We start from the raw sequence: 72,089 nt of genomic DNA on the forward strand, positions 1-72,089 counted from the left end.
TGTTCCTACTTCTAGGAATATATCCTAAGAAACCCGAAACACCAATCAGAAAGAATATTATGCACCCCTATGTTCATAAGCAGCACAATTTACTTAGGTAAGATATGGAAACAGCCCAAGTGCCTATCAGTAGATGAGTGGATAAGAAAGCTGTAGTACATTTATACCATAGAATACCATGCAGCAGTAAAAAAGAAGAATATCTTACCCTTTGAGACAGCATGGAGGGATCTGGAGAGTATCATGTTAAGTAAAATAAGTTAGTCAGAGAAAGACAGGCATCACATGATCTCACTCATATATCAAATCTAATTAACAAAATAAACTGATGAACAGAGTAGATCCAGAGATACAGAAGCATGGAACAGAGTGTGGAATCTCGGATGGAAGGCGGGCAAGGGTAGGTGGGTGGGAGATAATCAACCAAAGACCTTGTATGCATATATGCATAACCCATGGGCACAGACAATGGGGTGGTGAGGAGCTGGGTCAGGGGGAGGGAATGGTCTAGAGGGGGTTGGTGGGAGAACAAAGGGCAAATATGTAATACTTTCAACAATTAAGATTTAAAGAACATTGAAATCATATCAAGCATCTTCTCTAACCAAAAGGTATGAAACTAGACATCAATTACACACACACACACACACACACACACACACACACACACATACACACACTCAAAAAAAAAAAACCTGAAAAATACATGGAGGCTAAATATCACCTTACTAAACAATGAAAAGGTAAACAAGTTCAGGCCTACCTCGAAAAACAATAAAAATCATAAATAAACAATCTAAGCTTATGACCAAAGGAACTAGAAAAATACAATAGCACAGCTCAATGTGAGTAGAAGAAAGGATAAAGATCAGAGCAGAAATAAAGGAAATAGAGTCCCCCCTCAAAAAAAAATAAACAATAAAAAGATCAATGATATCAAGAGCTGGTTCTTTGACAAGATAAAAGAGATTGATAAACCTTTAACCAGACTCATCAAGAAATAGAGAAAGAACCAACATAGTGGCAGGCAAGACCAGAGTGAGGGTGAGATTGTGAGGGGGTGAGTTTTTGTGAGGGAGAGTGTGTAGGTGTAAGTGTGGATAAATGTCTGTCTGTCAGTGTGGGAACTCCAGGCAGGCAGTTTGGGTGCTCCTGGTGGAAGAGCTGCCAGATGTTGTCATGCACTGCTTGGTTGGGCTCTTCTCTCTGCTTGAGATTAGAGAGCAAGCCATTTTAAAGGATCTACAAGGTCATCCTTCATCCTTGGGGAGTGGCTGTGTCCCAGCACACCTGGACCAATGTCAGGTGTGCATAGCCCCACCACTGGAACCTGATGCCCTCATACACAGAGGCTTGACATAGGGAACCAGTGCACCCAAACTATGGCCCCCAGATGACCAGGATGCACACACCTGGATGCACACACCTGGCCTTCCCCACTGCCTTGACCAGTGGAGCACCTGGCCTGCTGTGCTACCTTGATGTGTACTCTGCCTGGCCTTCTCAGCTGCCATGAAGTGCACAGTGCCCAGTCCTGACACTGAGATCCAATGCCCCCAGAGGAATGGACCTGCCATCATGACCCATTGTGCCTGACCTTAATGCTCCCAGATGACCAGCTGCACCACTTGTGATCAGCCACACAGCTGTGTCCTAACACACCGGGAAACATGGACCTGCCGCTGCAACTAGGCGTGCCTGAACTGGCACCCCTGGAAGACCAGACCACCCTGCAATTAGACAACCCAGGAAGCAAGGATTACCACCACCACCACCTGGTGTGCATAATCTGGTGTCACCAGATGATCAGACCCACCCTTGTGACCTATTGCCTAGTGCAACCCATTGCCTCCAGACACACAGATCTGCTCCCTGTGACCTGGCCCACCTCAACAGGTGCCCCAGACTACTGGACTGCTAAAATGGAGAGACAAAGAAAGAACACACAAATGAAAAAAAAAAAGGAGGAATTGCCAGAAAAGGAACTAAATGTAATGGAGGCAAGTAATTTTTCAGATAAAGAATTCAAAGTAATGATTATAAGGGTATTCAAATAACTTACTGAGAACTACAGGCAACTTAATGAGAACTACAACAGCATGAAAAAAAGAGGTAGAAACCATGAATAAGAATCAATTGAAAATGAAGAATGACACAGCTGAAATAAAAAATACCCTGGAAGGTAGCAACATAGACTAGAAGAAGCTGAGAAGAGAATCAGCAAATTAGAAATCAAAGAAATAAAACATGCAATCAGGGCAGGAATGGGATAAGAAAAATAAAAAGCAGAACAGTTTAAGGGAGATTTGAGACTATATGAAATGTAAAACATCCGCAATGTAGGGATACCAGAGGGATAAAAAAGTGAGCAAGTAATACAGAAACTGTTTGAATAAATATTGACAGAAAACTTCCCTACCCTGGTGAGGGGAAAAAATTCACCCAAGTTCAAGAAACATAGCTAGTCCCAATCAAGATGAACCCAGAGAGATCCACACTAAAACACATCATAATTAAAATGGCAAACTTTCAAGACTAAGAGAGAATCTTAAGGGAAGCAAGAGAGACACAGTCAGTTAACTATGAGGGAGCTCCCATAAGACTGTCAGTTTATTTCTCAACAGAAACACTACATGCAAGAAAGAAATGGCATAAAGTATTCAAAGTTATGAAAGTCAAGAATCTGAAACCAAGACTACTCTATCCAGCAAGGCTATCATTCAATATTGAAGGTGAAATAAAAAGCATCCAAGTCATACCAAAAAAAAAGGGGGGGTTAAAAGAATTTATTACTACCAATCCAGCAAGGCAAGAAATGCTAAAGGGACAATTGTAAGAAGAAGAAGAAATATAAACAAAGAGGAACATAGGCACTAATAATGGCAATAAATAAACACATATCAACATGTTAGGACACAAATTAAGGCTCTAAAACCTCAAGAAGATTGAAATTATATCAAGCATATTCTCAGATCACAATGGCATGAAAGTAGAAATCAACTACAAAAGAAACATGCAAACACATGGAAGCTAAGTAGCATGTTATTAAACAATGAATGGGTTAGCAATGAGATGAAGGAATAAATAAAAAATTTCCTGGAAACAAATGAAAATGAACACACAACAACCCAATATCTATAGGACAGGATGAAAGCAGCCTTGTGAGGGAAGTTAATAGCATTACAGGCCTACCTCAAGAAAGAATAAAATTTTTGAATAAACTATCTAATTCTAAAACTTAAAGAATTAGAAAGAGAACAACAATAAAATCCAAGAGTAAGTAGAAGGAAGGAAATAATAAAGATCAGTGTGGGGGGAAAATGACATAGACGACCAAAAAGAAAAATATAAAAGATCAATGAAACCAAGAGGTGGTTCTTTCAAAAGATAAACAAGATTGATGAAACTTTAGCCAAACTCATCAAGAAAGAGAGGAACCAAATAAATAAAATCAGAAATGAAAGATGTGCAGTAACAACTGACACTACGGAAATAGAAAGGATTGTAAGAAATACTGTGAACTATATGCCAGCAGGCAGGACAATCGGGATGAAAGGGACAAATTCCTAGAAAATGCAGTCTTCCAAAACTCAGGAAGAATCAGAAAACCTGAATAGGCCGATGACAATTAATAACATTAAAGCAGAAAAAAAAAAACTCCCAGCAAACAGAAGCCCTGGCCTGGACAGCTTCACAGCAGAGTTATTCCAAATATTCAAAGAACTAACACCTATCCTCCTCAAACCAATCCAAAATGCAGAGGAAGGAACACTTATCAGCTCTTCCCCCCGCCCCCATCAGCATTATCCTAATACCAAAATCAGATAAGAGCACTACAAAGAAAGAGGATTACAGGCCAATATCCCTGATGCTAAAATCCTCAACAAAATATTAGCTAATTGGATCCAGCACTATATTTAAAAGATCATACACCATGACCAAGTGGGATGCAAGGCTGGTACAATATTCACAAATCAATAAATGTGATACATCACATAAAAAATTGAAAGACAAAAATAATATGATCATATCAATAGATGCAGAAAAAGCATTAGATAAAATCCAACACCCATTTCTGATAAAAACTATCAGCAAAGTGTGTATAGAAGGATCATACCTCAACAAAATAAAACTGATATATGACAAACCTACAGCCAATATCATACTTAATGGGCAAAAACTAAAACCACTTCTACTAAGAACAGGAACAAGACAGGGATGCCATGCCCACTTTCACCACTCTTGTTCAACATAGTACTGGAAGTCTTAGCCAAAGAGATCAGACAGTAAGAAAAGAATAAAAGGAATCCAATTTGGAAAGGCAGAAGTAAAACTGTTATTATTCGCAGATGACATGATATTATATAGAAAACACTAAAGAGTTCACTAAAAAAAGAGTTCACTACTAGATTTAATAAATGAATTTGGCAACATAGCAGGATATAAAATTAACACCCAGAAATTGATGGCATTTTTATACACCAATAATGAAATCTTAGGAAGGCAAACTAAAAAAACAATTCCATGTATGATTGCAACAATAAAATCCAGATACGTACAAAGAAACTTAAACAAGGAGGTAAAAGACCTGTACTCAGAAAACTACAAGACATTGAAAAAATAGAGGAAGATATAAACAAGTGGGACAATATACAGGGTTCATGGATTGATAGAATCAACATCATCAACATGTCCATACTACCCAAAGCAATGTACAGATTCAAGGCAATCCCTATTAAAACACCAATGGCATATTTCACACATCTAGAACAAGCACTCCAAAAATGTTTATGGAACTAAAAAAGACCCCAAATAGTCTCAGCAATCTTGAGAAACAAGAACAAAGTTGTAGGGATCAGAATACCAGATATCAAATTATACTACAACACCACTGTAATCAAAACACCCTGGTACTGGGATAGGAACAGGCATATCGAACAATGGAACAGAAAAAAGAACCCAGAAATTGACCCAAGTCATTATTCTCAATTAATGTTCAGCAAAGGAAGCAAGAGCATACAAAGGAGTACAGACAGTCTCTTCAGTCTCTTCAGCAAATGGTGCTGGATAGTTGCATGCACACACAAAAAATGAAACTAAAAATGAAACTAGACCACCAATTACACCACACACAAGCATGAACTCAAAGTGGACAAAAGACTTAAATTTAAGCCGTGAAACCATAAAAATCCTAGAAGAAAATGTAGGCAGCAAAATCTGAGACATCTCAAGTAGTAGAATTTTCACTGATACAATGCCTAGAGCAAGAGAAACAAAGCGAAAAATAAACAAATTGGACTACATCAAAATAAAAAAATTCTGCATAGCAAAGTAAACCAGCATCAAAGTGTAAAGGAACCTCCTGTATGGGAGAACATATTTGCTAATGATACATCTGATAAGGGGTTAATTTCAAAAATATATAAAGTATTCATATAACTCAATAAAGCAATCCAATTTAAAAATGGGCAGAGGACCTAAGACACTTCTCCAAAAAGGACAAATGACCATGAAGCATATGAAAAAATGCTCAACATCACTAATCATCAGAGAGATACAAATTAAAATAACAATGAGGTACCACCTTACACCTGCCAGAATGGCTACCATTAACAAGCAACAATTACTGGTGAGGATGTGGAGAAAAAGGACCCCTAGAACACTGTTGGTGGGAATTCAGACTGGTGCAGCCACAGTGGAAAACAGTATGGAGTTTCCTCAAAAAATTAAAAATGGAACTGCCTTTTGAACCAGTGATCCCACTTCTAGGAATATATTCTAAGAATCTCAAAAAACCAACCAGAAAGAACATATGCACCCCTATGTTTATAAAAGCATTATTTACAATAGCAAAGATCTGGAAACAGCCCAGTAGACCAACGGATAATAAAGCTGTTGCACATTTACACAATGGAGCTGTAAAAAAAGGATTTATTACCCTTTGAGATAGCATGAAGGGACCTGTAGATGATTATAGTAAGTGAAATAAGCCACTGAAGGAAAGACAAATATCACATGGTCTCCCTAATATGTAAAATCTAGTGAACACAATAAACCAATGAATAAAATAGAACCAGAGGCATGGAAGCATGCAACAGACTAATGTATCTCAGAGATAAGAGGTGCCGGGGATAATGTGGGTAGAGAAAAACAAAAGAACTTATATGCACATAGGCATTGCCCACAAACACAGACAACAGGGTAGTAAAGGCCTGGGGTAATGCGGGAACCAGGTATTGGGGAAGCAAAGGGGAAAGAAAGGGGGTCATTTGTAATACTCTCAACAATAAAGATTAAAAATAAGAAAAAAAGGGAGAGAACCCAACTAAGTTAAATCAGAAATGAAAGAGGAAAAGAAACAACTGACACCAGAGAAATACAAAGGATTATGAGAAAATACTGCAAATATTTTGTAATATTGTGAACAAAATGGACAATCTGAAAGAAATAGTTACATTCCTAGAAACACACAATCTTCTAACATTCAATCAAGAAGAAACAGAAAATCAGAACAGACTGATGACAACTAATAAAAACAAAGTAGTAATCAAATACTCCTGGACTGGGTGGATTCAAAGGTGAAGTTTACCAAACATTCAAAGAAAAACTAACACCTATCCTTCTCAAACTATTCCATCAAATTCAAGATCAGGGAAGGCTCCCTATCTCATTTTATGAAGGCAGTATTATCCTAATTCCAAAAACAGATAGACACTACAAACAAACAAAAAAAAATCATAGTTCAATATCCCTGATGAGAACATAGATGCAAAGATCCTCAAGAAAATAGTAGCAAACCAAATTCAGTAATACATTAAAAATATCATAAACCGCCCTGGCCGGTTTGGCTCAGTGGATGGAGTGTCGGCCTGGGGACTGAAGGGTCCCGGGTTCGATTCTGGTTGAGGGCATGTACCTCGGTTGCAGGTACATCCCCGGTGGGGGGTGTGCAGGAGGCAGCTGATCGATGTTTCTCTCTCATCGATGTTTCTGACTCTCTATCCCTCTCCCTTCCTCTCTGTAAAAAATCAATGGAATATATTTAAAAAGAAAAAAAAATATATCATAAACCATGATCAAGTAGGATTTATTAAATGGGATTCAAGGTTGGTACAATATCAACCAATCAATAAATGTGATACACCACAAAAACAAAAAGAAGGATAAAAATAATATGATCATATCTATTGATGCAGCAAAAACATTTGATATAATAAAGCACCCATTTAAGTCTCAGCAAACTGGAAATAAAGAGAACATACCTTGAGAAAACCAAGATGGCGGCATAGGTAAACACCGGAAATTGCTGCCTCGCACAACCACTTCAAAAATACAACTAAAAGACAAAACGGACATCATCTAGAACCACAGGAAGGCTGGCTGACTGGAAATTCTACAACTAGAAGGAAAGAGAAAAGCACACTGAGACTCAGAGGAGGTGCGGAAGTAAAGTGCAGAGGTATGGAGGCACACACGGAAAGGGCTGGCAGCTGAGGACATGGTTGTCTTTTTCAATTGGGAGGGAGTCTCAAGCTCCTGACTGCTCTTAACTCCAGTTCTGGGCGAGTGTCTGGGGACCCAGACTCATACAGGAGAAACTGGACTGTCTGGCATCGGTCGGAACTCGAGGGCGGCTTTCTCTCAGAGGTACTTGCAGCGATTACCGGGACACTGAGAAGCGGAGCCTCTTAGGGTAGGACTGAGGAGCAGCCATAGCTGCTTGCTCTGCCCTGTTGATCCCCAGAGACCCCACCCCACCCAAGCTGTGTGCAGAGGCTTTTGCATATGAAAGGCCTGGCCCTTTGCAATCTGAAAATTACCTAACAAACTGCAGCTGGGTCAGAGAAACCCAGAACTTCCAAAAGAAGGCCAAGGCCCCACAGAAGCTTGCATTGCTTCACAGCTGGGTTCCTGCTGGGTAGCCTCAGGCAGAGGCTAAATTAGCACCTCCTTAGAGATCCAAGAGCCAGTGTACCCAGTGGTCAGAGTGGGACCATCCAGATTACAACTCCTCAGAGCCATAAGGGACACACTCAGGGGGCAGACTCAGTGAGCACCAAAGCCCCACTGAAGCAAGTCTTGCCCCAGAAGGGTGTCTCCAGCACTGAAGTTCTCCCACTGCAGACACAGCTGATTCTCACAGCCAATTGGCCTGGAGGTCAATTCCTCCCAGTGATACCTACAACAATCAAGGCTTAACTACAACAAGACTGTGCACAAAGCCCACAAAGGGGTGCACCAAGAGTGTCCACCTCAGGTAACTGGGGAGGCTGAGCCACTGGGCCCTATAGAACACCTAACACAGAAAGCCACTCTATCAACACAGGGAAGCATAAAAAATGTGGAGACAAAGAAACAGGTCACAAATGACAGAAATGGAGGAAAGCAAACTACTTAATATGGAGTTCAAAACCACACATTTAAGGTTTTTCAAGAATTCTCTAGAGACCGCCAATAAACTTAATGAGACCCTCAAGAAATCTAATGAGACCCTCGAGGTTGTGATAAAGGACCAACTAGAAATTAAGCATACACTGACTGAAATAAAGAATATTATACAGAGTTCCAACAGCAGACTAGAAGATCGCAAGAATCAAGTCAAAGATTTGAAATACGAAGAAGCAAAAAACACCCAACCGGAAAAACAAAAAGAAAAAAGAATCCAAAAATATGAAGATAGTGTAAGGAGCCTCTGGGACAACTTCAAGCGTACCAACACCCGAATTATGGGGTCCAGATGTATAGAGAGAGCAAGATATTGAAAACCTATTGGAAGAATTACGGACCGTAAACTTCCCCTACTTGTTGAAGAAAATAGACTCCCAAGTCCAGGAAAGCGCAGAGAACCCCAAACAAAAGGAATCCAAAGGACGACCACACCAAGACACATCATAATTAAAATGGCAAGAGCAATAGACAAAGAGAGATTCTTAAAGGCAGCAAGAGAGAAACAGTCAGTTACCTACAAGGGAGTACCCATACGACTGTCAGCAGATTTCTCAACAGAAACTATGCAGGCCAGAAGGGAGTGGCAAGAAATATTCAAAGTGATGAATAGCAAGAACCTACAACCAAGATTACTTTACTCAGCAAAGCTATCACTCAGAATTGAAGGTCAGATAAAGATCTTCACAACAAGAAAAAGCTAAAGGAGTTCATCACCACCAAACCAGTATTATATGAAATGCTGAAAGGTATCCTTTAAGAAGAGGAAGAAGAAGAAAAAAGTAAAGATACAAATTATGAACAACAAATACACATCTATCAACAAGTGAATCTAAAAATCAAGTGAATAAATAATCTGATGAACAGAATAAACTGGTGAATATAATAGAATCAGGGGCATAGAAAGGGAGTGGACTGACTATTTTCGGGTGGGGGGGGAAGGAGTGTGGGGGGTGCGGGAAGAGACTGGACAAAAATCATTCAGCTATGGATGAGGGCGGGGGGGGGGGGGTAAGGGCAGAGGGTGGGGTAGGAACTGGGTGGAGGGGAGCTATGGGGGAAAAAAAGAGGAACAACTGTAATAATCTGAACAATAAAGACTTAACTAAAAAAAAATTTAAAAAAAGAATGAATTATCTGTTTTACAGATGAAAAAAAGAGAGAACATACCTTAATATAATAAAGGCCATATCTATAATAATAAAAGTGTAATATGCTAATTAGACCAGACAATCAAATGACCATCCGGACGTCATTCTGGACATCCTTCCTGACGAAGCTGCGGTGGCGGGGGCTGAGGCAGAGGCGGTTATGGGAGATCAGGCAGGCAGGCGAGCAGTTAGGGGCAATCAGGCAGGCAGGCGAGCGCTTAGGGGTAATCAGGCAGGCAGGTGAGCAGTTAGGGGTGATCCAGCAAGTGGTTAGGGGCGATCAGGCAGGCAGGCGAGTGGGTTGGGGAGATCAGGCAGGCAGGCGAGCAGTTAGGGGCAATCAGGCAGGCAGGCGAGTGTTTAGGGGTAATCAGGCAGGCAGGTGAGCAGTTAGGGGTGATCCAGCGAGTGGTTAGGGATGATCAGGCAGGCAGACAGGCGAGTGGTTAGGGGCAATCAGGCAGGCAGACAGGCGAGCGGTTGGGAGCTAGCAGTCCCAGATTGAGAGAGGGATGTCCGACTGCCGGTTTAGGCCCAATCCCGCAGCAGTCAGACATCCCCTGAGGGGTCCTGGATTGAGCAAGGGTGCATGCCGGGCTGAGGGCCAACCCCCAATGCATGAATTTCGTGCACCAGGCCTCTAGTATAACAAGTAAACAGCTAACATCATACTCAATGGGCAAAAACTAAACACATTTTCCTTAAGATCAGGAACTACACAGGGCTGTCTACTTTTAACCCTCTTATTCAACATAATATTGGAAGTCAGAGCCACAGCAATCACAATCTACACTAATAAAAGAGAAAAATGGTAATTGGCGTACGACCGCTACCCTTCCCATTGGCTAATCAGCGTATCCTTATGCAAATTAACTGTCAGCCAAGATGGCGGCCGGCAGCCAGGCAGTTGGAAGCGAACATGAGGCTTGCTTGCTCCAGTGACTGCAGACTCCAACGTTCCCGCCTGACTTGCTGGCCTCTCAGCTGGCAGTTTGAAACATTCTAACAAATATAGCCGGCTGGGATCTCAGAGCTGAAGTTATACATTGTTTCGATTATAGAACGGCAAACAAACCAGCAGCGGAAGCCTCAGAGCTAGAGCCAGAGCTAAAGCTGGCCCAGAAGAAAAAAAGAAAAGAAAAAAAGGAGTGGTTGGGAGCTTCCCGCCAGCCTGAAAGCAGTCAAAACCGCCAGCCTGAAAGCAGCCCTCAGCCCCTCACCCAGACTGGCCAGGCACCCCAGTGGGGACCCCCACCCTGAAGGGTGTGTGACCAGCTGCAAACAGCCATCATCCCCTCATCCAGGCTGGCCAGGCACCCCAGTGGGGACCCCCACCCTGATCCAGGACACCCTTCAGGGCAAACCAACCGGCCCCCAGGCCTCTATCTTATATAGTAAAAGGGTAATATGCCTCCCAGCACCGGGATCAGCGGAGCCGCAAGGCCTCCTGGCACCAGATCAGCATGACAGGGTGCAGCGCCCAAACACCCTGATCACTCTGCGGCTCTGTGTATGACAGGGTGTGGCTTCCCAACCCCCTGATCAGCCCTGCTCTGTGTGTGACAGGGGGTGGCGCCCCAACCCCCCCCCACGGGCCCTGCTCTGTGTGTGACGGGGTAGAGCCATAACCTCCCCATCGGCCCTGCCCTGAGTGTGACAGTGGCATCGCCCCAACCCCCTGATCGGCCCTGCTCTGTGGGTGATAGAGGGCGGCGCCCCAACCCCCTGATCCGCCCTGCTGTGTGTGTGACAGGGGGCGGTGCCCTAACTCCCCTATCGGCCCTACTCTGTGAGTGACAGGGGGGAGCTCCCCAACCCCCTGATGGGCCCTGCTCTGTACGTGACGGGGGGGGGCACTGCCCCAACCCCCTGATTGGCCCTGCTCTGTGAGTGACAGGGGGCAGCGCCCCAACCCCCTGATTGGCCCTGCTCTGTGCATCACAGGGGGTGGCGCCGCAACCTCCCCATTGACCCTGCCTTGAGTGTGATAGGGGGTGGTGCCCCAACCCCCCAATCAGCCCTATCCTGAGCATGACTGAGGGTGGCATCGCAACCTCCCAATCCGCCCTGCTCTGTGCATGACAGGGGGTGGCGCCCCAACTCCCCAATCAGCCCTGCTCTGAGCCCCACTAGGGGCTGCACCTAGGGATTGGGCCTGCCCTCTGCCACCCAGGAGCAGGCCTAAGCCAGCAGGTCATTATCTCCTGAGGGGTCCCAGACTGCGAGAGGGCACAGGGCGGGCTGAGGGACCCCCCTTTACCCCCCGAGTGCACAAATTTTTGTGCACCGGGCCTCTAGTAAGAAATAAAAGGCATCCAAATTGGAAAGGAAGAAATAAAACTATCATTTTTTGCAGATGCCATGATACTGCATATAGAGAACCCTAAGTACTCCACCAAAGTTACTAGATCTAGTAAATTAATTTGGCAAAGTAGCAGGATATAAAATTAATATTCAGAATTTGGTGGCATTTCTATACACCAATAATAAACTTTCAGAAAGAGAATCTAAAAAAATTATCCCATTTACTATTGCAACGAAAACAATATGGTACCGAGTCCTTCTTTGTACCAGTTATCTCCATAATTTAAGACCCAGGCACAGAACAAGTGTCACCAGGTTTGAAGTCACAGCTGAGACTGAAGTACAAATTCATCATGTTTTCCAAAGGTACAATAATTTCATTTATTAAAGCTATGCTCATGAAACATCTAGGTAACATAACTAGTACATTTGTAATAGAGAAGATGATGCTATTTTTACTCGAGAAAGTAATAACGTATGGAGACAATATGTTAATGACGGTCTTAAAACAACTACGTAAATTGGCAATTGAGACTATTCTTACGTTTGTAATGAGGAAGATTGCTGCTGTTACTGAAACCCAATTTGATAAACTTAAAAATATCACTTCATTCTTTAAGAAGAAGAATCTTCGTGAACCAATCTGCACTCACGTGGTTTCAGAAAAAATAACAGATGATCAGTGTCACTGTCCATCTCTGTCCATCAGTGTCACTGTTAGTTGTCACTTCTGAATGAACAAAGTATTCTTTGTGGATGAATCACAACCAAACTGATTTATTGCGAACCAATCTGCACAAATGTCTTCTTTTTCACAAAAAGTTGATAAGTGCACATGGTAAATGATTATCACTCTGAGTGAACACCATCTTACCCTCCAAGATGAATCAAAACTAAACTAATTTATTGATTTATAATAAAAATAAAATATCTCTTATTAAAAAAAATAAACAATATGGTACCTAGAAATAAATTTAACTAAGGAGGTAAAAGACCTGTACTTTGAAAATTATAGGACAATGAAAAAATAGAGGAAGATACAAACAAGGAGAAGCATATACCATGTTCATGGATTGGAAGAACTAACATCAGTAAAGTGTCCATACTAGCCCTTCCCAGTGTGGCTCGGTTGAGCATCATCTCATGCACCGAGATGTCACCAGTTCAACTCCAGGTGAGGGTATAGGCCTAGGTTTGCGACTGATCCTAGGTAAGGGGGCATGCAGGCTCAATCCTCAGTGGGGAGCATGCAGGAGGTAGCTGATGATTTTCTCTCTCTCTCTCATCAATGTTTCTCTATCTCTCTCTCTCTCCCTCTCCCTTCCTTTCTCTCTAAAAAAGTCAATGAAGTATTAACATTTTTGAAAATGTCCATTTTACCCAAAGAAGTTTACCGAACCAATGCTATCTTATTAAAATACCAATAGCACAATTCACAGGTCTAGAACAAATATTCCAAATATTTATATGGAACTAAATAATATGGTCTCTTCAATAGATGGTGCTGAGAAAACTGGACAGGTACATGCAAATAAAATGAAACTAGACCACCAATTTACACTATACATAAGAATAAACTCAAAATGCATAAGACTTAAATGTAAGTTGTGAAACCACAAACATCCTAGATGAAAACGTAAGCAGTAAAATCTTAGACATCACTCATAGCAATATTTTTGCTAATATGTCTCCTAGAGCAAGAGAAATATAGAAAAAAATAAACAAATGGGACTACATCATAATAAAGCTGCACCGCAAAAGAAACCATGAACAAAATTAAAAGGGAACCCACTGTAAGGGAGAACATACTAGTATTTGCCAATAATGTACCTAATAAGGGGTTAATTTCTAAAACATATAAAGAACTTATACAACTCAATACCAGGAAGACAAACAATCCAATTAATAATTGGGCAAAGGACCTGAATAGACACTTCTCCAAAGAGGACATACAGATGGCCAATAGAATATAAGAAAAGCTTAACATCACTAATCATCAGAGAGATGCAAATTAAAATCACAATGAGATATCACCTCACACCTGCCAGAGTGGCTGCCATCAATAAATCAACAACCAACAAGTGCTGGGGAGGATGTGGACAAAAGAGAACCCTAGTTCACTGTTGGTAGAAATGCAGACTGGTGTAGTCACTATGAAAAACAGTATGGAGTTTCCTCAAAATTAAGAATGGAACTGCCTTCTGGGAATATATCCTAAGAAACCTGAAACACTAATTCAAAAGAATATATGTGCCCCTATGTTCATAGCAGTACTATTTACAGTAGCTAACATCTGGAAACAGCCCATGTGTCCATCATTAGATGAGTGGATACTAAAGCTTTGGTACATTTACACAATGGAATACTATGCAGCCATTCAAAAGAAGAACCTCTTACCTTTTGTGACAGCATGGATGGACCTGGAGATAATTATGCTAAGTGAAATAAGCAGTAAAAGAAAGACAAATAACCATATGATTTTACTTATATGTGAAATCTATTGAACAAAATAAACTGATAAACAAAATAGAAATGGAGGCATGGATACATGGAACACACTGACAGCTATCAGAAGGAAGGGGGAGGGGAAGATTGGATGAAAAAAGGTGAAGGGATTAGTCAAAGAACACATATGCATAACCCATGGATGCAGACAACAGTGTGATGATGGCCAGAGGGAAGGGGGGCTAGGTGGAGGTGAGCAAATTGGGGGGGGGGGGATATGGGGACATATGTAATACTGTCAACAATAAAAATAAAAAAAAAGAGAATGAAAAGACAAGCTACACAATTGGAGAAAATATTTGCAAACTACATATCTAACAAAGGACTCATATCCAGAATATTTAATAAAACTCCACAGAAAAAAATCCAATTAGAAAATAGGCAAAAGTTATAAAGAGACATTTCACTGTATATATAGTAAATAATTACATGGAATGACATTCAACATTACTTTAAGATAAAAAGTAAGATTACGATGAGCTATCATTATATAAAACAGCTAAAATAATACATGGTGTTATACCAAATGATGGCAAGGATGTGGAGAAACTGTATCTCTCATACATTGCCGTGGAAATGTAAAATGTTGCAGCCACTCTAGAAAATAGGTTGGCAATTTTTTAAAAAGCTAATTATACATGTACCATGAGATCCAGCAATTGCACTCCTGGGAATTTATTCCTGAGAAATGAAAAGTTATGCCCACATAAAATCTATACGCATTGTTCATAGCATTATTTGTAATAGCCCAAATCTGGAAGCAACCAAAATGTGCTACAATTGATGAGTGGTTAAACAAACTGTGGTTCATCCATGCAATGAAATACTTGTCAGTAATAAAAAGGCACAAGTCACTGATATATGCAATAACTTGGATGAATCATAATCTTAACAGGTCACATACTAAATGATTTTTATATAATATTCTCAAAATGACAAAATTAAACTAAATAAGAGATTAGTGAATGCCAGGGGTTAGAGGTGGAGGGGAGCAGGTGTGAGTGTGAATATAAATTGGTTGTATGAGGGACCTCTTTGAGATGATGAAATACTTTTACATTTTTATAGTTGTGGTGGCAATATGAATATTCATATGTAATAAAATGGTATAGAAATATATATACATATTACACCAATATAAATTTCCTGGTTTTGATATTGCACTAAGATGTAGTCAGAGGGCATATGGAACCTCTATTATCGTTCCAATTTTTTTCTTTTAAAAGGAGAGAGTAAAGGAGAGGGAGAGAAAGAAACCCATGAGGAAGAAACATCAATCAGCTGCTTCCTGCACTCCTCCTACTAGGGATCCAGCCCACAACCAGGGCATGTGCCCAGACTGAGAATCAAAGAGACCTCTTGGTACAATGAAGGATGCTCAAGGACCTGAGCCACACTGGCCAGGGAGCTGAAGTGAATTTTCTAACCTCCACTCCAAACTCGTTTACATTGAGCCTTAGAGCTTTGCCCATTTCATGATTTCTTCTGTTGAAAAATGGCCCACTCATTAGGTAGGCCTAGAAGTTAAGTCCATTGCTACCTACTGAAATAGGAAAATATTCCACCAGTCTAAAGTGCCTCTAAAATATTCAGGTTGAGATGTCCAGCAAACAACTGGGTAAAAAAGAAAGTGTCTAAAGTTCCAGGGAGAGATCAGGCCTAGAGATATAGATTTATGAGTCACTGGGGTATGGAAAATAGTTAAAACCATAGGAAATTTCTTCTGTAATAAGATAAACAATTCTTAAAAAGGAACAATACCATGGGGATGGATAAAGCCAACAGTGTTAACTAGAGAGAAAAAAAGGTCTAGTAGTGCTTTTTTTTTTTTCCTCTGAGCTATGATCTCTGATGATTGAAGCCTTGAATAATCCTAAGCATGTTGAAGACAGTAGCAGGGCTTTGTGTGATGGATAGGTTAATACAAGAAGGGATTCCCTCTTAATGAATTGTCTCAGTGGTTTTTGTTTGTTTGTTTGTTCCAGCTGTCTCTGTCCTAAGAGTAACTCCAATCCTTTTAGAAAAACAAAGGAAAATCTCAGTTTAAGTCAGACTTGGAGATGCTGATTACAAACAGAGGCTACAGAGATACAATGTCTGAAAGGTTGTTAAAGGATAACTGAGGGCTGCTGTTCCTAGTGAAGAGGACCCCCAAATTATAGAAGGGGAAATTGCGGAAATTCTAAGTAAGATTCCGGGAGTCACTGGTTTCTAACAAAAACTTTCTCTGGGCCTAAGATCCACACTTTTCACATTTCTCTTCCATCTCAATCTTTTACAACTATATCAAATATTTCTTTTTCAGCATCACTCAGTATATGTGGTGTCTTTGTTGAGTCACATGCAAGTTTTAAAACAACCATCAGAAAAAGCTTATTTTGCCACTTATCCTATTTTACCAGCAGATTTTGGGGGTTATTTTTAGACCTTTTCTGTACCTGATATATGTAATAAGATGCTTTCCTATCTTATTAATATCTCAATAGAATGTTCTCCCCATTAAAATGCTAAGGAATTTACCTATGCAATCCCTAAGTTTCCCAACGAAGTAGGTATCATTATTCCTGCTTTGCAGAAAGGAAAATTGAGACTCAAAAAATGTGTCATCTAAAACTACAGAGCTTGTTTGAGGCATATGAAAGTAAATCTGACTGGCTCTTAAACCTCTTTTCATTGTACATTTAGGTCGCAATCCCTCTCCCATGGGCCATTTGCTGAAGAGGATCATTATTGCTCATTACTGGATTGCCTCTTAAAGTTCCTGGAGCCATGTGTCCTTATCCAGACACAATTCTAATAATTCAGTTGGATCTCCAGGTGAATACATTATTTTGAAGGAGCAAAGATAGGAGAAAGCTTCAGGGGTAGGGGGAAGCCACCAGGAGTTAACTTTCCCAGGTGAGTATCTTATAGAGGACCAGGGTCCCTATGAAATATGCTATTTGCATGCCGTTTGTCATAGCAACTTTGGACAAGATTAGAATCAGTAATTCTTTCCACACCCATTGAACTAGGGTATCTTCCCCAAACTTGTTACTTAGCCTGAAGACACCTGCGCAAATAAGTCAGATTCCATATGCACTCACCTGCAGCCCTGAAAATCCCTAGATTTTCCTGAGTTTCAGAAGGAATATGGCTATGAAGTGGTGGCATGGCAGAGAAACTGCAACACTGACCTACTAGATGGACCAGGGAAACAACGTATGCCACCATAGCAAGCAGAAAAGGAGCCAATTTTCATGTAGCTTGGCCTGATTTCTATGCTGTAGCCTTTCCTTTGGCCCTATTTCCTTTGGTTCTTTGCTTCTATATCTGAAACCCAGAAGGTGAACTAGGAACTTTGACACTGAGGTTTGGGCCCCTATACCCATGGTTAATTCTAATAATTCAGTTGGATTGGGTTAGGGACCCATATCCCCGCAATAAGTGGAAGCATTCAATCCAGTCTCCAATTTTTCAACTACCAATTCTCTCTCAGAATGGTTTGAATGTAGATCTGCCTAGATGTAGGGAGCTGAACTGGGTGACGGTCAATTGTAAAATGCCAGGTCATATTAGCTAATCCAAAATGTGTTAAATTTACTAGATTCATCTAAGTTTGTTGAATTTAGTCTATCCATCAGTAAACTCACACGAAGTCAACAAGAGGCATCCAATGGAAAGGGTTTTAGTAATCAGCTCTTTAAAATCAGCTGTCCCTTTGGTACATTATATGGGCAGCCCTGCCCCCTATAGCTTTAACCAAGTGAAACAGAGCAATGTTGGCCCATTCAAACTATTCTGAGAGAGAACTGGTAGTTGAAAAATTGGAGACTGGAATGAATGGTTCCACTTATTGCAGGGATATGGGTCCCTAACCTAACCATGGGTATAGGGACCCAAACCTCAGTGTCAAAATTCCTAGTTCACCTTCTGGGTTTCAGATATAGAAGCAATGAATCAAGTATCAATAAGAAGCTTGTTCATTTTATTTATGGCATTGGGTTCCATTACCTGAGGATTTTCTCAGTAACAGAAGAATAGGGTCATTCAAATCAGATTAGAGTAAAATAATATACAGAGCTAAATTTTTGTTTATGTGAATCCCACAAAGTTTCTTAGGAAAACAAGGAAACCTAGAAAGAGAAGTCAAAAGCTTAGAGTACTGCAGAATCCTCTCCAGGGTACTGTGGACCTAGATTCCATGCACTTCTACTTGGGGACAGAAAGGAGCAGGGAAAAGAGTTTTCTATGTCATGGAACATTCAGCGGCCCTAGAGTCAGATGTCTTCTAGCTCTGATTCTACCACTTAGTAATTTAAGTCAGAACCCTTCACTTCCATGGACAAGACTCCCAACAACTGTTCATCTTAGAATAAAACCCTATCTTCTTTCCCTTGGCTATAAAATCTTCATGAACTGGCCCAACTCATCTCTCACCCCACTTCATCACTGCTCCTTTTCCTCCCTCCAACTACTGAGCTGAGCTCATTCCCTGGAGCTGAAATGTTCTGCTTCCTATTCATTCCAGTCTCTACTTGTGTCACCTCCTCAGAAAGGTCTTCTCCAACTGTCTTACTTCATCTCATTCACAACCACATCACACTATTTTATTTTCTTCTCAGCACTTAATCACTGTCTTAATTTGTATTTATATTCCATGTAAGTTCCAATGTAATCTCCATGAAGGCAAGGGCCTTTCTTGTTCACTACAGTACCCCCTAGAGTTTGAATGGTACTTGGAATGTAGATTCTAATGTTTTGTGTTTTGTTTTGTTTTTGGATAATCAATACTAGCAGTGGGACCTGGAGCATGTCACTTAACCTCTGATTCTATTTTGGTTACAAAATGCAAATATTCAATTGCCCCCCAATTACTTATTTGGTCTCAAATAAGAGGACAAATATGAAATGGCCCAGCCCAGTGGATTCAACACATCTATTAATCTCAATCTACAACCATTTCTCCACCTCTTTCCTTTCAGGATCATGCTGGCAGTTTACAACCTTTCAATGGAATCAGAGTGTGTATACAGTGCTGGTCTAGTGGGTCCCACAGTACCTCTCTGGAATAATCATAGGTAGATATTTTAGTAATCTACAAAAATTTCAGTCAGAAATCTACACACCTGAATTTCTAAGCTCAAATTTATAAGTAGCACTAGAGGCCCAGTGCACAAAATTCTATGCACTGGGGGGAGGGAGGGGTCCCTCAGCCCGGCCTGCACCCTCTCACCACCACCACTGCGCTTGGCAGCTATGAGCCTGGCTCCCCTGTGGGAGCACACTGACCACCAGGGGCAGCTTCTACGTTGAGCGTCTGCCCCCTGGTGGTCAGTGCACATCATAGTGACCCATCGTTCCCCTGTTCAGTCAATTTGCATATTAGGGTTTTATTATATAGGATTTTAAACAGGAAATAAGGCATAGGCTAGTCCTAGTTAATATATGCTGAACAGTTCGTTAACTTACAAGGTATTCAAAATCAAATGTACCAGTAATGTGAACTGAAGGGAAACCTTAGATCAGTGATTCCCAAAGTGGGCGCTACCGCCCCCCCCCCCCCCGTGGGCGCTGCAGCGATCCAGGGGGGCGGTGATGGCCACAGGTGCATTTGGGGGTGATGAGTAACTGCTATTAAAATTTTTAAAAAATTAATTTCCAGGGGCTGAGTAATATTTTTTCTGGAAAGAGGGCGGTAGGCCAAATAAGTTTGGGAACCATTGCCTTAGAGAAAGAATAAGGGCTTCTCCAGCTTTTTTTTTTCCAGATGATTTTGACTTCAGACTTTTAAAACAAAATAACACTAACCCTGTTAGTGCCCATGTCTGTAGAAGGACTGCTAGATATCTATATTAAAATGAAGCTTGAAATGTATTTCTATTTGGCAGATTAGGCTGAATAATTTTTGTTTGAAAATGTAGATGGTCCCCAAATGTGGAGAAAAAGGATTAGTCAGATCTGGATAAGGCATCATTATTAGGCAGAAGTTTCTTTTTCATTAGAGCAATTGGGCAGAATTTGGGTTTAATTGCCAAGTTGGTCTCTGCTTCTTAGGAACAATCCTGTACCTTTGTGCTAACATAGCCTCAGATACTATTTATTCTTTTTCCTTCTCCTAGGAAAGGGCAGCACCAAAACAAAACAGGATGACTCTTCCTGAATTTTCACCTTTAATTTAATTCTGGAAAAAAAAAAAAAAAAAGCTGGGTGGTATGCTCCTCTGGCGGCTTTCAAGTAAAGCAGATTCACATGCCAGAGAAAGATTTGAGTCATCCATGCTAGAAACCAACATTCATCATCTACTACTAAATGGTTTTTCAGATTCTTAAATGAAAAGGCCATAGAAAATGTTGTTATATTCACACAGAGAAGTCAAGCCAAATGAATCAGCATTTTCCAAAACCTCAAATCCAAAGGCTCTTTCTTCACAGGAGTTAATATTTTACTCTATGTTGCCAAACAAAATAAAACTTTCAACAATGGCATCAGAGACTTAGTGTTGGGAAATACTTGCTTTCACTGGGGCTAAAGTCTGATCTGGGAATCTACTCTCATGTTGTCAACTTTCCCCTTCTACCCCAAGAAACTCATTTAAAAACACATATTATCACTATCTAACTACAATGTAGAAACAGATTATAAATCCAGGTTAGCCATTTCTAACAAATGCCAGGAATATTCAAATGTGAAAATGATTTATTTGTATAATTTTAACATAACTGAACTAAGAGAGTCCACAAACTGGGTATTTGTTCCTGCACTAAATAAATGTAACAATCGCTATTAGCTGCTACATAATGCTCCAGCTGTGATGGGCTTCCATAGCTTTTAATTATGGGGCCCTCAACCAAGGTCGTTTGCTAATTAATAGTTAGATTTCAAGCTTTGATAGGAAGTGTATTTTTTTAAAATATATTTTATTGATTTTTTACAGAGAGGAAGGGAGAGGGATAGAGTTAGAAACATCGATGAGAGAGAAACATCGATCAGCTGCCTCCTGCACACCCCCCTCTGGGGATGTGCCTGCAACCAAGGTACATACCCTTGACTGGAATCGAACCTGGGACCCTTCAGTCCGCAGGCCGACGCTCTATCCACCGAGCCAAACCGGTCAGGGCGGCAGTGTATTTTTTTTAACCTCAAAGGGAGAAGAAAAAGATGATAGTTTTGTAAGCTTGGCTAGATACTCTAAGCCACAGCTTTGATATACAAAAGTGATACCTATTTAGTTCTAGAGTAATGTAGGTAAGCAGATAAAGTGTGTATACTTACAGATGAACTTTTAAAACATTGCCATTTGCATCCTATCCACTTTAATCACTCTCTCCCATATTGTTCTAGAACTGCACTACCCAATATAGTAGCTGCTAGTCACTTGTTGCTATTGAGCATTTGGAATGTGTGTTGTCCAAAATGAGAGGTACTTTGTGTAAAATACCAGATTGTGAAGACTCAATTATGAAAAGAATGATGTAAATATCTCAATAATAATCCTTTTATCGATTACATGTTAAAATATTTTGACCTTACTGGTTAAAATTAATTTCGCCTGTATATTTTTACCTTTTATAATGTACCTGCTAGAAATTTTATATTTATTTAACTTTCATTACATTCCTATTGGACAGTGCTATTCTAGAACATTTGGTGCAGATAGGGAACCAAGTGTGAATCATTTTAACAAGTAGGTATATCACAGTCACCAACACTATCCACTGAGAAACCCAACAATATTTTGGAGGCTTGAAGTCCCCATCCTGCCAAATACAAGGGGCAGCGAAACCTCGTACTAGCACAATGCCTAGAATGTAGTGGAAGCCCAACACACATTTATCTCCTATTAGCTAAGGAAGTAAACTCTAAATTCAAAGGAGCCCTTGTTCCTCCCATTACTCCTCACTGCTCCTTTCAATATCATTTGAATAGGGATGGAAAACTATAGTATGTATATCTTTTAAGGTTTTTGTAATATTTTATCAACTATTTACACATCTCCCACTGATGCCTGCTCCTGAGTTGAGATAGTATCTTTCTCCCTGTGCTTCAAATGTTGAATGAGGTACGATAATTTTTTCAAAACACTCTCCACCATAGCCATTTACTTACTCTAAATACTGCTGCACCTATTATTTGACATGCTTTATTTGTGACTGCCTTTAAAGTGAATAAGGGTGGCAAATCTCTAATACACTGGGAAAAAGATAATTCTTGGAAACAGCCAAATTCATCTCAAGGGTGGCAAATAACGTGAACATACTGAAGAGGGCTGCATCTCTGTTACTCATATTGTTTCTGAAGGCAATTTTAAAGAAGTCCCAAATATTTTCTGAGCAATTACATTCTTGGAATGCCTATGTCTGCCCAAGGCAACTTTAAAGGGCATTTATTTGGATGTCAATAAGCTGGCTAGCATACTTTTAAAAAGCTGCAATTTTTTCCTAGTCATATTTTCAAATCAAGTCATAACATGGGCCAAGAGCACATACTGGTAATAGTAAAGGGCTGAAATGACCACTGACATTAAAGATTCCCCAAACTTATTCCAACCTCATTCCAAACTTTCAGAAATTTAATTCCAAATACACCTTAGCACTTGGTATAGTGCTAATTAGCACTTGGTATAGTGTTAAGGTGTATTTGGTAATGCCCAAAGTGATTTACTGAAATTCACAATATAAAAACTTTAATCCTCCTCAGATTTGCCCTTTAAATCTTCTTTGGCAAACTAGCCAAAACCAATGTTTATCCTAAGAAATCATACCTCATAAGTAATCAAATCTAGGACTCAGGATAATATTTTTTTAAAAATTAGGGGCCATACAGTAGCAGGATTAAGAAGAGCACAATGAAACTAAACTCTGGAATCAGAGATCTGCCTAGAAATACTCTGCCACTTACTGGAGTGATCTTGGGCAAATTACCAAATGCCTGTATCTTACTCAGCTGCATCACCTATAAAACAGGGTGGTAATAATAAACCTCAGAATCATTGTGAAGATTAAGTAATTTATATTGTGCCCAATACAATACATAATAGCAATTAGGAAAATGTAGCTGTTAGTAATTAATTTGCAAGGCCTTAGATTTTAATCTTGCCTGAACTCAAAGACCTCATAGAAACTGGACCCTAGCTTTCACTTCCTATTTTTTCAAAAGACCATTAATAATATAGCTTATACTCTGCTCTAATTTACCATTATCTCCTGTTCTCCATTGACTCTTCATCACTGAATATCTTTCAAACAAGATGCCTGTGCATTGTCTTACTCTGTTGTCTAGAATGTAAACATTTCAGTGGCATATTTGAGTTTCAAAGAAAAGAATCACGGACGGCACTAACAGTAAAACCCTGTGAAGGTCATAAGACTAAGAGTTGACTGCACCCAATGATCACAAGGAACGGAGTTCCTATGCCAATGACAGGGCTCTGTAGGAACCAGAGGAAATGAAATAATAATAAAATTTACTATCAGCTATATGAATACCAATACCAAGGGGAAGGGCCACTCAGGTATCAGAACGTGACAACCCACTTAGAAACAAGGACATCTTAGTGGCTTAAGCAACATGTTTAAGAGGTTGGAAATGGCAATGGAAGATAAAAGCTGCATGAGCATACATGAACACCAAGACAAGGCTGTATTTAGAGGTCAAGCAAAGGAGTGGTCAGGGCAATGGTAAAAGTAGAAACAGCGAAGATACACCTATTAAAATGTCATTTACATAAATCTTTCCAGGATTCTTATATTGGAATATACTTTCATCTTTTACTTTACCACTCCAAGATTAAGCCATTAAACTACACAACATAAAACAGAAGTTATATCCCATAAACCAGTACCTGCCCACACTCAGCAGTGAAGGTAATAAAAATCAAGGTTGTGCTGTAATTCCACTTGATTCTAAAAATCAAGTGCATTTGACATCAGTTTGAAACAGACCTTTATCAAATTCCCCTTTTTAAGAAAAAAGCCAAGGAGAGATGATCAAGCACAAATGATCACTTCATGCATTTTATTGATAGTCTATATTTTAAATCTGCAGTATGACATCTTACATAGGGAAAAAAGCTTCTTCCTAAAAGATAACTATTAATAATCAAACCAGCTTTAATATGACTGACCTTCCAACGTCTTGTTCTGCATTAAACAAGTTAATTTTTAGCAGGTGTAAAAGCACTGTACAAAAAAAGGAAACTGGGTACATTCTCAAATTTTAATACAGGGCTTCCCAACCAGGAGTCTGCTGGCTAGATATTGGAGAAGGGTGTTATGTTCAGGTTTAAATTTAAAGAAAATGAGAAACCAGATAAAGCAAACTAACCAAAATAACTTCACTTTGTGCTCCTTTCTGCTTTTTTGCAAGTCTCTCCCAGAGGTCAGGAAGCCCTGGTGTAACAATCACTTTCGTCGTCACAGAACGGACATTTATGTGCTTCGTGTTCAAAGACGTAAAGGCAGCCTTTGTTACTATTCCCCCTCCAGGTCCCTTCAGGTTCTTAGACTTCAGAAAGCTTCCCAAGATTGCAGCCCAGTTCTTTATATGAACCCACGTAAACATCTATACCAAAGAAGCTCTTCCTGGGAGAAGATAAAACAGGCAGATACGTATCCAGGCCAATTGTGTACCTACTGAACTTGATACCTGATCACATAGCCCTACATATTTAAAAGCAGCACCAAGGACAAATGGACCTATCAAGAGGTAAAATCCAATCACTGGATAGTTAAAACACATACAAATCAATCAGTTAAAAGAATGTTAGCAGAGGGGCACTAAAGGGATTTAAGGCTGGGCAGCTGGTTCAACCATACATTGGTATTGGAATAAATCTGCAAGATGAGGAACTGATAGAGGAACCCTGAAATAATTAGGCACAGTGGTATTATGGGTTTGCTTTCACTACATATATTTAAGCTATCACTCAATCCAAGTGACCATAAAGCAACTTGTGGGTCTTTAGCAAAAGAAATACTAATAAAAAACAAACACCTCACTATAATTTTATTTGAGTGTTAGAGGTTATGCCCATTTCCTTCAAATTTGAATTAAAACACCTATATAGAAATGAAAATAATCATAAAACTGATAAACTGTTGTTATCCCTTGTAAGTTCCAACACTTCAGTAATAGCCCTATTATATGCTGTTTTAGATATAAAATGGATTTACTTAAATCAAGTGAGATAATCACTTACTGGGAATATTAGATATTATTTTAGAAATGTCCAGTTAAGAACTCAATTTCAGGATACTAAAAGTTTTACAGCTGTTTTCATAGCTGTTTCTTAGTTGTTTATTAAAATCTGATTTAAAAATAAGTTTTATACTAGTTCTTTGGACCTTGAACTTTAATTTTACAAATAAAGCATGTTATACTGATTTACATTTTCAAATGTTTTCAAAAGCATACAATTTACTAAGTTAACTCAATGAATTACAACACTATTATTGAATATAAAACATCCTGAAGAATTCTACTAAGGAAGAAAACACCTGACACTTGAACATGTGCCTTTTCAATCTCTTGCATTACTAAGGTACAGAATACTTTAGAAAGTAGCAATCAGCATAGTCTTATAAGCCATGAATAAAAGTGCCCTGCAAACATGGTTTCTAAGTACTTAATGTTGGTAATACATTTGACAGGAAAGCCAGTAAGGTAAAACTTAAAAATTCAAATAAGGCAAATTACTTATAAAAGAACAAAAGAGAAGGGGAGGAAGGTAAAAATATCCTCCATCTTTAAAAGTATCAACAACTATGAGGTACCGCTGTATTCTAGCAAGCTGTAAAAATGGCCTTTTAGGAGGCATTTTGCAACATTCACCTCCCTATCACATGGGTATTTTGGGAACTGACTGAAGTCATGGCTGTCATGGATATTTGGGAAGCAGGTGGTTCAATACAAAGCATATTAAGTGATAATCCTTCATAAATATAATTTGAGACACTGAATACTTGGCATGGAGAGGACATATTTTTCCCAGGGGGGGTGAATTACTTGAGGTAACACTTATAGATAACCAGTTTCCTAATCTTAAAGTTTGGATAAACTCCAATGATATTTTTAGATATTTCATATATATATATATATATGCGCTAAACATTTTTCTTGTTAACTGCCCAATTATTCCCTACATTGCAACACTAACACCACTGAGGTATGACTAATGTGTTCTTTTGAGAGCAAATACTCAAAATTAACATGGGTCATCTAGTATTGCTACAAAGTCTGAAAACTTTAAACCGAACTTGTTCAATTTTGTTTGTAGTACCAATAAACTGCAGCTTTATCAGCTGCTTGGAGTTAAACAACATAACATCTCAAATGCTTCAGACTAGTAAGTGTATTTTTTAAAATATCTGAAATATTCAAAGAAATTCAGATTTTAGTACTTCCCCCTATGCTTTGAACAATGTAAACTCCCAACATTGTTTTATCTTGCTCCTATTACTGCATGAAGTTCCCGGAAAGAATCTTTCTTTAATAAAGAAAAAAGTGCAAAAATACAAAATATGTAAAGTCTTTTGCAAAAAAATGCTCCCTTAAGGGAGTAGGTGTTTGGATGCTGGTAGGAAAAAAGATCTTTCTTCTCCATTGTACATCTGACACCTACAAATGACCTTGTCTTCAATGTCCACCAGTACTAGTAAGTACATATTAGTCATGGGCCTTGCAAAAAAAAAGCTAATTCCACTAAATTTTTTTTATCCATTCTACACAATCTAATGGAAATCAATGAATGCTATTGAAAAAGATGTTCACATGCACATGCCCAATATGTGCATTCTACTGAGGGCTATAAACTTAAAATTCTATTTCCAGTATTTATGAATAGGTTCAATATCTACCTTCATAACCAGAACTCAGTATGAGTTCTTACTTTAATACTTCACAAATGAGTAATAGAATAATACATTTTGGGAGATACCTGTTTTCAGTAACTTTTATGCTTAGAACGAGCTGTTGTTTTTAAACTATATAAAATGGAACACCCCTATAATAATGGGACATTTTATGCCAAGAGGAATATGGGTTTGTTTTTAGCCAATCAGGACTATCCTGCAGATCTGAAAACCAGATTACATACCCTTAGGAAAGGCGACAAGGAGGCTCACAAATATAAAGGAATTCTGACTTTTACATGGACAATTTTTTTAAAAGATAAAATGTATTATATAAGCGCCATAAACAGTGATTTCTGCTTATATTAAAAAAAATAAGTGAACCTTTGTTTGAACATTACTTTCTTGCAAGAGCAGTACATATCCTTAGCAAACAACTACCACATTTACAAGTTCATTTCCTTGATACTTAGGTAGGATTGAAAGCAAGAAGAAAACATGAAAATATGAGCTTTGAAATCATCTTTACAGCTAAACTGATAGCAGTTAAGGTAACTAGACAGTTCCTAAAAGCAGAATTGTTTATTTTGTTGAGTATCTGATAATGCCTGGGTAGTCAGCTCACTTTGTTAAAGGCCAAGGATGTGTTCAATTCCTCTTTGGACCCATTAGCTTTTTCCAAATAAACAAACACAGTCTTCCACAATCAGACTAATCCAAACCCCAATCAACCTCGAAAGAAAAATTCGGCAAGAGTGCTGAGGTTCTTTTCACAAACCTATTGTTACTACTAAGGAAACAACATAAAGTGCATATCCCATGGATCATAAGTCAGTGGTCTCATCTTCAAATATGGGCAGCACAACTGAAATTTGAATTTCAAATAACCCAACATGACTCACTTTCAAAAAGAAAATCTCTTAACTACTCAACTGGTCTTTAAATGTGAAATATTAGGTTGTGTTAGACAGCAGTGAAATACTAACAAGTGTGCACTGGTACCTTAAATGACAAATCTTGAAAAACAATGCAAATTCGAGACTTTCTTATTAGTATACACATCTCTACCAATTTTTAGGCTAAAAGTGGTTTATGATCTTTTTTTTTTGCTATCTCCTTTGTTTTTTTTTTTGCAGAGACTTGTAAAAACAACAATGTAAATCATACTAGGTCATAGTGGCTTGTTTTTCTTAAAGCAAAAGCTCTGCCTAATTTGTTCATCTACTTCATCTGCTCAAGTAGAATACTGTGTCAAAGATCTCACCATACGAAACCAGTATGATTATACTGTCTTCATGAAAAAGTTTAAATTCTTCCAGAGTAGTAGTCTCCCCCGCCCCCCGTCTTTCATTTTCTGCCTAAATCCAAGTTAAAACACACAATTTCCATTGGCCTTCAATGTAGTTCAATTCTGCACTCTGACCTTTACTTTGCAATGTCACAGTAGCTGTTCACATACATTAAATATTATAGATATGTTCTGCTCTTGACATGTACACACTTACAAAAGGAGCTTTGTACTTTGTTTGGTGTGATTTTTTTTTTTTACTATATTGGCTCACGAAAAGCAGTTTTTTTCATTTCTATGCATGGTACTTTACAATTTGTAATGCATTATTACAACAGTGCATTGGAAAAGTACTGAGCCTCTACAAAATAGCTTTACATTTTTAAACAAATGAATGTGATTTTTTTCACTTACACAAGCATAGGCTTTTTTAATATTTCCACAAGATAAACATCTTAATTAAACTATAAGCTCACTCTACAGTGTGCCACAGTGATGGGCTTAGAAGACAGTTATACACTTAGAAGATCTAACCTTAGTGTTATTTACACTGACATGTCCAATATCACCTTGCCTAAAAGGTGAACAAATGATAGTCAGCATGTAGCTAAATTTGTGCCAACTAATAACTGGGAATGGTGAAGCTTTAAGCAATCACTTATAAAACATGTACTGTAACTTAGTCTAAACTGGTAATTTCCTTAGCCCTTCTCTCCTATGGCATGGGAAATTTTAAAAATCAACATGAAACAGCCATTGCTAAGACAGATCTTTTAAGATAACAAAGGAGAAACTAATAAACATATATAATAAATCATTAGTATATTAATTACTGATGCTGAAATTAGATTTTATGTCCTAAAACATTGCTTTTTAAATATTTCCTTTTATTCTGGAACAGAAATTGGAGACAGGACAAGGATTCATTCAGAAAGCAATGACTCAATTCAGGTTGCAACTTTACAAGCACCACTCAAAAAGTGGACATAAAGCAAGTGATTCCTGTTTGCCCATCACTATACCAGGTACATAGCTGAGAGCTCAGACCTTAATTACACAATGCTTTCTCTGTTACCAGAAGCTAAGACTGCCCTGCGACAAATAGGACAAGTAGAATTTTCAGATAACCAGCGATCGATGCAATGGACATGATACTCATGGGAACAAGGTAGTTTACGAAGTTTGTTGCCTTCTGTATATTCTGTAATGCAAACACTACAGGTTTTTAATGCATCGTTTTCACCAAAACTTCTCATTGCCAAATTGTCAATCTGTTCTTTGGTGAGTCCTCTAGGTTGGTCATCATCATCCTCATTTAAGAGGAAAAACTGAGCCAGACTAAGGAAGGGCAAAGAGCCACTTTCATCAAATGTTACTGGGGCTCTGTGTCGAACCTCTCGCCTGCCACCTGATGAGCCTGATGATGAGCTTCCTTCATTACTACCTTCAAACACCTCTGAGCTAATCTCTGAACTTTCACCACTGGAACTAGAACTAGGACTGGAACTCGAACTGGAACTGGAACCAGAACTACTATTACCACCAGAACCCCCTCTTCCATTCCGTGACTCCGCCCTTTCCATATTTTGACTTGAGATTGAGCCACTAGGCTCTGAATCACTATCACTGTACATAAAGTAGCTTAACTCACCAAAACCTGTCATTATTTGCCTTAACATGGTCTGAATTGCTACAGATGTAGTCTCACTTAAACCAGTATTTAAGATTCTACGAATTGGAATTCTGATGGTACTGACATAGGTTCTCACACCTGCCCGCTCAGAACGTGAAAATGTACGCCTAAAACCTCCTCGTTCACTTTCATAAGTGACTGTGTTGTTTGGCGTCTGTGACCTTGACCGAGTTCTGCTAGCTATGCTATCTCTCTGCCGATATTCTCCAGGACGGACTCTTCTTACTTGAAGATCAAGGACTATGGTTGGAGGTCTCTGTCCTGATCCTGTAGATTCACCATTACCAGTTGTGTCTGAAGAACCTGCTCCCTGTGAGGCATTTCTTATTCCAGAAGCTGCAAAAAGACCTCTACTTAGCAAGTCAGGTCCACTTATTTGCTGTCTTAGTGTCACATGGTGGCGGGTTCTAGAACTTCCTTCAGTCTCATTTACCAAAGGATGCTCAAAAGTCTGAGATGAGATACTATGATGAGACCTCCGTGGAATTTCAGTCATTGGATGCAGAGGTGACCTACTTCTTTCAGCTCTTGCTCGGGTTCTCCGGTGGTCGGGGCTTCTGCTTCTTGCTCTTCTTTGACCTCTAGTAGATGGGACTTCTCCTGTTAATGCTTCAGTTGAATTGCGTTCTGATCTAGATGGCCCTGCAGATGTTGATTCAGATCGTGGATTTTCCACTTGCCTTTGGCTGTTATCCATGTTTTCTCCATTAGAACGTCTTGTAGATGGCTCATTTTCATTCTCTGGGTTTTGACTCCCATTATTACGGTTTACATTGATCTCTAAACTGAATCTGAAATCACCACTGTTTGGATTAGTCCGGCTCACTGCTCGCCAAGATTGGTTTCCTCTTTGACCACTTCTTGTCGTATTTCCAGTTTGTCTGACAGAGTTAAGCCAGTCTATTATAGAGTCACCATTAGACACATCATCTGAAGATTCTCCACCTGTTTTTAAAAGAGAAGAGGAGAAAAGGAACTACTAAAATTAGGAGAATCATGTAATAGTGCTCAGAAACTTTGTATTATAAAAAAAAAAAGAACAGACTCTGAACAGATTTCAAATTTATAGATTTCTGTAAACTGTACTACATAGACTTGCAAGTAAAGGCAGGGAAATTTCAATTTCATTTTGGAAGTGCAAGCTAATCTAAACAAAATTTATCCCTAACGGTTTGGCTCAGTGGATAGAGTGTCAGCCTGTGGACTGAAGGGTCCCAGGTTCGATTCTGGTCAAGGGCATGTACCTTGGTTGCAGGCACATCCCCAGTAGGGGACGTGCAGGAGGCAGCTGATCAATGTTTCTAACTCTCTATCCCTCTCTCTTCCTCTCTGTAAAAAATCAATAAAATATATTAAAAAATAATTTTTTAAAAAAACAAAATTTAGAGAATTTTCTTAAAGGGAATCTGGAGAAAGTCTATTATATAAAGAGCCTAGCATATTACTGTGGATTGTCAGAAAACAATATTTTTCAGTTCACTGTCAAGACACTCTTGTAATCAAACAAGGTAAATACCAGTTAAGGTATAGAGCTAGAATTTTAGTTCAAATTACATTTCTGTCAAATTTTCATTAGCCTGTAACATTTCTTCTAGACTCTTGATTTAAGTGACTTTGATAATGTAAGACATTTTAAAATACAAGACTGCTGTAGCCATTGCAAAAATAACATAAACAAGGTTTATAGGTTTGAAAATGTTTAAATTATTTCTTCATGTTACCAAGATTCTTAATTAACATGAAATTGGACATCAGATCAAATGAATAGTCTGAACCTAGCACAATACATATAATGGCACATTCAAGACCAGACTAGCCTCTTAGGTTAGATGGTGAAATTCTCTACTTCACATTGAGAAAAAAACATCAGGATGTTAGTTAGAATGTTTATCTGTATCCCTAGCTTCCACCCACTATATGCCAATAACAAACTCCCAGTATTGACAAACAAAAATGTCTCCAGGCATGGCCAATGTCCCATAAGGGGCAAAATTAAACCCTGTTGAGAACGGCCAGGTTAGAGAATACAGCATTTCTTTCTGCTGGTGAGGAACTCAGATGTTTATTTTAAAAAAAAAGGAATAATTCAGTAGATAGAAGGATATTTCAATGGATGTGGAAAATCAAGAAATTACATTTAAATATGCCATTTCTCACAATGCCCCAATTAACACAAACAAACTAAAGATAAAGCAGAAAAAAAAGACACCCTATGTTCACATTCTTACCAAATATCAAGACAATGCCAGTTCTCTTTATGAGCAGGTAACTTAGCACCAAATTACTTTATATCATTTCTGGATAATCTTTAGCTGACATTTACTGTTATGAACTTTTTTATCCATTCCATCCTCTACCCACCCCCTGCAAAGCAAAATATACCTCTATTTTCATCTGAGTTTTGTGGTGGTGGGCCCTCTTTAATTTGTTGTAATCTTCTCAGCAACTCTTCCTCAGTACTTTCACCTGAAAATAGTTTTAAAATGTTTGCCAAATTACAAATAAAAACCAATGACTCTTACCCATCTGAGATGAAAACCAAGGAGTAGGAAACTTGGGTAAAATTCATTTCTTTGAGAGCATGACTTTACAATTGATATTTGTACAAATTTCTTGTAGTTTACTGAATGCTTTTGCCTATATTACCTCATTCATTACAATTGCAAGTCTGGGAGGTAGATATTACTATCTGTATTTTAAAACAAGAAAACTGAGACTGAGTGAGAAACTGACATGCTAATAAATGGCAGGACCAGAAGCCCAACTTAGATATTCTGAATGAAACCTGGTGCTGATGATTCAAATTGTACTTCCTTTCACTAACCAACACCTGACCTTTTAAAATTTAAGCAATCACTCAAAGATTAGTAAAATTAAATAGAAATAAGAACTATGAAAAATAATGAATTTTAACTATGATCAAATGGGACCTAACAGCCAAGCACAAAGTTCTGAATAATTGCTAATTTTACCGAAGGCTAGCTCTGGAGGATTATGAGTGGGACATATTCAGGGAATCAGTAATAACAAAAGAGAGTAAGTCTGTCCTAGGAACTAAAATTCCCATTAGCTCTTCCACAATTAGACTCATGCCTAGAAGTTAAATAAGCCAACAAAAATATGGTTCAGCCCAGCAATCATGGCTTAGTGGTTGAGCATCGACGTATGAACCAGGAGGTCATGGTTCAATCCCCAGTCAGGGCACATGCCCAGGTTGTGAGCTTGGTTGCTAGTGTGGGGTATGCAGAAGGCAGCTAATCAATGATTCTCTCATCTTTGATGTTTCTATCTCACTCTCACTCTCCCTTCCTCTCTGAAGTCAATAAAAATAAATTTTTAAAAAATTGTTCAGCTCCACTATTTTCAAATAAGCTCACTATAAATTCATAATGTAATTCATAACTAAAAATATGATATAGGATAATTCCAAATATAAGTGAACAGAATTAAGTAATAAATATAGTAGTAAATGTCATTCTATATGCCTTGCATTAAAATCATACTTCATAATGGCTAAAGAAACTGATTTTCAAAACAGGCTATTTTTTTAAAAGACCAACAAATTACATATATAAATTCTTAAACTACATTATCACATACCTGGGGTGCCTAGCAAATTGTTATCCCTCATAAGCCTATAATCTTCTTCACTCAGGTTATTGACAAATTGATAGAAAGCTTCTTCCCGATCCAATCGGTCCATCTGACTTCTGCGCTGTGCTGCAGACTGATCACCACTTCCTTTATCGTTAGAATCTGAGCTTTCCATCTTGATGAACAAGTGGAAAATTATCTAAAAGGAGAAAGGAAATCAATCTTGAAAACAGAAGTCAGTATGTATCCTATAAAACATTTTCAATTATGTGAAAATCCAGAATATAGGTCAAGACGTAAATTTTAAGACCTCATCTGAATGAAATTTCATAATAGAAAACTCCCCAAAAAGACTAGGTCAGGGGTTAGCTAACTATGGCCCAAGGCCAAATTAAGCTCTGGTGCCTATTTTTTTCTTATTGAGATCCACAAATGGTTTTTACACTTTTAAATGTTTATTTTGAAGGAATTTTTTGATGTAAGTTATATGAAATTCAAATTTCAGTGTTTATTTTATTGAAATAGTAAAATACATTCATTTACATATTGTCTATGGCTTTTATGATATAATGACAAAGTTTAATAGTTGTGACAGACTAAATGTGGCACTCTCACTGCTTTACAATGGTGATCTGGGCATTATAAGTTGTAGTGATGCAATTATAATTTGACAGCATTTCAAATGCCATGTACATCACCATACTGTGACATTTTTGAAGTTACAGATGCACACTTATCACATCATATCAAGAAGGTGGACTTAAAATGCCACCCTTAAAGGCACAGAATGTGGCTTATTTTATCAGATTAGACGGTAAAGATTGTTTATTATGCAATGGCACATTAACTGTGCTTAAGCAATGAAATATACGTTGATATTATCAGACTAATGATATTATCATTCCTAATTCACAGGAAGCTACAGTGTAAAAAATTGGAAAACTTAAAATAAAATAGCTATTCACAAAATATTTCTTCACAAAAATAAAAAACAAGGCTTCAACCAAGTTTCCAGTGGCTCATTTCTTGGCTAAGCAAGGAAAATCATTTATTGATGTTGAGTTAAACTGCATTTGATGGCAGAAGCTAAAGAAATGTGTACAAAGAAAATAAAGTTGTTTAAAATTATTAGTGTTTTAATGAGTACAATTGCTCAGAAATTTGAAGATATTGGGACACATCAATAAACAATTGAAAAACAAGGCAGCAAATGATTTTGAGTGGTTTTCCTTGGCTCATAATAAGTCCACAACTGTATGCTAGGAGTCAAGTGCGAATTATTCAAGGAGTTTGAGATTTAGAAGTAGCCTCTATAAATCTGCATGGAACCACTATAGGTGATCATGTTTTCAAAGAAGTGGAGAAAACACTAATTCAGTACAACCTGAAGTAGAATTTGCTAAGATGTATTAAACTGAAATAGTGGTAAAATGTGTGAAACAGAAAAATTTACAAACCTTGTGAAAATATAAGTTATCTAAGTCTATGGTTATTCACTATATTATTCATCAGCAGGGAGTTTGCAGAAAATATTTAAATCCATCATATTATTGAACCAATAGTGTGAATGGCAAGCTTCATTATTGTGGACTTAACCATCATCATCATCAGTTCCATGAATTTCTGTCAGAAACAGAAACTAAGTATCTTGACTTACTTCATCACTTGTTCATTTTGATGGCTTGTCATTGGTAAAGTTTTATTGTGATTTGTTGTACCCAGGCCCAAAATCAAAAATTTTCCCCAATGAGAACCACCCCCAATTACCATTACAAAATAACAGTGTGGGAATTTAGCTTTTGCTAAAGGATTCATAATGTTCTTAATGAATTCAACCTAAAATAACAAGGCAGCCCAGTCAATGTGGCTCGGTGATTGAGCATCACCCTATGAACCAGGAGGTCAAGGTTCCATTCCTGGTGGGGGCACATGCCCCGGATTGCGGACTTGAACCCTGGTACAAGGTGTGCAGAAGGAGGCAGCCAATGGATGATTCTCTTTCATCACTGATGTTTCTATCTCTCTCTCTCCCTCTCCCTTCCTCTCTGAAATCAATAAAAAAAAAACATTTAAAATTACAAGGCAAAATAGTGCTTATATGTAAAACTTATCCTGCAGTAAGTCATTTCAACAATACCACTGGAATCACAAAGTCAAGCTGCTTTATATGCACTTGTGCTATCAAAGAAATGAGAGCTGCATTCCCATACAAATTTGTAGTAGATATATTTTATGAGCACAAACTACAGTTCCCGAAGCACTTTTTAGACCTTAGTGCAAATAAAAGTAAAATTTCTTTATTTCAAAAATCCATTTAACTGTGCAACTGAGGACCTTCCACCTAACCTTCAATTGAAAGTAATAACTGCAGTGTAATGATATGTTAAAAGGTAAACATGAAGAGTCTAACAGAATTCTATAAATTCTTTCTAAGGGATGAATATGCTTCATTAAAATTATATGCTTCTGGCCCAGCCAGCTTAGCTCAGTGGTTGAGTGTCAACCTATGAACCAGGAGGTCACGGTTCAACTCCCGGTCGGGGCACACCGGGTTTCGAGCTCGATCCCCAATATGAAGCAAGCAGGAAGCAGACAATCAATGATTCTCTCTCATCATTGATGTTTCTCTCTCCTTTCCTTTCTGAAATCAATTAAAAACATTTTTTTAAAAAAATTATATGCTTCTGGATTGATTACATAGCAATACCTATATTGTGAAAGGACATTTTCAAAGATGAAATATGGAAAATCTCATTTTATGTCAGGAGCACTAGATGTATACCTGCACATGATTTTGATGATAAGGAATATGTTTAACCCCAATTAAGAAAATGTTAACCCCCAAAAGAATGCCATTTTTTAAATTAGTAGACCTATATTATAAAACATTGTACTCGATTATTATTACATTTTGAGTTCTTAATTTTGTTTTGGAGGTGATGGATATAGGTTTATTACCTTGATTGTGGTGATAGTATCACAGGTATTTGCTTATGTCCAAATGCATCAAATTGAATTCATTAAACATGCAATATTTTGGTATATTAATTATGCTTAAATAAAACTCTTAAGAAATGTAATGAAATCACGTATTTCCTCAAAAGTTCACAAGCTATAAAACCTCTACATAATTCCTAGAGTTAATTAACTGTTCTGCCTTCTTACTGGAACCTGTGTTCTTGGAGAGATTGTTTTTAATTTTTTTATGTGGAACCCTTCACAAAGGCATGGCTGTTTAGTCCTTGAAATCCTTGTTGGGATCCAATCCTTCATCATTCTAATTTCTGATGCATGTGACTATGGATGTGAAACTCATTTATCTGCCCATCTCCTTCTTGTAATTCAACATCATTTATACTGCTCTTAAAAATCAAGGATGTCTTCTTGTTGATTTACTTCTAAGTTGCCTCTAGAAAGGGTATGAACTATTGCCTTTGTTGATTAGAAAATTTTTTTTTCAGAATTCTGTATACCATGCTTCCTAAAATCTGACTTATTTGGGGGAAAATACGCACTATGAAACATCTCTACTAACATTTCTTTCTACTATAAACTCAGCATTAAAACTGCATTTTACTTTGTTTTTTACATTTTAAGTTTTATCAAGAAAAACTTTGTGGAAATTTGGCTTCTCTCTCTTTATATATCAATAACTATGTAATATGCTCCAATTTTACTTTATCAGCAACACAAAAAAATTACTATCTGGCCTTTTACAGAAATAGTTTGATAACCCCTGCTCTAGATAGAACATAAAACTGGCCAAAATTCTTAATTATCATTCACTACTTATATGGCCTTAGGAAATACTAGCAGATTTCCACACACTCTAAATCAGGGGTCCTCAAACTACGGCCCTCGGGCCACATGCAAATACAAGTATTGTATTTGTTCCCATTTTGTTTTTTTACTTCAAAATAAGATATGTGCAGTGTGCATAGGAATTTGTTCATAGTTTTTTTTTTAAACTATAGTCCGGCCCTCCAACAGTCTGAGGGACAGTGAACTGGCCCCCTGTTTAAAAAGTTTGAGGACCCCTGCTCTAAATTAACTGGTAGTAAACAATCTAAAATTCCAGCCAATTTCAGATGGATCTTTTTTAAGTTCACAATGACAAAATAAAAGTTAATCCCATAAACATATGATAATCTGGTTTGTGGGAAAAAAGGGAATCTATACTGGTATAGGATTTAATGCCATACACAACACATGAAGTATCTGGATGTTCATAAGTCAATACTAAAGAAAAAAATAACAAACCTTCTTGCAGATATAAAAAATAAAAATCCCTAGTCTCTACCTGTCTGCTGAACCTTAAACAAATTGTAGCCCAGACATGGGCACATCTAGAATTCCATCGTTTCCCTTAGATCATTATTCTTAGAACTATCCTATCATTGTTTAAACAAATGAGATGAACACATCAAGGAAGGGGTAGGAAGGATAACCTTAATATTTTTTAAAAAAAGCTTTCTAAACTCATGACTAAGAATCCATAATTTGGGTAAGACTAAACTATAGAAATTTCTGAAAGATGTTGTTTTTATAGTAACTTGAAACTTTTAAGATGACTAGAAATCAACAGCTTAAATAAAACATTCATAAGTCACATGGGCCAGCCAATAAAAAAAATTAACAAAAGGACCACATTTTTCCATATGTGGCTAACTAATATTATTTGGTACTGATAATAGTAAGCAGCTAATTTTTTAAAATATAGAAAAGCACAAAGGAAAAAGTACTTCAGCTGCAATTCCTCAAACCAAATTAACATCTGGCTAATGTACTTAAGCAGTTACTATTTTGAATGCTAGTTATGAAAGTTAGGATGAAGTAAGTCCACTTGTGAAGGACCAATGAGTTCTGAAATTTATTTATAAAAAGTACAACTCAGTATAGTTGAAAGGTTTTAAAAATATAAATCTTACAAATAAGGCAAAGTTGTCTGATAAGTTCTGACATCTGAGGGACATGAACCAAAAAACAACCAAACAGTAAATTCATGTACCAAGCACTGTTACAGAAATGGTACAAAGTCTTAAGAATAGCATCATGGAGGTTCAAGCCCATAAGAAACAGAGACCTGCAAAAATATGGGACAGATTTTTTAAACGGTTTTGAAAAACAGTACCTAAAACAAGAAAGGGGTCTTATACTGAGTATGTGGGAGAGTTGGTATAGTAACAAGATGTAAGACAGAGGCACTCAAGTTCTATTTTGTTTCTATTTGATGATTCAATAAGAAAAATCACCTTCCAACTGGAAATAGTGGAAAAAAACAAACTTTTCAAAGAGAGAGTTAAGAGCCTAAATTTCAAAACTTCTAATGATAATCTTTGAGAAATAATAGAGAACAGGAGATACTAAAATACTAGACTTTAAAATGATTTTATCTTCAAAGAAAGTGACGTGTAGCATAGCAAAATCTGATAATAAACCCAAGGGAAAATTCTGCAAACATGTACAATATGTGTTCACCAGAAGTAGGGATCATGGCCAAATTAACCTCATTTCGTTTACACGGGTGTTTCTCAACCTTGGTTTGCACATGAGAATTACCTGAGGAGCTTTCTCTGGGGTTGACCAGACAGCAATATTTTTAAAATTTCAGTTAATTATATTGTGCAGTCAGGGCTGAGAACCATTAAGACAATACTGCTGACTAGTCTGATGTGGTTTCTTCTTTTTTTTTTTTTTTAAATATATTTTATTGATTTTTTACAGAGAGGAAGGGAGAGAGAGACAGAGAGTTAGAAACATCGACCAGCTGCCTCCTGCACATCTCCCACTGGGGACGTGCCCGCAACCCAGGTACATGCCCTTGACCGGAATCGAACCCGGGACCCCTCAGTCCGAAGGCCGACGCTCCACCCACCGAGCCAAACTGGCCTCGGCTGATGTGGTTTCTATACAGTGACCAAAAAGGTTTCTCATGCTATCTTTATGAAGAAATGTGGGCTAGAGCAGTGCTTCTCAAACATCAGCATACAAACTGAATCACCTGAAAATCTTGTTAAAATGCAGATTCTAATTCAGTAGATTGGAAGTGCAGCTTAGAACCTGCATTTTATTTATAATTTTTAAGTTTTTTTTTTTAATATTTTTATTGATTTCAGAGAGGGAGAGATAGAAACATCAATGATGATAGAGAATCATTGATTGGCTGCCTCCTGCACACCTCCTACTGGGGGTTGAGCCCGAAGCCTGGGCATGTGCCCTGACCGGGAATCGAACCGTGACCTCCCAGTTCATAGGTCCATGCTCAACCACTGAGCCACACCAGCTGGGCAGAACCCGCATTTTAAATAAGTCTCCAAGTAATGTTACCGCTGCTAATGCTAGAATCAGTTTGAGCAACAAGGACCTTGAGGACAATATCGTTTAAGAGATTCACATTATTGAATACCACCCTCAAAATTATGGAGCAATGTTACCTTGAACATTTTACTAAGAGTTATACAGCTAAAATAACCCATAATAAGAGTACTACAGAGAAAGGGAAAAACCTGTCTGGGCAGTTCACATGAAGATAACCTGGCATTTTTAGTTAACAAAAGCTAAATAAAAAGCCTGTTTGACCTGCCTGCCAATGAAATCTAACATAGTCCTACATTGCTTTCACAGACCAGTGTTCAATAAAGGTATATAACTGTCCCACTGTAACCTTCTATTCACACTATATGTGGACTATCTGAAACATTTTAAATAACTCCAAAAGAAAAAGGGACAAACAGAAGTATATAGAGTAACCAAGATGATGACAAGCCAGGGAACATCATAAAAGAAATGGTAAAATAACCTGGAGATGTCTAGTGTGAAGACAAAAAGGGGCATGATTACTGTCTTCAAATATTTAGTTATAACATCAAAGAGAGCCAAAATATAGTGTCAAACTAGAGCCAACAGTTGAAGAAACATGGGAGCATATATAATTCCTTCTTTTAATACAATAACCTAACAAGTAAAATTGTCCCAAAGTAGCCTCTTAAAGCAAGCAAACTACCCATTTCTGGAAATATTCAAGCAGAGGCTTTATATTAAAGAGGGGATTCCTTATTAGGTAGGAATTTGAATACACTGATTTCAAAAGACCGTTTGGACTACAATGTCATTAAGAATGGATTAAGTCTCTTGGTTTTCTCTTCTGGGTTCACAAGTCATATTTATTTTTCCCCTTTTTATTGATTTTAGGGTGACACTGGTTAACAAAATTATACAGGTTTCAGGTGCACAATTCCACAACACATCATCTGTACACTGTATTGTGTTCACCACCTGTGTCATGTCTCCTGCCATCACCATGTATCCCTACTATACCCTCTTACATCTCCTCCCCACCCACCAATCACTACACTGCTGCTGTTGTCCATGAGTTTTTTCTCTTTCCTTTTTTGCTCAATCCCTCCACCCCTTCATACCCTCCAACAGCTGTCAGGCTGTTCTCTATAAGTCCATCTCTATTTTTCCTGTTCATTTTGTTTATGATATTCCACATTAGTGAAATCATGACACTTTCCTGACAAACCAATTAACTTAGGTTGCCCCATCCCAGCCCTCCAACACACCTTGAGCCTTACTACCATCACACTTCTACTAATGCTGTTCCCTCAGCCCTTTTTTTAGGTTCTCCCCATTGCATTCACCCTTCAATGTTCCATGAAATTCTATCTAAGAAATTATTACTATCTCACCTAGCAATTTTTGCATTCATCTCTGCACACAGCATTTGTCTGTGCCATCAAAGTGGCATTTTGTGCCTGATATGGTCTTTTATATTTTTAATATACAGCTTACTTATCCAACATAAAGAAATCATTTCAAAATGTTATCAATCTAAAATTAGTGAAGTGTTTTACATTCTTTTTTTATAACAAGTCTCTGAAATCTGGTATATATGTTATATTCACAGCACATCTCAAGCTGGATGATAAGTTAGCAATGGTTCAATAGATTTATTTTGTATATTGTAAAAAAAAATTAAGAGAAAAAACAAACAGAAAAATAATAAATTAGCAATGGTTCAACTGAAATGCAGTTCTATCAAAACAACAGTTGTGTTTAATGAAAAAATATTTTACACTGCTTCAGTTTTTTATTTAACTTTATTAAAATTAAAGGAAATTTAAAGTTCAGTTCCATAGCTACACTAGTGACATTTCACGTGTCCAGTAGCTACATGTGCATTTTGAAAAAGGAAATCCTGAATGTAAGCAATGTTCTAGAATGCCTTGTAAAATAATCTTACACATATCCAATGAGCCTAGTCTCATTTTAAACAGTTCCTTCACCACTTAAGAGGCATATACCGGAAAATGTAATAAATATAAACCACAAGTTCAGCCCCTGGAAGATGTAATGTCACTAACGTTTGTTAAGTGAAAACAAAAGGTTAAAGCACCAGGCCATAGATGTCAGGGGACCAAAGTCCAAATGATCAAATACATCTCTTTCCATTTTGCTGTAAAAATATTAGTGAAGAATTATGTTAAAAAATTGTAGTACATTTCCAGTTTAACTACTAAGAGGAAAAAAGAATCCCTACACACCCCTGGGCTCCTTCTATCATCATAAAAGAGAGGAATTTCAATCTACTATCTTACTGTCAGTTATAATATTCATATGCATAAATCAGAAATTTTGGATTGAGTATACAATTAGCATCAGCCACTTTTAAACTTAAATCCTATATACTAAAATCCTAATATGCAAATCGACCGACCAGGGGAACAACCGGTCACTATGATGCACAGTGACCACCAGGAGGCAGACGCTCAACACAGGAGGTGCCCCCTGGTGGTCAGTGCGCTCCCACAGGGGAAGTGCCACTCAGCCAGAAGTCTGGCTCATGGCTGGCGAGTGCAGCAGAGGTGGCGGGAGCCTCTCCCACCTCCATGCCAGTGCTAAGGATCCCGAGGGGGATGTCCGCCTGCTGGCTTAGGCCTGCTCCCCACGGGACTCTAGTATTTCTATGAAAAGCTTACCAACAGAACAATTTAAGAGTAAAAAATATATAAATGTTCTTAAATCACTTAGCTCTCCCACTAATTATAAGCAATACCCACCACTCTATATTTACACAGCCCTTTCACCTATATTTCATTTAATCCTCACAACAGTTCTATGAAGAACATCTCACTACCTGTATTTTACAGATATAAGAAACAGAAACACAGAGAGAGGAAGTGATTACCAAAGGGCATGTCCAAGACTATATTATTTTAAAATACATTCTATCAATCCCAATAGGCATGTTTCAAGTGTTCAATATCCCTATGAACTTTGTATACTAGGTTGATTCCTGGTTTAAAAATTTCCAAAGTGACAAAACACCTTTATAAGTACTATAAACCCAGCAGTACTTACTTTTGAATCAGTCAACTTTTAGTATATTTGTTTTAAATACAGTTGTCTCCTAGATAAATAGCACATTTTATTAACTTTATTTATCTCAGCATACTGTGTGCCAATGTATCCAAATCCATTCCTGGAAACAAACAGCCAAATTAGAAATTTTGCCCAGTCATTTAAAAAATTACTCACAATGAATGTATGACAGTGCTGGGTAAATTTAATTCCGAGGAGAAAAAGCCAACAAGAAAACCAAACCTGAGATTTATTAACTGTAGTTAGAGAATTTAAAACAGATTTTATTCACCTTGAGAATTTTAAAGCATTATTAGTCATTAACATATATTAATATAAATTATGCAAACTACTATGTTTCTGACCACTGCTAGAAGTATTTCATTTACTCATCCTAATCCATTTACTCCAATGCTTAAATATGTAATTTTTATGATGTTAGGGTGAAAAGTCACTTAAGACATTTTGATCAGTACTAATAGGTTGGAGACCTGGTGCTAAGTATAAGCACACACATTTTATTCAATGGACATACTGCATCATGGTACCCAATTATGGAGACTTAAGGGAACAAAATGTACTGTTAACAAAACGACAGTCTTTACAAAACTGAAATCTGAAATTCAAATGCTTTTTTGAATATCAATTTAAAAATAAGCCACACTTAAGTCTGGAAGAAATACCATCTTTTTCAAAACAAAAAGGGAGGGGGGAATCAAGGTAACCTAATATCAACCAACTACTAAAGTATCTTGAGCATTTTCATGTGTTCATACAAACTCCAAACTCAACAGTGTTCTAAAGTAGAATATGCTGATTAAAAAATTTAAAAAAAGACATAGGTATCAACATACAAATGTGTCACTGAAAAGAGAAGGGCAGGCATCATTCTGTTTGCAACAGGGATTCAATAAAACCTCAGAGTAGATGTAAATTAATGGCATGCTATCCGTGTCAATAAAGAAAATGTTAGATCATTAATACCATCACCAGAAAAAAAAAATAATGCAGTTAAAAAAATCAAGTCACAAAGAACTGCTGATTTTGAGGTCAGGATATAATGTACCATCACATATGTAGTCACCAAAAGTGTTGGGAATTCTTCATATATAGAATGTTTAATTAATATGTTATGGCATTTGGCCCTAGCTGGTTTGGCTCAGTGGATAGAGCATCAGCCTGTGGACTGAAGGGTCCCGGGTTTGATTCCAGTCAAGGGCACATGCCTGGATTGTGGGCTCGATCCCCAGTAGGGGGCGTGCAGGAGGCAGGCAATCAATGATTCTTTCTCATCATTGATGTTTCTATCCCCTCTTCCTTCCTCTCTGAAATCAATAAAAATATGTATTTTTTAAAAATATTATGGCATTTGTAACAGACAAATAAAAGGTTGAAAACACCAGGATGGCTTTTTTTATTCCATGAGTAGCAGGGTGGTTATTCAGCTGTATAAAAAGAACAAACAAAAAAAAAATAGGAATACTGGGTTCTTGTCTTGGCTGTAACATTAACTATTACTAGCTATGTTAATTTGGCCAATTCAGTTAACCACTTGGGCCTCAGAGTCTCCATCAATATTAGAGTACTGGATTGTTAAACTATAAAGTACTTTCTAGTTCTATGAATTCATGACTATGAATAAGATATAACCAAGGTCACATTACAGTATTAAGACAGAAGAATGAACTATAAGAAACATAAAAAACTAGGACATAAGATAAAAAGCTGTGCTTTTCTCACTGCCATTTCACTCATGTATTTCAATCTCCCTTTTAGTGACTATCTTATCTGTTTGAAAATAAACATAAAGCATTCCTCTTAAAAGTAGGGGAGAGCTGATGTTTCACTGCCTTTACTTATTGCATGATACCTCTCACCACCCACACAATTTGCTGATTATTTCCAGCACTGGCCTATCAGAGGATGCTACCCAGGGCTCCACCACTGCTGATACTATTGCAATATGAGATTATAAAATATTATTTGTATGGCAATATTAGCTTAGCCTCACTTATATTCTATTTCTACCACTTGAAAAGGACAACAAAAATACACAAAAGGATTCAGAAATGTCCTTCATATGTCTAATCTCTTTGCATGTCTACTGACTTGCAGCTCACAATTTTGCCTACTACAACCCTCTAAAACAGTGATGGCGAACCTTTTGAGCTCAGCGTGTCAGCATTTTGAAAAACCCTAACTTAATTCTGGTGCCGTGTCACATATAGAAATTTTTTGATATTTGCAACCATAGTAAAACAAAGACTTATATTTTTGATATTTATTTTATATATTTAAATGCCATTTAACAAAGAAAAATCAACCAAAAAAATGAGTTCGCGTGTCAGAGGTTCGCCATCACTGCTCTAAAACATAAGATCAAAAGAAAGTCAACAAATCAAAGACAGAGATCAAGCCAAATGCTGCCAATTCATAGGAGCAAGTTAGTTTTCAAAAGAAGCCATTATGATGACATTTCAATTCACTCCAGTACTTGAGACGGAATTTCATCTTCTATTACCCATGTCACTGAGCTGCCTCACTACATTAGAATTTGGTCTTATCCACACAAACCATTCTGACTTGCTTTTCGTTATTTCCAAAAAGTAAAAAAAATTACTCAAAGCCCAGAAGGTTCATGTATTTATAAAAAAGTTACTAATGTAAAATTACTGATTACTAGCAATTTAGGTGATAACTGATAAATAAAAGTACTATTTTTAAGAACATGAGTTTTCCATCAAAAACTAACTTTAATGCCGAAACCGGTTTGGCTCAGTGGATAGAGCGTCGGCCTGCGGTCCCAGGTTCGATTCCGGTCAAGGGCATGTACCTGGGTTGCGGGCACATCCCCGGTGGGGGATGTGCAGGAGGCAGCTGATCGATGTTTCTCTCTCATCGATGTTTCTAACTCTCTATCCCTCTCCCGTCCTCTCTGTAAAAAAATCAATAAAATATATTTTTTAAAAAAAATTAACTTTAAGCCCTAGCTAGTTTTGCTCAGTGGATAGAGCATCAGCCTTCGGACTGAAGGGTCCCGGGTTCGATTCCAGTCGAGGGCACATGCCCAGGTTGCGGTCCCCAGTAGGGGGTGTGCAGGAGGCAGCTGATCAATGATTCTCTCTCATCATTGCTGTTTCTATCTTCTTCTCCCTTCCTCTCTGAAGTCAATAAAAAATATTAAATAAATAAATAAGAGTGAAGCCAATTTTTTTAAAATATATTTTACTGATTTTTTTACAGAGAGGAAGGGAGAGGGACAGAGAGCTAGAAACATCGATGAGAGAGAAACATCTATCAGCTGCCTCCTGCACACCTCCTACTGGGGATGTGCCCGCAACCAAGGTACATGCCCTTGACCGGAATCGAACCCGGGACCTTTCAGTCCACAGGCCAACGCTCTATCCACTGAGCCAAACTGGCTAGGGCTGAAGCCAATTTTTAAAATTAAAATCACTTGACCAGCCCTGGCCGGGTGGCTCAATTGGTTAGGGAGCCTCTTCCTGTACACCAAAAGGTTTCAGGTTTGATTCCCAGTCAGGGCACACAACTAGGTTGCGGGTTCGATCCCCAGAGTCAGGGTTATGGAAGGCAACCAACTGATGTTTCTCTCTCTCTAAAAAAAAAAAAATCAATTAAAAACATATTCTCGGGTGAGGATAAATAAAAATACATTAAAATCACTTGACTAAAAAAAATTATCTACATAAATGACATATTATTTGAAGAAATCAATTTTGTGTTACAGAACCAAACATGCTGACAACTGTGCTTCCTGAACCTGTGTTTCTAAATAGAAATGATGACAAAGGTGACTATATATCCCCAGTTTGTACAGTAGCAGTCTATAGCTGTTGTCCTATAGTACTTAATAGGAACCTGGTCCTCTTTCGTTCTCAAAAGTGACCCAGTTTGAATAAATTATATGGCTACTTAGATGTAACTGCCGGTAACTTTAGTGAATAAAAAATGAAAATTGTAATTAAGAGTTAACTCCTTCCTGTAGGCAAGTGGAGAGCAAAAGGAAAGAGACTGTTCATTCCAGAAAAGATTATTGAACACAATATCCCCCACACACACAGTAAGTTCATCACCATGCAAATGTTTTAACAGAAGCCCAACTTATAGTCATGAAATTATTGGAAGAGGTCCACGAATCTATATACATACCACACACTGTCTATAGCTATTTGTCTCAACATATATAGGTGCTATTATGACTAAAGAAATTAAAATCTTGGGTTGGAGCACTAAAATACAAGAAAATTGACATTAAAATATTGACTATATGTATTCCAGAAACAAAACCACAAGTTCATAAGTATATTCCCAAATCGTTCAAAATTGCCAAGATTTTTTTAAATCTAATAGATATTTCTTTTGATAAAAGGTAATATGAACTGCTTGACTTTCTGGGAAACTTCCATATTCAAGGTTTAGAAAAATAGATACAGAAGTACTACTGCTTTCTTATATTGGTTATCAAAACCTCAAGGGATTAAGTAAACTGCCTACTTTTTAAATCTTTTGTGTTACACAGAAATGTTAAGGAATTAGACAAACGAAAGAAAAACACATCCCAGCCCAAGGCTATAGCCCAAAATTCTAGCACCTCATTGATCTGGGCTTGCCAGGAGTTTTCACATTGTAATTGGTTTCATATTGTAATTTGTAAATTAAGGAGGCTGGTCCATGATTTGCTGTTTCCCAATCCACTAGGGCTGTGGAAAAAGTAATATACACATTATACTTCCATGAATGCAGATGCATCTTTGACCTACTGTGTTACTTAATACTACATATTCACTAACCTGAAAGAATATATCCAACCAGCCTAATATTTGCAGATGTCATTTCATAATTAAGCCATTCATAAAACCATTGCTGATTTTAAATGATCAAATTATACAGTAATAGCTGAGATGGGAAAACAAAGGAGGGGGGGGGTAATTGTTAAATAAGTCTCACCTGCTTCATAAAGCAGATTCTCTAAGTTTTTGATGCAATATAACCTATAGATTTTTTATTACAACCTTCATTTCTTTGCATTTCTGATCTAAACAGAGCAATTAAGTCTAGAGGCAAAAAAGTTTAGTGACTTCAGGTATTAGACAGACCTGGGTTAAAATGGGGGCTCTGCTACTTATTAGCTATTTAATTGAGGACAAATTACTTAATAACCTCTTCCTGGAGTCTCAGTTACCTCAGTAAAATAGATAACATCCTCATGAAGTTTTGCTGTGATGATTATAAAATCATTCATGTAATAGCACAAGATCTAGCACATAAGCACTCAATACAAGTTAGTTATGAATTTAGGCTAACTACCCATCCCAGTTTGCTTGGGACAATCTTGTTTGTGCCTGTTGTCCAAACATAATAATGTCCCTTTTGCTCTTAAAAGAAACCTAGCTAGGGCAATAAATTATGTGGTTACTTTAACAATGATGATTAAAAGAGTTAATACCAATTAAAGTAACATATACCAATTACTTTTTGAATCTTGAAAGAGAAAAAATAGAACACAAAATAATGTAGGATCATGTTCCTGTAACAAAGTCTACTGATATTTTATTTAGCTATTCAATGAAGATACAAACAGTATTTATTTATACCCATCTTGTTCATTCTGTTCTACATAAGTACTGGTAAACTTCAGACATTATTTTAAAACAGGAAAATTCACAGATAAAGCACTAATGAGTTCCAGCTACTTAGAAACACTACCCTTTGAATTACCAGTATAAAACATCCATTCTCATCATGAAGTATGCCCAACACCAACTAACATGTATCAAATAAGCCCATCCAATTACAGGGTCTGCAAAACAGAATATTTTAAAACATGCATTCTATACATAAATCATCAGGAGACGCAACAAAAAAATAAATTACCTGACTGTTATGACATAGTATTGTAATACAATAAACTGGATTTTAGTTTTCTTCATACTCTGCTCTAGAAAAAAAAAGAATCCATTATTCTTCCTCTTTTATATGTTCTTTGAAATAGACACATTTTAAAAAATACACATCCTATATATTGTAGTCTCTCTCACACACACAACACACACACACAAACACACAACTACCAAATCTAATTCAATATTAGTATTAAGATATTTGGGGAGACTGAGGTTAGAAGGAACCAGGAATCTCATATGCTAGATATAAGATTTCGAATCTACCGTTTAATATAAGCTTGCTTAAAATATGCCTTACTTTATCATTTATCAGATCAGTAATTATTTTCATATTTTGATACTTTTGAGGACTTATTGGGCACTTTACAGTTACCTCTGTAAAGTAGTCCTAGCAGTGGCCTAGGCCGAAGGCAGAAGCTAAAAAAAGTATGAAAGAACATCAGGATGAAACATTTTCAGTAAGAAAAGTGGGTCCTAAAATCATATTTTAAAAAGTATTTAGATTGGTCTTCCTGGGCACTTTATTTTTACAATTTAGAAAAACGGGGTGGTTTTTTTGGGGGGGGGGGGGGGCGGGGAGGAACTAAAATTGTGCCTGCCTGTTCTCAAGTAATCCTGGATGAACATAATGTACCTGATGGGATGACATGAGTAGTTATTTTGTCTTTAATCATGAAGAATGAAAGAAATGATTAGTAAGTAGTACGTTTATTTCTTCCTTCCTTCAATCACCCAAAGATATTGTGGTTAATTCTCATTCAGGACGTGCAGGCTCCTTATTTCCAGCAAAAAATTATTTTGGGGCAAAAGGTGGATGACAACCTGATATTAAATGCTTCCCTTTTCCCCAAAACTAAAGAATGACCTATTTAACAAACCTGCTAGGCCTCAGATTCCAGGACTAACCTGTGGAATAAGTATGGTGAAACTGTCTAGGGAAGGAACGTGGCTGTCTCCTCCATCTTGAAATTAATCAGCATAAGGGAAAAAGGGACTGAGTGTTCAGGAAGCAGAAGCCCAACCGGTTAATACTAGTTACTAAAGCTATGGCGTACGTGGCAGGTACCGCCCGTAGAAGCCAAGACCCTTAGGCTTTTTTTTAGGGGGCGGGGGTTGGCTGATTGAACGGAAATTAACTTGAAAATCATCCGGCCAAATTCCTCTCTTTACAAGGGAAAAACAACACGAAATTGCTTTTCCCTCCTTTTTTTGGGGGGGGAGAGGGGGGAGAGTGGGTATCCTTACAGTGATATCTGGCAAAGGATATTCCAGGGTTATTCGAGCGAGGGAGTAAACCACATTTGCCTCAGATTCTCAGGGAAGATGTCATCATGGCCCCAGGGGGCGCCTAATTGATAGTGCCCTGCATAAGTGCTGAAAAATGGGGTTTGCAAATCCTGGGAAATCTAAAGGCCCAAGGATTCCCAGCATCTGACTTATAGAAGCCAGATTTTTCCCCTACTCCCAAACCCCAGCCCACCGAGTTAAAGGGGCGGAGAGAGGCGAAGGAAGTCTCCAAAGAACCAAGGAGAGAAAATCCTGAAAAGATTTAAAGATTGTCACGCCTGAGGCCAAACTTGAAAGTCGCCTCCCCCAAATTCTCAAGACTCCGCAGGGTCCCGGCTGCGGGTAGCGCGGCCACAGAAAGGAAATATTTCCCCAGTACCATCCCCTTCAGAAAGCTGTCGACTATACACCCAACTAAAATGGCAGCGGCGACTACGCCACGGAGCCCCCCGCAGCAACCGGCGCCTGGGGTCCGGAAGCGGCGCCGAGCCTCCTCCACCATAGGCCACTCAGGCCATTTCGAGAAAAAGCGGCAGCCACAACTCCGCTGTCTTCCTCTCGCTCTCCATCCATTTCTCTGAGGACCCCCAAAGCTTCACTTACTCGGTTTTAGTTGTCGGAATCCGAGTCGGTCGGTAAGGCCACCGCCGCCGCCGAGGCTCCTGCGCGCCTCTCTTGTCGCCGCTCTCAGGCCCGCCTCCGATGAGTCGCTGGTTGAGACCCGCCTCTAGCCCAGCGCCCGCTCGGGAAACGTTGCTCAGGCAGCCATTATCTCCCCCATTGTTACCAAGCAGCGACAGGAAACGACTGCCCACAACAGGAAGTGATGATGCCTTGTCTGGGGCCGCAAACCCCCCCTCCCCAGCCTATTAGCCAATCCCAGGCGATTCCTCGAAAAGGCTTGGCGGGAGGAGGAGGGAGGACAGCGGACGACGCCGACGCGGGCGGCAAGGCGGGCTGCGGTCTGGAAAAGGAAAGCTGCTTGTGACGCCCACTGTGTGACAAGCCCCACCTTCCTCCGCCATTTTGAATTGTGGCGAGAAATTCGCGTTCTGAGAATTGTGGGAACCTTTGCTTTCCCATTTTGAAAACTGAAGCACGTCACCTTCTGATGGCTCGAAGCCGTTTTTTCAGAGAGCTAAAAATGTGATATTAGTTTAACTTGAGGTCGCTTCACACAATCCAGACTAGTTCATTCTACCTTTTATTCAATGTATATATTTATTAAGCGCCAACTGTATGTTAAGCACTGTTGTACATGTTGGGGATACGGCGGAAATAAAAACAGACCAAAATACGAGTTCTCATAGACAGAGAGAGAGAGAGAGAATAAAAGTGAGAGAAAGGGGTGAGAAAGTGCGACGAATTGCAATTTCAAAAAAAGAGTGGTCAGAGATGGGCTCTCAGATGGTAACTCCCTGAAATACTTGAAAAGGGGCGGTGATTGTAAAAGGGTGGGAAAATCTGATAACGTTGGAATTTGTAAAGGGCAGTTAAGGAAGATCTTCTTAGGAGGTAATGCCTACAGGAAACTCCGGAATAAGTCACACAAAATCTAACTCCCAGTTTCACAGTTAAAGAAAAACAACATTACCCAAGTTTTTAGGGTGTTTCCGTGTTTCTTTTCCCATTTTCTGTTTTTTTTTTTTGTTTTTTTTCGAGTAACACTCCAGCTATATTGGTCCTATGCTGTAATTTAGGGAGTCTAAAGTTCGTAACCATTAGTCTATGCTATTGACAGAAAAATGTTCAAGAATTAGAAATTTTAGAAGCTGTTTATTTTTAAAACAAGCCTCTTCTCAATTGTCGTTTTCCCAGAGAAGACGTCCCTAACCACCCAATTTAACATATCAATTTCTTCATCTCCTTACCTGCTTAATTTTCTTTAAAGCACTTAATCTTAAAATGTATTATTTGTGTACCTCAACCCTTAAGAGCAGTGAACCTCTTTTTTGTTGTTGTTGTTCACTGTCACATCCCCATTCAGCTCATAGTAGTTCCTCAAATATTTTTTGAGAGAACTATTCCTCAGCATGAAGGCCATTTTATCAGCCTGGAATATAAGTATTTTACTTCAAGCAGTTCCCTCATAAGCTCCTCCTCAACTCGCTTTCCAGCAGGCTTGATCTTGTCATTTTTGACAGTATGTGAATGTGATTTAAGTGCTGTGTTTCTACTCAGTTTTTGTCTTGTATTGCATAATCACATACTAGAACTTTTACCTAGAACATATAAAAGGAATTCTTCAGTATCCTGTAATGTTATTAAGCCTGATATTGAGCTTATGGTAATAACATTACCAACTCCTTAACACATTCTTAATGCAAACGTGGCTTAACATAAAATATAAAATCATAAAAGAAGTAGAAGAAAATATAAGTGAATATGTGTATATCCTTGAGGATATAGAACTTTCTAAATATGACACAAAGTCCAAAAGTGAAAATACTATTAAATATGACTTCATAAATAAAAGTAAAGCTTCTGAATGACAAATGTAAGGTTAGTAAAGTTAAGAGACAAATAGCAAACTGAAAAAAACATTTCAACATGACAGATGACAGCTATGGGGTAATACTGGTTTATGATAAAATTAAAAGACAACATAATTGACAAAATGCTAAATATATGATAAACATATCTGGCTAATATCACTAGTCCCTAAAGAGCTATTATAAACTGATTTAAAGAAATAAATACCACAATTTAAAAATCTGAGAAGGACATGGATAGGCAATTTAAATGTTCAATGTCACTAGTAATCAGAAATAAAAATTAAAATGGGATTTCTCTTTTTGCCCCTCAGAATATCAAAGAATAAAATTCCGATAATATTGTTGATGAAAAGCCTATGAAATGGCTTGTTTGCTGCTGTTACAAATTGATATACTATTTTTGAGGCAATTTGTCAATATGTGTCAAAAGTCTCACATATCCATACTGTTTGGCCAACAAGACACATACAGAAATGTATTTTAAGGAAAACAAGTGGACAAAAATGTATGTAATGTTAATCATTGAAATATCAGTCCTAGCCGGTTTGGCTCTGTGGATAAAGCATCAGTCCTCGGACTGAAGGGTCCCAAATTGGATTCTGGTCAAGGACATGTACCTCATTGCAGGCTCAATCCCTGGCCCCGGTTGTGGTGCATGCTGGAGGCAACCAATAGATGTGTCTCTCTCTAGCACATCGACTTTTCTCTGTCTCTGTCCCTCCCCATTCCTTCCATTCTCTCTAAAACAGTGGTTCTCAACCTTGGCTGCACATTAGAATCACCTGGGAATCTTTTTAAAATCCTGGTTTCTGGGCCTCATCCTCCGGAAATTCTGTTTCTACGTTATGGGGTGGGGCCACAACATTACTAACAGAAACAGAATTTCAGGAGGATGAGGCCCAGAAATCCAGATTTTAAAAAGATTCCCAGGTGGTTCTAATGTGCAGCCAAGGTTAAGAACCACTGGTCTAGATGAATATACAGGCAAATAAAATGTGAAGGAATTATTAGGTATTTTAACATTCTTTACCTCTTTCTGTATTGTTTTGAATATTTTACAATGTGCATGCACTACTTGGTATTGGGAAGAGAGGTCATTTTCATTTTCAAAGAAAAGTCTATTTGAATCTGAAAAGAAAAGAGAACATCTCTCCATCCTCTTATTTCTTCAATGTTTCATTCAAGTATACCCTTCTCTCCTTCCATCCTCCCTCTCTCCCTCCTCCCTTCCTCTTTCTTTCTTTCTTTCTTTCTTTCTTTCTTTCTTTCTTTCTTTCTTTCTTTCTTTCTTTCTTTCTTTCTTTCCCTTACTTATCTCTTTCATATATTCTTTCATGCTCATTTATAATCAAGGAGCTGCAACTATTTATTCAATTTTGGCATTCAATTCACCTAGAACCCATGGAAGAAACCACTGAATAATTTTCATTGTTTTCTTGCAGCCTAATTGAATTTCTCACCAATGTGCTTTTTACATATTCGTGATGTTCAAATGATTTTTACCCCTTCCTGGTGAAATGTCCCTTAACGGGATAAAAGTAAAAGAATTTTCCAATCTTCCTTCTATTCATTTATTCAAAAAAATGTATTGATCATCTAATATATGCTGGTGACTGGGAATAGATGGGTAGACCACAAACAAGAAGATTCTGCCCTTGTGGCAAGACAGACATTGCTTATAAATGTAATGAACAGTTTCACAAAGGAGATATGTGGATACAATGGGAGGGATATATAAAGGGAACATTTAACTTAGAGAAGTTGCCATTTTTAGCTGAGATCTGAGCTAAAGGAAGACTGATGGTTAGGAAGAAAGGCAGATTAGGGAGGAGCTCTGGGAGTGGGAATAACCTGTACAGTTTTGCTAGGGTGAGAAAATAGAGCCTGAGGAAGTGAAAGAATAGCTTATTTTCTGTAGAAAATCATTCCATTTTATTTTCTTCATAACACTCATCACATTGGAATGTATTTTGTCTATTTTGTTGTTTGTTATTCATTGATTGTAGTATTTGTTTATAGTCTGTCAGTTCCCACTGGCCCACCCCCAGACTTAAGTTCCTTGGGAACTGAGTCTTTGCCCCCACCCATTTACCGCCATATTTTCTGACCCTAAAATATGTAATAGACAATATATTTTTAAAGAATCAATGAATTAGCTTGTAGTTCACATTAGATATTTTGGATCTTATCCTAAGAACAATGAGAAGTTTTTAAGGAGCTTTTAAAAAGAGATCATTTAAAAATGATTCAATAAAGGTGTTTTAAAAAATCTTTATGCTTGTTATGTGCTCGAGACTGCATTTTCTTTATAGTAGATATGCTTGCTGTTTTAAGATTCCAAACTTCTTTATCTTTATGAAATGAAACTGGTTTTGTTTCAAAATGACACCTACAATATGTATATTTATTTAGTTTAGAAACTACTCCTAATGTCAAAGTAGCTTTTTAAAATCTTTTGAATAAGTACCACTGGCTCAAATCAATTTAATTGGAAAACAAATGTCTGTCTCTTAGTGCTTCCATTTTTGTCTCAGTTAGATTCTTAGGAGTTCACAATAATATTCAAGATATAAGTGAATCATAAATGTTTTCTTCAGTTTCCCTGAGGAAGGGAATAGGAGGATGGGAAAAGACAAGTGAAAGGTAATCAGTAATTCATTTTATTCAGTTAGGTCATTCATTCAACAATATGTATTGTGTGCTATGGCACTGTGGTAGGCCTTGGGGCTGTAGATATAAAAGATGTAGTCTCTGTCCTGAGGAAGTTCACAATCCAGAAAAAGATGTATCCTAGAAGGATGTAGTTCATCTACAGTCATTTTGTAAAGATATGTGGAATCCAAAGCTGATATGTTGGTTCCATTGTAGGGGCCCAGACAACACTTTTAAGGAAGTCACCCACAAGCTTGGATTTATAGAATGTCAGAGGTTTTAAAAATAAGTGAAAGATTAAAGAGCGAAGCACACATATCATAAGAATAAAGCCCTTCTATTCCTTACCATATTTAGAAGCCTTAAAAAAAAACAGCATCATATATTTCCCATAGGCTGGTAGAAAAGATTACAATTGCTTTCATTACTCACACTCCAATGCCATATTTGTATTGGCATTGTTATTGAAAACCTAGTTGCTCTAGAATTCAATTTATCTCTTTGAAAAATGTATATAGTGGTATCTATTGTTCATCCCACAAATGACCTGTAAGTTAATTAATGTGGTTGTTCTCCAGTAACATATACTCTAGAAACAGGAAGTATTATTGCAAATATTTAAATATAGTAAAATAAAATATGTGTTGGTGTCTAGTTAATTAAATGAATAGTAGGGGAACTCAGTGTATTTACTGTCATGCCTTTTTTCTAGCTATTACAGCCACAGTGAAAGGTGTCTCTTTACATTATATGATTTCTGGGAATATAAAAGTAACCTGCCTAACGAAGTAATGTCAAGCACCTTATGTTTCCAAACATGAAGGTTTTAGATGCTCTAGTTATAAAGCATAGGGCAGTTTTCCAACTCATGCCAAACAACTAGAAAGTAATCTTCCTGTAACAATTTAACTACTATTGCAGGGAGAAGAGGCTTCTCAATTTAGAGAAGCCTTATCTTATCTCCAATTAGTAATCTATTTTTTAATTGTTTAAACTGTGAAAATAAAATGTTGACTATGCACTGTCTCTGGCATCAAACAACTATGTAATAAGTTTCTCTTTGGAGACAGGATGACTCTGTCTCCATCCTCCTCAGTCACCATAAAAACCTCAAGCCCATCTGGTTCTACACCCACCTAAACTTTCATTTCTATAGAGGTCAGCTATAAATCCACTTCCATCTCCACCTGCACTGTTTTGCACCCTCTCAACATTTTCTGAGCTCTTTGGACCTTGCATTCGAAGCTAACACACTCCCCTGCTTCCTTAGTTTCTTCATAGAAAGGTCTCTCCTCAGCACTCTGACTGAAAAGTTCCAGCTTCCAAAATACCTCCATTCCCCCAAGACTCACTGAGAAAACAAACAAAAAACCCAAGTGCAGACTTTTTTTCTTCGAAAAGCTTTCATATCTCAAACTCAGACAAGGAGATGGGTGAGGCCTTTAAATAAAGTGAAGATGCCTAGGCCTCATCCTAGGATTCTGATTCAGATGTTTTAAGAACTTAGGAATCTACATTTTAAATAAACTCTCCAGAAGGTTCAGATGCAGGTTATCTGCAGAGAAGTGTTTGAAAGATGGACTTTAGTAAAAACAATAATAGTTACCCTTCTATGTGTCCCTACTATGTGCCAAGAACATTATGTACATTGTGTCATTTAACTCTCATTAAAAAAACATTGGAAAATGTTATGAGCATTTTATAGTTGAGGAAAATAAAACTCAAAGCAGCAAAACCAAAATATGCATGAGATCACACAACTAGGAATTAATAGAGATAGGTTTGTATTCTAAGTGTGTGCTGCTTCTAACAACCCAGATCTCCTAGCTCCTAAACCAGGGCTTAAGTAAATAATATATTAAACTAATATTTTCTTAAAGATGATTTAAAAAAATAGAAAGCCCAGCTCAACTGGAAATTTTATTCCTTAGATGTTCTGTATATTTTACAATACTAAAGATCTTGAATAGGCATGGTCTTTTCAAATATGTTCTCTCTTCTCTCTCTCTCTCTCTCTCTCTCTCTCTCTCTCTCTCTCTCTCTCTTTCTCTCTTGGCTGAAATCACTTATTTCTTTGGCTAGATTAATTCAATTTTTTCCGTTTTGGCAAGACAAAAGTACTTGGAAATACCTAGGGGAAAAATACAATCTCTGACATCAGGAAAGCCTGGACAGTGCTTATCTGCTTCTAAGCACTCAAGATGAGGTAGCTGTGATAAAATGCCTATCAGTCTTCCATAGCTCTATATGTCAAGGAGAAATAGAATTCTGTTTTAAAATATGCCTTACTACCTACATATAGAAGTAGATAAAATTAATATTTATTGTGTACTTAAAATGTTGTGCTCACGTAGGCAGCACATATACTAAAATGTGCCAGGCTCTGTATTACCACTAAACAGTCCTCTTATTTAAGGCTCACAATAAACATGCGATGTAGGTATTAGTATACCCATATTAAAGTTGGGAAAATTAAAATTTAAAGTAACTCTATCAAGCAATACAGCTAGTAAGTGAAGGAGCCTGGGATACAAACTGAGTCTGTGTTACTTTAGAGTCCAGGCTAGGTGCTTAATCCCTCTATTAAACCTATAAAACAAGCATGTCAAACTCCTGGCTCGCAGGCCACATGAGGCCCACAACTAATATTTTTGAGGCCCAGCCAATATAACAGTATGTAAGAAATGTTTTAATAAAAATTTTATAACTTAATTTTTACAATATTTGTTATACATAATTATTAACAATGAACTACAACGTTCGCTAATGACTGATTACTATAATCCTGTTGCATTCATTTCCCTTACACACCTTACCCACAGGCACACCATTTCTCTCAACTAATACTAGCAGTGAATATTTTAGCAGCCTATGGCCACGTCATTCGTCTTGTACTGACTTGCTTGGCATGCACAACAGGAAATTTTTCGCTTTCGGAGAACAAGGAAAATTGGTTTATTTGCGTTATGGTTATTAATTTGTGCAGTTATTCAGTGTCTAATAAGTTAATGTTCATGAAAAATATATTAATTTTGGGAGGGGGCAGAGGCGGAGGCACGGGAGGGGGCCGCTGTAGCACAGGCCCTGCAGGCCCTGGGGTATGAGAACTTCCTAGGGGCGGCAGCGCTGAGCCCCTCGTGCCCAGACTTCAGGGCGCTGTGCCCCTGGCTGGCGGCTGGCGGCTGGCGGCTGGCGGCTGGAGGCTGAGCTGGTGACTCTGGGCGCCTTGGAGCGGGAGTGAGAGGAGGGCGCGGAGGCACTGAGTGCCGGGCGATAGACCCCGCGCGGAGGAATTCCTGCGACTGCTGCCCCGCCTGCTGGAGGAGCTGCACTGCCCTGACTGTGAGCTCTGCAGCGGAGTCTGCGCGACCGCGCTGCGGAGGCCGGGCGCTGGCCTGCGCCTTCTGCTTCTCAGAGCTGCTGCCTTCCCTGCCCTCAGGATCCCTGCAGCTCCTTCTAAGCTACCCACTAGACGCACCCAGGTGGGAAGCATTGGAGTCCTTGTGCCAAAGCCTGGGCGATCAGTACTGCTGCCGCCATAGCCTCCTCCTAAAGCACCTGGACCTCACGATATCTGCATTCCACTGGAGTGATCGGGCAGAGCCCCAAGGGGAGGCCATGAAGGCAGTGCTGTTCCCAATTCGAGACACTATGACCCCAGAATCGGATGTCTCCATTGCACACATCCTGGCTGCCCGAGCTGATCTGTCTCGTCTTGTCCCAGCCATGAGCAAGGCTGCCCGCCGAGGGACCAGCTGTGCCATCAACAAGGTGCTTATGGGCAATGTGCCAGACCGAGGGGGCCGTCCAAATGAGTTGGAGGCTCCTATGCCCAGCTGGCAGAGCAGAAGAGAGAATGGAGGTGGGAGGAAGGCAGGCCGCCACTGCTGGGGCGATAAGAAGAAGAAATAAAGGGGGACTGGGTCCTCTATGAGATGCTGATACCATTAAAAAATATATATATATTAATTTTATTAAAATTTTCTATTATTTTATGTTAATGATGACTCATTTATTTCAGCCCTTTGTATTCAGCATGTCTCTATCGAAATAAACCTATGTTTCTATGAAAATTGAAGCTTTTGCTTTTTTGCGGCCCACATAAACTTAAACCTTGTTTATTTGGCTCATGTTAGCCTTTGAGTTTGACATGCTTGCTATACAAACTAACCTCTCAGACAAATAGTACCCTTTAGACAGAAAAATAACTGCAAGTGGGTTATTAAAGAGACACCACCACATGATTCAGAATAGGGAGTGGAAGAGAGTATTTTTATTTTAGATGTCTTTGCTTTATCCATGGAGCACAGGGCCAGTAGATGCATCCATTTCTCATACATGAAGTACCCTCTACTACCCTATAGCTATTTCACATTGAGTGGTAGGTGACCTGCATTAGTTTGAGCTCTGAGCAAAGAGAAGGAAATACCACGTTCTCTTTTTTTTAAATTTTTTTATTGATTAAGTTATTCCATATGTGTCCTTATCCCCACATTACCCCCCATCCCCCCCACTCATGCCCTCACCCCCATGTTGTCTGTGTCCATTGGTTAGGCCTATATGCTTGCATATAAGTCCTTTGGATGATCTTCCACTTACTCCCAACCTCCCCTACCTTCCCTCTGAGGTTTGACGGTCTGATCAATGCTATTCTGTCTCTGGATCTGTTTTTGTTCATCAGTTTATGTTGTTCATTATATTCCATAAATGAGTGAGATCATGTGATATTCATCTTTCACTGACTGGCTTATTTCACTCAGCATAATGCTCTCCAGTTCCATCCATGCTGTTGCAAATGGTAAGAACTCCTTCTTTTTTATCGCAGCATAGTATTCCATTGATGTACCATCGTTTTTTAATCCCTCATCTGCTGATGGGCACTCAGGCTGTTTCCAAATCTTAGCTATGGTGAATTGTGCTGCTATGAACATAGAGGTGCATATATCCATTCTAATTGGTGTTTCTAGTTCCTTGGGATATATTCCTAGAAGTGGGATCACTGGGTCAAATGGAGTTCCATTTTTAGTTTTTTGAGGAAACTCCATACTGTTCTCCACAGTGGCTGCACCAGTCTGCATTACCACCAGCAGTGCACTAGGGTTCCTTTTTCTCCACATCCTCTCCAGCACTTGTCGTTTTTTGATTTGTTGATGATAGCCATTCTGACAGGTGTGAGATGATACCGCATTATCGTTTTGATTTGCATCTCTCAGATGATTACTGACTTTGAACATGTTTTCATATGTCTTTTGGCCTTTCTTCTGTCTTCTTTCAATAAGTATCTATTTAGGTCCATTACCCATTTTTTGATTGGGTTGTTTATCTTCCTTTTGTTAAGTTGTATGAGTTCCCTGTAAATGTTGGAGATTAAAGCCTTATCGGTGATAACATTTGCAAATATGTTCTCCCATGCAGTGGGTTTCTTGTTATTTTGTTGATGGTTTCCTTTGCTGAGCAGAAGCTTTTTATTTTGATGTAGTCATTTGTTTATTTTCTCTTTAGTTTCCATTGCCCTAGGACAGCCGTGGGCAAACTACGGCCCGCGGGCCGGATTCGGCCCTTTTGAAATGAATAAAACTAAAAAAAAAAGACCGTACCCTTTTATGTAATGATGTTTACTTTGAATTTATATTAGTTCACACAAACACTCCATCCATGCTTTTGTTCCGGCCCTCTGGTCCAGTTTAAGAACCCATTGTGGCCCTCGAGTCAAAAAGTTTGCCCACCCCTGTCCTAGGAGCAGTATCAGTGAAGAGACTGCTTCGACATATGTCTGAGATTTTGCAGCCTGTGGATTCCTCTAGTATTTTTATGGTTTCCCATCTTATGTTTAAGTCCTTTATCCATTTTGAGTTTGTTTTTGTGTATGGTGTAAGGTGGTGGTCTAGTTTCATTTTTTTGCATGTATCTGTCCAAATTTCCCAACACCATTTATTGAAGAGGCTGTCTTGACTCCATTGTATGTTCATGCCTCCTTTGTCAAATATTAATTGAGCATAGTGGTTTGGGTCCATTTCTGGGTTCTCTATTCTATTCCATTGATCTATATGTCTGTCCTTGTGTAGTACCAGGCTGTTTTGAGAACAGTGGCTTTGTAATACAGCTTGATATCTGGTATTGAGAACCCACCTGCTTTGTTCTTCTTTCTCAGGATTGCTGCAGCTATTCAGGGTCTTTTTTAATTCCCGATGAATTTTTGAAAAGTTTCTTCTAGGTCTGTGAAATATGCCATTGGTAATTTAATGGGGAGTTCATTGAATCTATAGATTGCTTTGGGTAGTATGGACATCTTGATGATGTTTATTTTACAATCCATGAACACCGAATGTTCTTCCATCTCTTTATGTCTTTCTCTATCTCCTTTTTCAGTGTCCTGTAGTTTTCTACGTATAGGTCTTTTACCTCCTTAGTCAAGTTTATTCCTAGGTATCTTATTTTTTTTGGTGCGATGGTAAATGGGATTGCTTTTTTAGTCTCTCTTTCTGTAGGTTCATTATTGGTGCATAGAAATGCCATAGATTTCTTGGTGTTAATTTTGTATCCTGCTACATTGCCAAATTCATTTATTAAGTCTAATAATTTTTTGATGGAGTCTTTAGGGTTTTCTATGTACAGTATCATGTCATCTGCAAAAAAAGAGAGTTTTCCTTCTTCTTTTCCAATTTGGATGCCTTTTATTTCTTTTTCTTGTCTGGTCATAATGGCTAGTACTTCCAGTACTATGTCGAACAAGAGTGGTGAGAGTGGGCATCCCTGTCTTTTTTTTTTAATATTTATTATTCAGATTATTACAGTTGTTCCTCTTTTTTCCCCCTATAGCTCCGCTCCAACCAGTTCCCACCCCACCCTCTTCCCTTACCCCCCCACTGTCCTCATCCATAGGTGTATGATTTTTGTCCAGTCTCTTCCCGAACCCCCACACCCTTCCCCCCCCCCCCGAGAATTGTCAGTCCACTCCCTTTCTATACCCCTGATTCTATTATATTCACCAGTTTACTCTGTTCATCAGATTTTTTATTCACTTGATTTTTAGATTCACTTGTTGATAGATATGTATTTGTTGTTCCTAATTTTTATCTTTAACTTTTTCTTCTTCTTCTTAAAGGATACCTTTCAGCATTTCATTTAATACTGGTTTGGTGGTGATGAACTCCTTTAGCTTTTTCTTATCCGTGAAGCTCTTTATCTGACCTTCAATTCTGAATGATAGCTTTGGTCCTTTTTCATATCCTCGAGGGTCTCATTAAGTTTATCGGCGGTTTCTAGAGAATTCTTGAAAAACCTTAAAAGTGTGGTTTTGAACTCTATATCCAGTAGTTTGCTTTCCTCCATTTCTGTCATTTGTGACCTGTTTCTTTGTCTCCGCATTTTTTATGCTTCCCTGTGTTGATAGAGTGGCTTTCTGTGTTAGGTGTCCTATAGGGTCCAGTGGCTCAGCCTCCCCAATTACCTGAGGTGGACACTCTTGGTGCACCCCTTTGTGGGCTGTGTGCACAGTCTTTTGTAGTTAAGCCTTGATTGTTGTAGGTATCACTGGGAGGAATTGAGAATCAGCTGTGTCTACAGTGGGAGAACTTCTGTGCTGAAGACTCCCTTATGGGGCAAGACTTGCTTCAGCGGGGCTTTGGTGCTCACTGAGTCTGCCCCCTGAGTGTGTCCTTTATGGATCTGAGGAGTTGTAATCTGGATGGTCCCAATCTGACCACTGGGTACACGGGCTCTTGGATCTCTAAGGAGGTGCTAATTTAGCATCTGCCTGAGGCTACCCAGCAGGAGCTAAGGAGAAATCTGCAGATTCCTCTTCCTTGTTTGGGGTTTGGAGGTGCCCAGATGAGGCCCATCTGTGAAGCAATGCAAGCTGCTGTGGGGCCTTGGGCCTTCTTTTGGATGTTCTGGGTTTCTCTGACCCAGCTGCAGTTTGTTAGGTAATTTTAGATTGCAAAGGGTCAGCCCATTCATATGCAAAAGCCTCTGCTAGCAGCTTGGGTGGGGCAGAGTCTCAGGGAATCAACAGGGCAGAGCAAACAGTTATGGCTGATCCTCAGCCCTGCCCTAAGAGGCCCCCGGGTCTCAGTGTCTGGTCTCAGTGTCCCACGGTAATCAGTAATCACTGTAAGCACCTCTGAGAGAAAGCCAGCCTTGAGTTCTGCCCGCTGCCAGACAGTCCAGTTTCTCCCCCTATGGGTCTGGGTCCCCAGAGTCTCACCCGGAACTGGTGTTCAGAGCAGTCGGCAGCTTGTGACTCCCTCCCGATTGAAAAAGACACCCACGTCCTCGGTTGCCAGCCCTTTCTGAGCGCGCGCGCCTCTGTACCTCTGCACTTTACTTCCGCACCTCTTCTGAGTCTCAGTGTGCTTTTCTCTTTCCTTCTAGTTGTAGAATTTCCACTCAGCCAGCCTTCCTGTGGTTCTGGATGATGTCTGTTTTGTCTTTTAGTTGTAGTTTTGAAATGGTTGTGCTAGGCAGCAATTTCTGGTGTTTACCTTAGCCGCCATCTTGGTTTCTCCTTGGGCATCCCTGTCTTATTCCTGTTCTTAGGGGAAATGGATAGAGAGTTAGAAACACCGATGAGAGAGAAACATCGATCAGCTGCCTCCTGCACACCCCCTACTGGGGATGTGCCCACAACCAAGGTACATGCCCTTGACTAGAATCGAACCTGGGACCCTTCAGTCTGCAGGCTGATGCTCTATCTACTGAGCCAAACCGGCTAGGGCCGTGGTCGGCAAACTGCGGCTCGTGAGCCACATGTGGCTCTTTGGCCCCTTGAGTGTGGCTCTTCCTAAGCCTTAGGAGTACCCTAATTAAGTTAATAACAATGTACCTACCTATATAGTTTAAGTTTAAAAAATTTGGCTCTCAAAAGAAATTTCAATTGTTGTACTGTTGATATTTGTCTCTGTTGACTAATGAGTTTGCCAACCACTGGGCTAGGGCAAGAGATCCTTATTTTTAACAGCTGTATAATATTCCATAGTATAAATGTACCATGGCTTTTTTATCCACTTATCAACTGATGGGCACTTGGGCGGTTTCCAGATTTTTGCTATTGTAAATAATGCTGTTATGAACACAGGGGTGCATATGTTCTTGCTTATTGCTATTTCAGGCATCTTAGGCTATATTCCTAGAAGTGTGATCACTGGGTCAAATGGCAGTTCCATTTTTTATTTTTTGAGGAAACTCCACACTGTTTTTCATACTAGTTGTACTAATCTGCATTCCCACCAGCAGGGTACTAGAGTTCCTTTTTCTCCTCATCCTCACCAGCACTTGTTGTTTGTTGATTTATTGATTGTAACCATTCTGGCAGGTGTGAGGTGATATCTCATTGTAGTTTTAATTGCATTTCTCTGATGATTAGTGGCATTGAGCATTTTTTCATATGTCTCTTGGCCATTTGTATGTCCTCTTTAGAGAAGTGTTTATTTAGATTCTCAGCAAATTTTTTAAAAATAATATTTTATTATTGACTTCAGAGAAGAAGAAAGAGGAAGAGAGAGATAGAAACATCAATGCTGAGAGAGAATTATTGATCGGCTTTCTCCTACACATCTGCTACTAGGTATAGAGCCCAAAACCCGGGCATGGGCCCTGACTGGCAATTGAACCATGACCTCCTGGTTAATAGGTTGATGTTCAACCACTGAGCAACATTTTTAATTGGATTGTTTGTCTTCCCTTTGTTGAGTTGTATGAGTACTTTATACTTTATATATTTTGGAAATTAACCCCACTTGTATAATTGGCAAATATGTTCTCCTATACAGTGCATTCCACTTACATTTGGATGCTGGTTTCTTTTGCTGTGCAACAGCTTTTTATTTTGATGTAGTCCCATTTGTTTATTTTTTCCCTTTGTCTCTCTTGTCCTAGACACTATATCAGTGAAAATTATCCTCCATCAGATGTCTGTTATTTTTTCACCTAGGTTTTCTTCTAGGACTCATATGGTTTCATGGCTTACATTTAGTCTTTTATCCATTTTGAGTTCATTCTAGTGTATGGTGTATGTTGGTGGTCTAGTTTCATTTTTTTGCATATACCTTTCTAATTATCCCAACAACATTTATTGAAGAGACTGTCTTTACTCCATTGTATGCGCTTGCCTTCTTTGTCAAATATTAATTGAGCATAATGGCATGGGTTGATTTCTGGGTTCTCTGTTCTGTTCTATTGATCTATATGCCTGTTCTTGTGTCAGTACCAGGCTGTTTTAATTACAGTGGCTTTGTAGTATAGCTAAATATCCAGTATTGTGACCCCTCCAACTTTGTTTTTCTTTCTCAAGATTGCTGCAGCTATTTGGGGTCTTTTTTGGTTCCATATAACTTTTTGGAGTGTTTTCTCTAAATCTGTGAAATAGGCCATTGGTATTTTCATGGGGATTGTATTGAATCTGTAGATTGCTTTGGGTAGTATAGATGTGTAGGAGAAAGCCGATCAATTTTAATGATGTTGATTCTACCAATCCATGAACATGGTATATTCCTCCACTTGTTTGTATCTTCTTCTGTCTCATTTTTCAATATCTTATAGTTTTCTGAGTGCAGGTCTTGTACCTCCTTGGTTAATTTTATTCCTAAGTATCTTTAAATGGGATTTTGGTTGCAATGGTAAATGGGATTTTTTTAAAGTTTCTCTTTCTGAGAGCTCATTATTGGTGTATAAAAATGCTAACAATTTCTGGATGTTAATTTTGTATCCTGATACCCTTGCTGAATTCATTTATGAAATCAACTAGTTTTTTTGGTGAAGTCTTTAGGGTTTTCTATTTACAATATTATGTCATCTATGAATAATGACAGTTTTATTTCCTCCTTTTCAATTTAGATGCTTTTTATTTTTTCTTACTTTCTGATCACTGTGGCTAGGACTTCCAGCACTACGTTGAATAAAATTGGTGAAAGCGACAATATTGTCTTGTTTCTTTTCTTAAGGAAAATGGTTTTAATTTTGCTTATTGAATATGTTATGATATTGGCTGGATGTTTGTCATACATGGCCTTTATTATGTTGAGGTATGATCCCTCTTCTTCCCACTTTGCTGAGAATTTTTATCACAAATGGGTGTTGGATTCTGATCAAGGGCATGTACCTAGGTTGCAGGCTCCTCCCTGGCCCAGACCCTGGTCAGGGCGATTGCAGGAAGCAACCAATCGATGTGTTTCTCTTATATTGATATTTCCTTCTCTCTTCTACTATCACTAAAAATCAATGGAAAAATATTCTCGGGTGAAGATTAAAAAAAGAAGTAGATACAAATAAATAGAAGCATAGTATATGGTGCTCATAGATAAGAATAATTAGCATCATTAAAATGTTCATACTACCCTAAGCAATCTATAGACTCAATGTAATTCCTATTAAATACAAATTAGATTGTCACAGAAATAGGACAAGTAATTGTAAAATGTATATAGAACCACAAAATACCCTGAATAGCCACAACAATTTTGAGAAAAAAGAACAACGTTGGAGGTAACATGATACCCAATATCAAACTTTAGTACTAGGCTTATACAGTAATCAAAATGGAATAGTACTTGCATAAAAACAGACATGTTGATCAATGGAACAAAATAGTGCGCCCAGAAATAAACTCTTGTCTGTATAATCAATTAATATTTGACAAAGGATACGAGAATGTATAATGGGGTAAAGACAGTCTGCTCAATAAATGGCGCTGGGAAATTTGGACAGATATTTAAACCCAGGAAAACTGATACTAGACCACCTTCTTATACCATATAAAAGAATAAACTCAAAGTGGATTAAACACTTAAATGTAAGTCTTAAAACCTAGAAATCCTTAGAAGGAAACATAGGAAGTAAAATCTTTCACATTTCTCTTAGCAATACATTTTCTGATATAGCTTTTTTGGCAAGGGAAACAAAAGAAAAAATAAAGAAATGGGACTACTTCAATCTTAAAAGTTTTTGCACAGCAAAGGAAGCCATCAACAAGAAGACGAGAGAACCAAGATGGCGGTGTAAGGTACAGACCTGTGCGTGCTGCCTCCCACAACAACATTAAAACTACCAACTATAAGACAAACAGCTATCATTCAGAACCATGGGAAAGCTGGCCCAGTGGAAGCTCTACAACTGGAAGGAAAGAAAGAAGAGCATTGAGACTGAGTAGGATGTACAGAGGTGCCAAGAACAGAGGTACGGAGTCGCGCGCCAGGCAGGCTGCAACTGGATGCGTGTTTTTTTTCAATCGGAAGGGGTTACAAACTCTCGAATCCACTGAGCTTGTTTGGGGCAGGATTCTAAGGTCCCAGACCCCTACAGGGAGAGGCAGGATGGCCTTGCAGCAGGTCGAAGAGTGAGGGTGGCTTTCTCTCGGAGCTGCTCGCCGGCACTCGGGGACGCGGAGATGCGGAGTCGAGGAGAGGCAAGGAGTCGCAGAGACGCCATTGCTCTTTGCTCCCCCCTGGTGATTCCCGGAGTTCCCACCCTACTCAATTTACATCCCGGCCCAAGCTGTGCTAGTGGCACAAAAGGAACCACCCACGCTTTTGCAGCCTAACCCAACAAACTGTAGATTTCAACTCCTCGCATACATAAGGGACACACTCAAGAAGCAGAATCAGGTTCGGAGGAAGCCAGAGCTGGACCCGGCTGGGCTGGTGACATGGAACCGCTGTATCAGCAAACGCACAAGCAGGTCCACCAGATCCAGTCTCACATGGGACGCTGGGAGACGGCAGTCTGTGCACTTAGTAGAAAATGAAATCCAAGCAAGCATACCAGATATTCAGCCACCAAGAACGCCTGGAGATTTTGTCCAGCAAGGAGCCGCCCAACAAAAGACAGAATGCCAAACTTCATGTTGACCAGTTAATGTATGATGTCCAGCACCTGCAGACTGCTCTCAGAAACTTCCAGCATCGACGGTACGCAAGGGAGCAGCAGGAGAGACAGCGAGAGGAGCTTCTGACTCGCACCTTCACCCCCAACGTGGGATGCGGCGCCCACTGCGAGGCTGCGACGGCCCCTGCGAGGCTGAGACGGCCCCTGTGAAGCTGAGACGGCCCCTGAGAGGCTGAGACGGACTCTGTGAGGCTGAGACGGCCCCTGTGAGGCTGAGACGGACTCTGTGAGGCTGATCCGGCCCCTGGGAAGCCGAGAAAAATACCACATGATCTCACTCATTTATGGGATAATAAAGACCATTATAAACTGATGAACAAAAATAGATACAGAGGCAGAGCATCATTGAACAGACTGTCAAACTACAGTGGGAAGCCTGGGGATGGTTGGGGGTGGGTGGGAGATCAACCGAAGGTCTTGTATGCATGCATGTAAGAATAACCAATGGACACAAGACACTGGGGGGTAGGGGAGGCCGGGGGAATGTCAAAGGGGGGGTAAAGGAGACATATGTAATACTCTTTGTAATACTTTAAGAAATAAAACAAAATTAAAAAAACAACAACAAAAAAAAGAAGACAACCTACTGAATGGGAAATAATATTTGCCAATGATACAACTGATAACAGGCATAAAGAACTCATGCAACTCAGTACCAAAAAAACAACAATCGAATTAAATGGTAAGCAGAGGACCTGAATAAACACTTCTCCATAGAGGACATACCGATGGCCAATAGAAATTTGAAAAAATGTTTAACTTCACTAATCATCAGAGAAATCCAAAAACCACAATGAGGTATAACCTTACATCTTTGACAATGGCTATCATTAATAAATCAACAAGAAAGTTTTGGTGGAGATGTGAAGAAAAGGGGACCTTTGTGCACTGGAGGTGAGAATGCAGATTGGTGCAGCCAGTATTGAAAACAGTATTGAGTTTTCTCAAAAAAAAAAGGAATTGCCTTAAACCCAGCAATTCCACTTCTGGGTATTTATACTAAGAAACCCAGAATACTAATTTGAAATAATATATGTTAGGTCTGATCAAATAATTGAATCAATACCCACTCCCCTGGGAACTGACCTTTGGGCCACTTCACAATGGACATTCCACTTGCTTAGACCACATTCCACTTGCTAAGACCATTATCTCTCCTCTCCAGATTTCCCAGAATCTGGACCTGCACAGAGAATTCTCTGTCCAGAAAAAGCCCGCCAAAAGTCCTTTAAAAACTTCTGACTCCCATCACTGGGGTGCTGGAGCCATCCAGGCTCAGCTACCTGATGTGCAGATGATTGAATAAATTCATAATCCCTCATCATTCTGGCCTCATGTGTTCCTCCTTTGGGGACCTAACAAATGGTGCGCGAAACCCAGGAGGGTTCCACGGGGATGGGGAGCCATCTCCCCGGCTTCAGTCACTCCGAGTTTGCTACTTGGAGAGCAGTGGCAGTGGCAGCTTGACCTGGGCTTACCTCCGAATCCTACTTGGGTGATTCAGTTGCCTGCCTTGATCAGGCCTTCCTCCCTTACGGGGGTCCCCCCCTCCCCAGCCATCCAAGGAGGACGCCCAATTGGGAATCTCTCCTTCTCCATTGCTGATCCTCCATCCCACACCAGCCATCTTCTCTAGGTGAGCGACGTTCCACAATTCCCCTCGTCCAGGGTCTTCTGCCAACTCACTTTCACTGACTTCTTGAAAGTCTCTCGTCTCAAAAGTCCTAGCGCTAGGCCAGAAGACTCCTCAGCCATTTGGCTTTGGGTCCATCTGGATTGGGGACGCCCAGTCCAGAGGGTCACATCTCATTTCTCATGGTGATTTGTTTAGCAGCAGGGATGCCTGCCCTAAACAGTCACCTTTGGATTTGTGATCTATCACTCACCCTTCCTCTCTCTTGGGCCATGCCACACTCCCTCTGCACACTCATGGGGGAGATCATGCCCAATCACCTCACTTTATTTTGTAACACTGTTTGGCCACAACATAAACTAGATAATAAGTCTCAATGGCTTGAAAATAGCACTTTAAATTTTATCACACTGAGTAATTTAGAAAATTGCTGTCACTGCAATGGAAAATGATCAGAGATTCCCTACATCCAGGCCTTTTTCACCCTTCAGTCCCAATCCTCTCTCTCAGTCCTGCTCTACCAATCAGATCTTTTATTATTATTATTCATAAACTAGTAGCCTGGTGCACGAAATTCGTGCACATTAAAAGGGAATTAATTGCCCTAACTGGTTTGGCTCAGTGGATAGAGCATTGGCCTGTGGACTCAAGGGTCCTGGGTTCGATTTCGGTCAAGGGCAAGTACCTTGGTTGCTGGCACATCCCCAGTGGGTAGTGTGCAGGAGGCAGCTGATCAATGTTTCTCTTTCATCGATGTTTCTAACTCTCTATCCCTCTCCCTTCCTTTCTGTAAAAAATCAATAAAATATATTTTAAAAAGGGAATTAATTAGCGGAGATATTTTAATATTGCTATTTGCCCTTTCTCTATAATAGAAGTGTGAGAGATGAAAGGAAATTAGTAAAATGTATATGAAAATAATATATAAATTTATTAATAAATAAACAGTAACAAAAGGATATAACAACAACAGAGGCATTATATAAAAATGACAAAAACATGATATGAAAACAACAAAAACATGATATAAAAACAACAGTGATGCAAACAATGACTGATAAAGTAATTAAACTTATTCTAATATCTCCCTGTACACCACATTAAGAGTGAAAACACTTTCAGAGTGCTTGACTAATTTCCCTTGTGATGAATTATTTACAACTGTAACATCACATGCTCTTCAAAATTGAGAGAAAGCAACATATAACTGACCATGTGCAAAAACGGGTTCAGGTAGGAATATGCCTACTCTGTCTAGAGTTTGTCCTTGTGATTTATTAATAGTCATCACAAATGCTGGCATCACGAGAAACCATCGTTGAATCAATTTAAATGGGAGGCCAGTGTCAGATGGAGACAAATTTATTCTTGGAATCAGAACAACCTCTCCCTCTGAAGATCCTGTTAATACTTTAGTTTCGATAATGTTAGGTCATAATCTTTTGATAATAAATCTGGTACCATTACAAAGACCCCATTTACTATTGAGATTTCTCAATAGCATGATGATTGCACCCACTTTCAATTTTAATTGATGACACGGCATTCCCGAAGGAGTAATACTATTAAGAAATTTGATGGGAAAATTTTCCTTTTCAGCATCATCTGTGGAATCAATGGAATCATCACTCAAATATGTGTGAAAATCTCCATCGAGTATATCCAAAATTTCTTCATTTAATTTTTGAACATGCTCATTTTTTGGACAAAGAATTTCACGTTTAGATATATTTTTGATATCATCTATAGATATATTATTTCCAAAGGTAGCTTCAATAATAGATCCATTACAAATCATTTCACAGGGGATTTCAATAATATCCATTCCTAAATGAAAACTGCTATCAAGTTTGCCATCTCCAAGTTTTACTAACCATCCACTATAAGCAAAATCCTCTGATCTCATATTTGTTATAAGAGATAACTTTCTGAAACATCTCCAAACATTGCAGTACTTTAAACTTGTTTGTACTATGGCCGATCGCATAGCATGCGGTACAATACTGAGACATTGTCAAAAATCTCCTCTAAGAAGGAGAACTTTCC

At 38.7% G+C, this 72,089-nt stretch overlaps 2 protein-coding genes across 7 annotated transcripts; one reads left to right on the forward strand and one right to left on the reverse strand.

Moving 5' to 3' along the window:
- Positions 1 to 24,368: 24,368 nt before the first annotated feature.
- On the reverse strand, positions 24,369 to 51,280 carry RLIM (ring finger protein, LIM domain interacting). Of its 6 annotated transcripts, none has more exons than XM_014466113.2 (5): positions 50,988 to 51,280; positions 43,174 to 43,294; positions 33,817 to 34,009; positions 32,599 to 32,682; positions 24,369 to 31,161 (listed from the first exon to the last, which is right to left on the reverse strand). In XM_014466113.2, exons 3-5 carry the CDS (start codon positions 33,983 to 33,985, stop codon positions 29,576 to 29,578), a joined length of 1,839 nt encoding a protein of 612 aa, XP_014321599.1. In that variant the 5' UTR covers positions 33,986 to 34,009; positions 43,174 to 43,294; positions 50,988 to 51,280; the 3' UTR covers positions 24,369 to 29,575. The 6 variants fall into 6 exon arrangements, with proteins under 6 accessions (XP_014321599.1, XP_014321590.1, XP_023620469.1 ...); XM_014466104.2 differs by lacking the exon at positions 43,174 to 43,294 and adding an exon at positions 49,069 to 49,132; XM_023764701.1 differs by lacking the exon at positions 50,988 to 51,280 and adding an exon at positions 47,786 to 47,894.
- LOC102438466 (protein FAM98C) lies at positions 50,144 to 59,472 on the forward strand. Its single transcript, XM_023765131.1, has 2 exons — positions 50,144 to 50,159; positions 58,740 to 59,472. Exons 1-2 carry the CDS (start codon positions 50,144 to 50,146, stop codon positions 59,441 to 59,443), a joined length of 720 nt encoding a protein of 239 aa, XP_023620899.1. The 3' UTR covers positions 59,444 to 59,472.
- The last annotated feature ends 12,617 nt before the right edge of the window (positions 59,473 to 72,089 follow it).

The sequence above is a fragment of the Myotis lucifugus genome, unplaced genomic scaffold, assembly GCF_000147115.1.
Source record: "Myotis lucifugus unplaced genomic scaffold, Myoluc2.0 scaffold_4, whole genome shotgun sequence".
Lineage (NCBI taxonomy): Eukaryota > Metazoa > Chordata > Mammalia > Chiroptera > Vespertilionidae > Myotis > Myotis lucifugus.

What these genes read in the sequence shown, in the direction of transcription:
- RLIM (XM_014466113.2), bottom strand. Translation starts at nt 33,985, where the DNA reads ATGGAAAGCTCAGATTCTAACGATAAAGGAAGTGGTGATCAGTCTGCA. An exon ending in CAATTTGCTAGGCACCCCAG is followed by an intron (nt 32,683 to 33,816) that starts GTATGTGATAAT and finishes AACTATTTTCAG; the next exon opens with GTGAAAGTACTGAGGAAGAG. An exon ending in AAACTCAGATGAAAATAGAG is followed by an intron (nt 31,162 to 32,598) that starts GTATATTTTGCT and finishes TTTTAAAAACAG; the next exon opens with GTGGAGAATCTTCAGATGAT.